Source organism: Aotus nancymaae, unplaced genomic scaffold (assembly GCF_030222135.1).
Source record: "Aotus nancymaae isolate 86718 unplaced genomic scaffold, 86718_ANA_hifiasm-v0.15.2.pri h1tg000057l, whole genome shotgun sequence".
In the NCBI taxonomy this organism is placed as follows: domain Eukaryota; kingdom Metazoa; phylum Chordata; class Mammalia; order Primates; family Aotidae; genus Aotus; species Aotus nancymaae.
Window position 1 is genome coordinate 63,810,304 of NW_026988471.1, and position 72,089 is coordinate 63,882,392.

Sequence of the window (72,089 nt, forward strand, 5' to 3'; positions counted from 1 at the left end):
TGCACCACTGCACTCCAAACCTGGTGACAAAGCAAGACTCCGTCTCAAAAACAACAACAACAGCAAACACTATCAGATTATTGGCTCAGATAATTTTCAACAGATTATTTCCCTTGTGGATTACATACAGGACACTGGAAACTCGCGAAGGACACAGCAAGATTTGTTGTTTAGGATGGTCCAGTGTATTGCAGGACATCTAGCATCGCTGGCCTTCAAACATTATGACAGCTAAGAGACACCCCAGATACTTCCAAAATGTCCTTTAGGAGGCAGTACTGCTCATATTAAGAATCTTCTAGAGTAAGTAGTCTCTTTCTGCATCAGTTGTCTTCCCACAATAATGCAGTGTAACTGCGGCAGCCATGAGAAAGACCTTGCAGACTAATTAGTCTAATTCACCAATTAGTGTGGTCTGAAATCCACTGCCATGTTTATGTCAAGGCCATGCCTCCCACAGGCTGCTCCCAGCCAATGGCTGAATACAATGGGGATGCTGCTATTCCTAGGAGGCTCAAGACTCCTCTGATAGGTGGCTTTCACTTGAGGCTCCTTAATAGCTTTGCTACACCTTCCTGTGACTGCAGGATAGTCTAGAATATTTCCATTTACCTTCCTTCCCTCCTTTCTTCATCTGGGATCAGACTTGCATTGCCTTCTGACAGCTCTTCTAATCCACAGCTCCCTCTCTATTTTAATCCACATAAAAATGTGGATTTTATTCTATCTTGGCATTTGCTTCTTTTTGTTTGTTTTTGTTTTTTTAAACAGGGTCTCATTCTATTTCCCAGGCTGGAGTATAGTGGCACACACACGGCTCACTGCAGCCTGAACCTTCTGGGCTCAAGCAACCCTCCCTCCTCAGCCTCCAAGTAGGTGGGACTACAGGCATGCATCATCACACCCAGCTAATTTTTTTTCTTTTTTTTGTAGAAACAAGGTCTCCCTATGTTGCCCAGGCTGGTCTTGAACTCCTGAGCTCAAGTGATCCTTCAGCCTCAGCCTACCAAAGTGCTGAAATTATAGGCAGGCATGAACCACTGCACCTGGCTGGCATCTGCTTCTTGGAGAACTTGGACCAATACAGTTTAAAAAAAAATCCATGAAGCCTCTGTGGCATACACAATAAGTGTTTCTTGCTCCTGTTTCAGGAGGTGGTGGGGTGGGGGTGGGAACTAGACAGCTCTGCTGATCTTGGCTGGGCTTGCTCCCATATCCAAGGCCTGACTGGTTGGTCGTTGGTCCAGAATGACCTCTACTATGATGGCTGGAGGACTCAGTCATGCTCCAGGTGTCTCTCACCCTCCATCAGGTTAGTCCAGACCTGCTCTTACAGCAATGCACAGGCACAAGAGAAAAGCTCAACGTGTAAGCCCATTTCAAATCTCTGCTTGTCTCAGGTCAGCCATATCCAGTGACCAAAGAGAAGCACATGAATGAGCCCAGATTCAGAATTGGAGGGCCCTGAAAAGCAACATGACAAAAGGTCAGGACACAGGAAGTGGCGAAAAATGGGACTATTTTCATAATCTATCACAATATCCATGCATTTGTCTTACAAGTGAAGCACTCTTCTTTCTCAATTTTTAAAAAATTGTAACAGTCCTTAGAACTTTCTATAATCACATCATTGTAGAGCCAATTGATAGACAGGAAGTCTAAAACATTGTGTATTTGCCAAAAGACTCAGAATTATTCACATGAGGCTCTCAAAGCAGGAAAAGATTTCCACTATATTCACTAGAGGGTTAAAGTCGTTCTCTTCCGTGCAATGACCCAGGGCCATGACCGCTCATGACAAAGATTGGATCAGTTACAGATAGCAAAGGATCTACATTTTCTTTGTACTTTGGAATGATTTATTGAATTTTCAAACTTCTTCCATACGAATGTACAGAAGTTAAGACAGTACTATTTTTTTAATGAATTTGGATGAATTCAAAGTCATCCCTATGATAACATCCCTTACTTGCCAGCCAACATTCTTTCTCAAGAGGAAAGAAAATCTGTTGTGTTACAGGTCAGTAGCCAGGAATTACCTCTAAAGCTGGGTCCACCCGTGGCTGTAGGCACTGTGTGTAAGCATCATTTGTCATGTGTGCCCTTGCAGAAAACAAATGGCAAACCACAGTTCTGGGCCCCTGTGACCTCTCACTGCTCCAAGCTTCTATGATACTTAACTTTCTACTAAAATTGCACAACTCTGCTGAAATCCACTGCCATGTTTATGTCAAGGCCACGCCTCCCACAGGCTGCTCCCAGCCAATGGCTGAATACAGTGGGGATGTTGCTATTCCTAGGAGGCTCAAGACTCCTCTGATAGGTGGCTTTCACTTGAGGCGCCTCAATAGCTTTGCTACACCTTCCTGTGACTGCAGGATAGTCTAGAAACAAAATCAATTGGAGTCTTTTGCTCCATCATTATTCTTTCCTGTAAAAACAATTAATGTTTTACAATTTAGAAGAGTTTTGGCCAGGCGTGGTGGCTTACACCTGTAATCCTAGCACTTTGGGAGGCCAAGACGGGTGGATCACCCGAGGTCAGGGGTTTGAAACCAGCCTGGCCAACATGGTGAAACCCCGTCTCTACTAAAAATACAAAAATTAGCAGAGTGTAGTGGTACACACCTGTAGTCCCAGCTACTCCTGAGGCTGAGGCAGGAGAATCGCTTAAACCTGGGAAGCAGAGGTTGCGGTGAGCTGAGATCACGCCACTGCACTCCAGCCTGAGCGACGGAGTGAGACTCCATCTCAAAAACAATAATAAGGCTGGGCGTGGTGGCTCACACCTGTAATCCCAGCACTTTGGGAGGCTGAGGAAGCTGAATAATTTGATGTCAGGGGTTTGAGACCATCCTGGCCAACATGGTGAAACCTGTGTCACTAAAAATTAAAAAAAATTAGCCAGGTGTGGTGGTGGGCGCCTGTAATCCCAGCTACTGGGAGGCTGAGGCAGGAGAACCGCTTGAACCCAGGAGGCGGAGGTTGCAGTGAGTTGAGATCGCGCCACTGCTTTCCAGCCTGGGCAACTGAGCGAAGTTCCATCTCAAAATAATAATAATAATAAACAATAATTTTGAAAATTTTTAAATCTACTGAAAAGTTTCAAGAACAAAACAACACCCATATATCCTCATCTAGTATGAACAGGTATTAACATCTTACCTCTCCCACTGCATCATTCTCTTTATATTTTTACACATTCCCTCTTTGCCAAACTACCCAAAACTGGTGTGCAGGCACCATGACACCTCACCTCTAAATATTTATTCATGGTCTGTCAAGAACGAGGCCATTGTCTTACTATCCAGAACACCATTGTCACCACTGAACTCAACATGGAGTTCAACATGTAGTCCACACAAGATTTTCCTTAATTGTCTCACTATTGTACTTCAGTTTTCTTTTAATCCAGATTTCATTGCATTTGGTTGTTATATCTCGTTAATCTATTAACTGGAAGAATAAAACATATATAAATGCTTGGATCCTATCCCAGAGTACAGAAACAAAATTTCCAGGGTAGAGCCCTGGAATCTGGCCTTTTCAAATTCTTTCTAGGTGACTCAGGTGAGAGTTAAGCTTGAGCTCTGAGTTCTACTTGTAAGATCAGTTATCTTTTCAGGAGTCCATATCTTTTTCCCCAAATACACTTTAATTCACTTCAGTGAATTGTTATGCAAAGCACAATAAATTATTGTGAGAACTATAACTCATACTAATTGATACCCATTTCTTTTCCACCCTATCCAATCCCCCTCTCATCTAATTCCACCAGCTTCTCACCTCTTAGTATTGCACTTAGTTGGAAGGACTTGATTGGCAGTCTCTAAAGGCCTAGCTCTAGATCTTATTTTGGTCTTTAATGTTGAACTCTGTTAATTCAATGTCATTTTACATTCGTCTTGATTGAATAATAGGGTCAGGGAGGGACTGGCTTGTTGAAATGCAGGTTCCAAGGCCCTGCTCCAGGCTCAGGAATATGCATTTTATCAGCTGCTCAAGTAATTCTTACTCCCCAGTTTTGTGTTCACTCTATTTGGGCCTTGCAGAGTGATTTATTCTTAGTAAGAAACTATGTAAACATCTGGTTGTGTTGTTGAATTAAATCCCTAGCCTTAGAACTGCCACCCACAAAACACAGACACCAAACTAACATCTTCTACCTTGTCTTCTTCAGTGCTCTTATTTCAACAGACCCTTCTACAAAGAAAATGTCAATTATTTTATCCTTAGCTAGTCTCCAAAACTATAGAGACAGACATCTTATTTCAGTTTCATTCTGACTTTTACTCCCATTCTGACCAAATTCCTTTTTTAGTATTGACTCAAATTGTTTATCTGAGTCTGTGCCTGACCTTTTGGTTCTAGGGGCATTTCTATGGCCCCTTTTCTCTCTCTCTTTTTTTTTTTTTTTTTTTTTTTTTGATTGGTAGGGATGAGACTGAGGGGAACCTAGGGAAAGGATTACCAATTACAAAGTCATCAGTACTTTGATACCAGTATGCCACTGTATACTAAGTTGTTCACCACGGAAGAAAAAGAATTTATTTGTTACTTTGGATCTTCTCTTTTCTTTCTCTGTTTGCTAAGTACTCAGATCTATTTGGAGAGCAAATAATCTTTTTTGAAAAAAAATCACATTGTACTTCCTACAAAGTTGTGTTTTGCTGATACGAAAAGAACTAAACTAGCATTCAACCTTTTTAAATATAATTGTTAATCTATCTGATGTCTCCTAGAAAAAGTAAAAAGTACTCCAGAATCCAGATTTGCCTGTGATGAAGGATATAATTTTCTTTTTTCAGTCCATTCATGGCAGAAAATAATTCCTGCTCTGTGATTCTAGTGATGTTCCTGGTGACTCTAGTGAAATAATGTGAAAAATATGTAATGGTTGTCAGATGTGAAGATAGAGCTGACACAACCTCTTTGCTAGTAGGAGCTGGTGTATGAGTACAATACACTATTCTTGGGTACATAAGTATATTGCGAGTGGCAGTCGCTTTGACAAGACAGGAATAAAACTATTGTTACCACTCTGTAAGTAAAAAATCTATAGCCATTCTTTAATGAGGGAAACTGAGTCTCTTTCATGATGGGTGACGCAGTCATGGTTTTAAGAACATGACTAAATCATGCCAAAAGAACTTCCTTTTATTTTATAAATTATATGTATTTATAGTGTAAAGCATGATGTTTTGATATATGTATACATTGTAGAATGGCTAAACTATTTAACATACACATTGCCACAAATACTTATTTTTTTGTGGTGAGAACTCTTTAAAACTACTCTCTCAGCAACTTTCAAGTATGCAATATATTATTATCTACAGTCACCATTGTGTACAATAGATCTCTTGAACTTATTCCTCCTAATTGAAATTTTGTTTCCTTTGACCAACATATCTTCAACCCCCTCAATTGCCAGCCTCTAATAACTACCTTTCTACTTTCTGTTTCAATGAGTTCTACTTTTGTATAATAAATCCACATACAAGTGAGATCATATGGTTTGCCTTTCTATGCCTGGCTTAACAAAACATCCTTCAGATTGGTCCACGTTATTGTAAATGACAGGATTTCCTTCTTTTTAAAGGCTGAATCATATTCCATTGTGTTTATCTATCTACCATATTTTCTTTATCCATTCATCCTTTGATGGACAGTGAGGTTGTTTTCATATCTCGGCTATTGTGAATAGTGCAGCAATGAACATGGGAGTGCAGATATCTCTTCAACATACTGATTTCATATCCTTTGGATATACATCCAGGGATTGCTGGATCATCTGATAGTTTCATCTCTAATTTTTTGAGGAACTTCCATACTGTTTTCCATAATGGCTATACTAATCTACATTCCCACCAACAGTGTGCAAGCGTTCTCCTTTCTCCACATCACCTCTCCAACATTTGTTAGCTTTCTTCTTTTTGTTAATAGTCACTCTGATAGGCGTCAGGTGATATCTCACTGTAGTTTTAACTTGCATTTCCCTGATAATCAGTGATGCTGAACATTTTTTATATACTTATTGGCCATTTGTATGCCTTCTTTTGAGATATATCTATTCAAGTCCTTTGCCCATTTTTTAAATTGGGTTGTTTCCTTTCTATTGAATTGTTTGAGTTCCTTATATATTTTGGATACTAACCCCTTATCAGATGTCTGGTTTGCAAATATATTCTCCCACTCTGTAGGTTGCCTCTTCCTTCTGTTGATTGTTTCCTTTTCTCTGAGGAGCTTTTTAGTGTGATGTAATCCCATTTGTCTGCTTTTCCTTTTGTTGCCTGTGATTTGGGGTCATATTTTTTAAAAAATCATTTTTCACACCAATGTCATGATGCTTTTCTCCTATATTTTCTTTTAGTAGTTTTACAGTTTCAGGTCTTACATTTAAGTTTTTAATCCACTTTGAGTTGATTTTTGTATATGGTGTGAGATGAGGGTTTATTTTATTTATTTATGTTTTTGAGATGGAGTTTCACTCTTGTTGCCCAGGCTGGAGTGCAATGGCACAATCTCAGCTCACCGCAACCTTCACCTCCCAGGTTCAGGTGATTTCTCCTGTCTCAGCCTGCCGAGTAGCTGGGATTACAGGCATGCGCCACCATGCCCGGCAATTTTGTATTTTTAGTAGAGATAGGGTTTCTCCATGTTGGTCAGGCTGGTCTGGAACTCCCGACCTCAGATGATCCACTCACCTCGGCCTCCCAAGTGCTGGGATTACAGGCGTGAGCCACCATACCCGGCCGAGATAAGGGTTTAATTGCATTCTTCTGCATATGGACATCTAGTTTTCCCAGCACCATTTATTGAGAGACTGTCCAAAGCAAATTTCTAATGGAGTTGTCTAAAGAGTCACCAGAGCTAGGGCAAGTAGTGACCTATATGTGCTGCTCTGGCCCACAAAACACGAGTACTAAGCAGGAATGTTACTGTGGGTTGAAGATGGCTGCAAGCTCTTGATTATTCCCACCATTGAGTGGTGGGGTCTAATTCTCCTCCTTTGAATTTGGGCTGGCCGATTTGCTTGACTGACAGAATGAGAAGGAAGTAATGTTCTGGGACTTATGAGGCTAGGTCCGAAGAAGTCTTGCAGCTTCTACCTACATTTCTTAGACATTCAGTCTGGGGGAAGTCAATCACTACACAAGAGATTTGACTTCACTAAGATTGCCACACTGTGAGGAAACTCACGCTAGCCACAGTGAGAGAGCGAGAGATACCCAGCTAGCCCGAGTGGATCCAAACCCACTAGCCAAGGTGCCAGTTGTATGAATGAAAGAGGTATCTTGGACATTCCAGACTCGATAGATGCAATGCGGTAAAGAACTGAGGATTCTAAAAGATAGCTAGAACCTAGGCCACAGGCAGAGGAGCCCAAATGAGGTGTCCTAGCCATTTCTAGCCATTAAGCCACCCCAGCTTGGGGTTTTAGTCATTGTGAAACAGAAAGGAGAACTTCTGTTATCCCCTGTCTGAATTTCTGGCCTATAAAATCATGAGCATAAAAAATTGGTGCTCATTTTATGCCATTTCTTTTTGAGATGGTTGTTGTTTTATGCCAGCGTGGTTTAGACTAGTTTGTTATGCAGCAATAGATCATTGAAACAGATGTTGAAGACAGCATTTATATTACTCAGCTATTGCTACAATAATACAGTACTCCAGAATAACACATGACTCCAGAACTCAGTGGGTTTCAATAAGCATTTATTTTTCTCACGCATGGGTCTATGGGTTGACTGGGGTGTTCTTCTTTAGGCTATGAGGCAGCCGGGTTTGGTCAGGGATGCAGGCTAAATTCAGACACACTCCTGTCTTTGTTCTGGTGCCAGGCTGAAAGGGCAGCATCTATCCAAGGCACACTGGGTCACATGTATGCAGGAATCCCTGTGCGATTGTGTGAAAACATTTCGATGCCTTTGCTTGCATCACATCCACTTTGTCCACTAGCCAAGGAACCACATGGCCAACCTCAAAGGCAATGGGGTAAGTAAACTCCTATCTAAGTGGGAGAAACAAGGGAAAAAATTTTTCCTGAACAATACTCTAGCCTATCACGGGATCAGATGACAGTGGTGGTAATACCGTCAGGCTGGATCACTTGTAGGGCATTGCTATAATTCAGTGCTTATGTACCTAGAAACCAGGGAGAACACATATAAGTACTGTGGGGGAAGGTGTTTAACACAGGAATCAACTTTTTTGTGCACAAAATACCTACAAACAGGAGGCATGTAAAATTATGAAAAAACAAAAAAATGCAAAAGGAGAGGAACTAAGAAAAGAGAGAAAAAAATGGCAGAAAGTGAAACCCTTTCATAGATATAGTAACACCCCCAAATGTTGATGAGGCCAGAAGAGGACACCTGTTTCTTAGTTTGCCTCACAACTTGGCAGAGTGGCTACAGGGCAACCCTCTAGAGATAAAAAGGCCCCAAGAGACCAGCTCCTTCCTAAGGAGAGTTTTTGCTAATTCAATGACAGATACACGTGGCATAGTGTAAGGCACCCCCTAACAGTGCTCTCACACTTAGCACCACACTATGGCTATATAGTTCAGGGAGCTCCCCACTTCCAATTGAGGGTTGACTTACTATTATTGCAGCTTTGGAGTGCACAGGTACAGCACAAAAAGCCACGGGCAGCAAGCATAGTTGGTGCAACAGAGATTCAGAAAGGCTATGGGAGGAATGTGATATCTAAACTGGGACTGGATGGAGGGCAAAACAATGTGGAAGCAGCACACAGTCCCATTTTTGCAGGAGGCCTAGAAGGCACAAGGCTGGAGAGCAGGCTGAGGCCAGATCATGGTAGGCCTTGAATGCCAGGATGAGGAACACATTCTTAATTCAGCGGGAGCCACTGAAAACTTTTGATCAAGAAGTGATATGAAGTTGTCCTCCAATATCATTTTTCTGTGCTCCTTTAGTAAGAGAAACTCCAATTTTTTAACTGGGTGCATGCCTGTGTGAAACAAAAATTATATTCCCTAACTTTTCTTGCAGGAAGCTATGGTCATTTGACTAAATTCTTATTGATGAAATATAAGAGAAATAATGTGTGTGATTTTTAGGAAGTGTTTACAAAGGAAGAAGGCAGGCCCTCATTGCTCCTTCTTTTCTGCTGGATGAAAGCTGAACCTTATCCTAACATACTCATTAGAAAGATTAGCCTGGGGCAAAGCAAAATACAGGATGGTTGGAACAAGAGGTGCATTGGAGGTGGGAAGACTAATTAGGAGAACATTTCAATAGCACTGATAAGAAGCGAGGAAATAAGAACTGAGCCAGTGTGGTAGCAGTGGGAAAAGATGGGATGAGCAGATGTGATAAATATTGTGAAAGGAAGCTCTGTGGGACTTAGCAATTGATTAGATGAGAGAAGGCACTGCAGAGGAAAGAATCAAAGTTCACTTTGAAGTTTCACACAGAGGTGACTGGGACATCAATTATGTTTTAACAGAAATAGGGGAGTAGAAGGATGAGCAGGCATGAGGAAGGCAACAATGAATTTGGTTTCGAACATTTCAAGTTGGGATGCCTGCAGGATATTCAGGTGGAGATGTAATACAGGAAGTTGGAGACTCATTTCTGGAGCATGATTTAAGAGTCTTTTGCATAAACATGGTAGTCAAAACAAAGGGAAGGGCTGACTGGCAAAACATGGTGTGTGTCTGTGAAATTACTCTTCAGTGCACATAGAGAAATGAACTGCATTCTGGAAAGCCAGATACGAATATGTGCGGCTCTTCATCTGACACTACGCCACCCCTCTCCCTCCACACACACCCCTACAAGTTCTAACCAATAGCTGGCTAGCTTCAAGCAATGACATACACTCACTGTCTCAAAATTTGGACAGCTCCTTAAAGTTCCTTATGAGGACATTTTAGTTTGCACAAACATCTGTCATGACATGTCTTAAGATGACATCCTTTTTAGCAAGAAATCTATAGTAAATTGCCTTCCTCCTTAATTGAGGTTACCCACACTTAAGTCTCCCCTCACCTGGCGCAGTGGCTGGTGCCAGCTACTAAGGAGGATCCCATAAGCCCAGGAATTGGAAGACCAGCCTGGGCACCATAGCAAGACCTTGTCCCAGAAAGAGAAGAAAGAAAGGAAAGAAAGGGAAAGAGGGAGGGAAGGAAGGAAGGAGGGAGGGAGGGAGTGATATGAAGTTGTCCTCCAATATCATTTTTCTGTTTTCCTTTAGTAACAGAAACTCCAAGGAGGAGGGAGGGAGGGAAGGAGGGAGGAAAAAAGACGCCTTTAAAGAACAATTCTTCTCAAAAGCAGAATAATATAATAACTGTGACACAGTAAAAGGACCCAGCAGAAGTTTCCCTTATAACTCCCATGGCCAAATCAGGTATCAAATAAAAGATGAAATAAAGAGGAAATTCATAGAACGTGAACAATGAGGAAGCCTTCAGACTGGCCAAACCGCCGTCTGCGCTGTTTTCACGCCAGGGCTCGGGCCTGGGGATGGAAGAGGTTAAAATCCAGTGGCTTGTGTTTCAGCTTAGGTTACGTGGCAGAAACCAACTGGAAGTGGTGGCGTGACAGCTGTTTCTTCTAGAAGAGCTTTGAGTCTTCCACCCCCATACCGCAGACAGCTGCTGGGCGGGTGACCCAGCCCCATCCTGGTAGTCGAAGGACACACACCCAGGAGCGCCCCGGTGTGCGCAGTGGCGCGGCCCAGGTGCACCAGGTTTGGTGGCACCGCGAGCCCCCTTTGTCGCGGTACGGCTGTGTTGGCGCCCTAATGAGCACGTGCTAAGGCTCCTCTCATTCATCCATTTCATCCATCCTCCCGTTCATCCTTTGTCTCAGGGCAGGACCGTGCTGGGCACCATGGTGTGCTTTACTACCCGAGCCCCTCAGCACCCCTGAAGGAAAGAATTTTCCGCAGGAGGAGTCGCGGCGGCAGGACCGCCCAGGGACCCCTCCTTGGTGGGAGAGGCGGGTGAGCTCTGTAAAAGAGTGTGGGCGGCGCGGGGGCAAAAGCACCTCCCGGGAGAAAGGGACCCTCCCCCAATCTCCAGGAGGAGGAACGCCGCCGCGTTCCACGTTATCCCGGGCCCTCTGGCTCGGAGGACTCAGATCCCGGCCGCGGGAGAGGGCCCGGCAGGTGCCTACGAGCCCGGGCGGTCCTTCAGCCCGCGCCTCCCTGTGGTCGCCCCGAGCCGGCCTCTGTTAGATGGGAGGGGAAGGCGGCTGTTGGCGCCGGGATTGGCCGGCGCCCTCGTGCCCCCGCGGCCCCGCGGCCTCCGGAGGAGCCTCCGGACCACCCGCCCCCTCCCAGCACCGGAGACTCCCGGCGGCTGCTCCCGGGCTGTGATTGGCCAGCGTCGCGGGGGGCGGGACGGCGGGCGTGAAGGGGGCGGGCTCGGGCCGCTCCCCCTCCCTCCTCCTCCGCTGTCTGCGTCCGCGCTCACGGCTTCAGCTTGCATCATCTCCAGCCCGCGGCTGCTCCGGGGACGCTGGGCGCTGCGCGATCCTCTCCGCCGGTGGCTCCAACCTGCACTCCGCGCCTCTCGTCGCCCTTCTCGCACCCGGTCCTGCTCCAGGCTGGGAGACCCCCGGGGCGGCTTCCCAGAACCTGCGGAGCTCACTGGCCGATCTCTCCAGCGCCGACCGACCCATTCATTGGGAGCCCAGTCTTTTACCAGAGCCCGGGTCCCCTGCCACGTCTAGCTGGGAGCGGCGTGCAGCGCCATGGAGAAGAGCAACGAGACCAACGGCTACCTCGACAGCGCCCAGGCGGGGCCTGCGGCCGGGCCTGGAACTCCGGGGACCGCGGCGGGACGCGCCGGGCGTTGTGCGGGCTTCCTGCGGCGCCAAGCGTTGGTGCTGCTCACCGTGTCCGGGGTGCTGGCGGGCGCGGGCCTGGGCGCGGCGCTGCGCGGGCTCAGCCTGAGCCGCACGCAGGTCACCTACCTGGCCTTCCCCGGCGAGATGCTGCTCCGCATGCTGCGCATGATCATCCTGCCGCTGGTGGTCTGCAGCCTGGTGTCGGGCGCCGCCTCCCTCGACGCCAGCGCCCTCGGGCGTCTGGGCGGCATCGCCGTCGCCTACTTTGGCCTCACCACGCTGAGTGCCTCTGCTCTCGCCGTGGCCTTGGCGTTCATCATCAAGCCGGGGTCCGGTGCGCAGACCCTTCAGTCCAGCGACCTGGGGCTGGAGGACTCGGGGCCTCCTCCCGTCCCCAAAGAGACGGTGGACTCTTTCCTCGACCTGGCCAGGTAACGCTCTCCACCTCGCCCAGGGCTCAGTGGGAGACGCCAGATCTCGGATGCCCTCCAGTTTATACACACATATGTTCATGTACTCCCAAGAGTTAATTCTTAGTTGGTTGCTGGTGGCGTTTAACGTTTTAAAAATCTCAAAATGACATATGGAGTCTTTGCGTGCTGACCACACCTTTGCAAACAGCTGGGGCTCACCGCATAATCGAAAAACCAGGGCTGCATCTTTGAGCAAGAACCAGTCTCTACCGTTAGGTGGGCGTGTGTTAGGAAAGAGCCAGCCGCCCCCTGTTCTTTACTCCTTATACTCTCGCGCTGCTCTCCCCGGTAAAAATGTTCCGACCACGCCCCAGTGGCTTCGCCCTATTTTCTCCCACGTGGTGCCTACAAGCTTCTGGGAGCACTGGTTACGTTTTGCCTGTTGGGTCATCCGACTTGCAACCTATTACCTTCTCTGTTACAGTCCTTGGCTGTGAAGGAAGCTGGCAATTTTCTGCAGTTATCAGGGGACCCACAGATAGTAGGGCTGGGATTAGTTGAGTGAGGCGTATTACCCAGAAATATGCCTCTCCTGAGGGCTCGGGACAGGTTGCTGTCCACCCTAGTAAACACCACTGTAGAGTGTTGTGTTTTAAAGGCCTTTCTTTGTGCGAAGGTATGAGTTCTAGAGGGGAGGGAGAAAAGCATCTTCACTTAGCTTTGCCTGCTTTTTGTGATTCTTGGAAGTTGCAATTCATCTTTTGAGATGATGTAGTATCCTTTCTGGGACTTATCCAAAGCCTCTGTCTCTCCTGGTTTCTTCATTAGCCCAAAGTTCACAAACGGGGAAACTGCAGCCTGGAGGCATTTACTGATCTAACTAGGTTCAGTTGAGTGAGGAGTCCAGCTGGCTCCCTCTCCGGGTTTCTGATGATTTTGGATTCTGAGCCTTGGAGTTATTAATATATTTTGACTTGAGTTATTGAGGCAAAGCTCCTCATTGCGAGGTTGTGAAAAACAGCAAACCCTGGGCGAAGTGACTTGCCTTTCCACTGTTTCCATTTCTCCCTCTGGAAAATGTGATGGCTGTCTGCACTTAAGTGAGAGATTGTTCATTTAAAACAACAAAAATCTAGAAAATCTGTATTTAAAAAAAAAACCACTCATGAGGGAGACCAAAAGTTCTTGCCAAAAGGGCAGGTAGTGGTGGCCTATTAGGACTTTAAGGGGATCACAGCTTTTTTTTTTTTTTTTTTTTTTTAAGGGTCTGGGTCTTGCTCAGTTGCCCAGACCGGATGCAGTGTTGGGATCCTAGCTCATTGTGTCTTCAAACTCCTAGGCTCCAGTGATCCTCCTGCCTCAGTCTCCAGAGTAACTAAGATTACAGGTGCACACCACCACACCTGGCTAACTTTTTAAATTCTTTAAGAGATGGGGTCTCACTATGCTGCCCAGGCTGGTCTAGATCACAGCCTTTGTTCTGTGACTGGCAGCTTGATATTTGGAGTCCAGACACTTTAATTTTGGGAACTTTTAGGTGAGTGCTGAAGTCTCCTGAGGTTGAGAACACCTTTAGCTTATTACCTGCAGGATGTCGGTCAGCTCTCTCAGGGAGGGAAGACAATTATGGGGGTAAAGGATTATTCTTTGCAGGGTTCTGTAGCCCAAGGAGGGAGAATGGATGTCCAGCTCTGCCCTGCTCGTGGTTCACACTGGGAGCCTCAATAGGATTTTTTATCTCCAGAAGAGGGACCAGTGGTGATAGGGGGTACCTTATTACCTCCAGCCCCAGAAGGGACTTCTTGTTTCCTGATCATGGCTTTCTAGTTAGACCCAAGCCCCTTCAGCTCCTGCTTCTGACATGAATGGTGACCCAGCATCATAGCTTAGCAGTGTGGATGCAACTTTTCAATGACTTGGGCTGCACCTGCATGGGAGGGCTAAGTGAGGCTTTGTTATGGCTTGTTGGGGATAGGTAGTGTTTCACGATTCTTCCAGCAGCCAACTTCATCTAATCCAGCAGCTCACAGATAGAGGTAGGGCAGGTGGTATATCCTATTATTTTATGACTGAGGAAACTGAGGCAGAGATTAAGCGATTTGCTCACGGTCATGGAGTGGCTTATAAAGAAAAGATTAGAAGGACTGTGGGTCTTCTACCCCACAGTGCAGGGCTCTATTTCTCCTAATCTTTCCCCAAGTCAACATGCCTTAGTAATATCACATGCCTAGCCTAGTGTGACTATCTCAGAAATGCTTCTCGGGCCCAGAGAGGAACCAGGTAGGCATATGACTGGGTCAAGACAAATGCCTCCTTCCTCCAGCCAGCATGGAGGCTGAGCTCCTCAAGTGAAGGAAAGCATGTGTGCACCTGCTGAGGTTTTCTCTTAGGCTGAGCAGCTTATGAAAGGAAACTAAGTTCCTAGTCACCCAGAAATGCTTTCTGAGTCTGGAGAGTCTCTGGCATCAAATTTTAAAAATGTCTTCCTTCAAGGAAACCTCATGGATATGGATTTCATCTGGGCATCTTTGGAAATGCAGTGCCCATTCCTTTCTTCCTAGGGCCACGTGAATGCAATGAGACTCTGCAAGTAAACACCTCAGTTATCCAGCAGGCCTCTCCAGGTAGCTGCCCAGAACTTAAACACCTGGAAGACTGAGGAACGCCTCTGATGAGTTAGCTTAGCTGCTGCTGAGGCTTTGTGCTCAAGTCCATGCCCTTTCCTGATGGTAAAGTGCCCCCCCCCCCGCCCAAATTCCCCCAGGGTCTCTCTGCCATGATTCCTAATTTAGTTTTTAAAGCTGGAGCTACAAGTCAGAAAGAGATGAAGCTAATAGGTATTTATTACACACGCATGTGTTTTTTTTTTTAAATTCAGAATGTCATTGCTGAGTGGTTTGATTTCCCAACACACAATGGATTAGGAATAACAACGTAGAATAGGGAATTGGGATAAGAAGGCTGGCACTAGAAGCACTGAGAAGGGATGACCAGTAGTGCTGGCAGGCGGAAGAATTATAATCTCTTCCTGAGCAGCCTGGAGTTCTGTGCCTGGGAACCCCAAACAGTATAGGACTTTCAGAACCGTGTGTGACCCAAGCAGTTGACTTGTGGCTTTTCATCAAAAATGAAATGATTGGGCACCAAAGAGACAGAAACAGGTCATCAGGAAACTAGTCACTGTAGAACTTCTTGGTCCCTAACAATGCTTACTGGTTGTGGGACATGTCCATAACTTTTCCATTCCTTGGTTTCCTCATCTTTATCATGGGAATCATGATGGTACTTACCTTGCAGGATTGTTTTGAGGGTTAGCTGGGTTTTATGTCTAAGAGCTCTAAAACTCTTAGAACAGCGCTGGCCCAATACACCTGTGCTCTTGATATAGCTAGAGAGATTGTGTTTTCCAGTTCACCTGAGCTAATGGGGATGGTCCTCTTTCCATAAGCTGAAATAAATGAGGGTAAATGGGAAGAAAAGTAATGTTTAGGGGAACTCAAGATGACTTGAAGCTAATGTAGTCTTTAGGGATATTGGGAACCACGTGGCATCTGGAGGAGAAGTGAACAGTAACTGTCTATGTTTTAGACTACTAATTAATAGAATCACACTATGGGAAATTTGCAAAGTGGAGAAAAGTCAAAAGTCAACATGGAAGAGGCTTTCGTTCTGAAATGGGACAGAAGTTCCCACAGATCCTCATTGACATTCCAGCTTCTTCTTCCCCTGCCTTACACACTTGTGATCTCCAGTTGACCTCTGCTGTAAATTGAAGGGATTGAGGCAACTGGTTTCTAACATTCCTTTGGGCTCTGAAGTTTGTAGTTTTCAAATGGAGAACCAAGGCGTAACTGCCAAGGAGGCAGGTAGGAACAGAGCCTCGGCCCAGGGCTCTGGTTTGTGCTGGCAGCGAGAAGAATGGCCTTGGGCCACCATCTTATAGTAGCACAGTAGGGTGTGGCCATGTATATGGTAAATACAGTTAGGATTTTGTCTGTTGCCCAGTTTTCTAGTCTTTTTTTCCCCCATTCACACTCATTTTCTTAATAACAAACTGTGTTCTGAATCTTTCCCTTTACAGAGGGAGGTGTGCTGGACTTACCTCCTTCCCAAGGACTGGTGTGAATATGTATGATGCTTCCCAAGCTGCAAAGAACACATTTCTTGAGTAGGTGCATAAATAAATAAATAAGCCTATCAGAGCCTGGGATTTAATATCAGCCCCCTGTGCTTGCGTTGGCAGCACATGTACTAAAACTGGAACAATACAGAGAAGACGAGCATGGTTTCTGTGCAAGGATGACGTGCAATGTGATGTTCCAACATGAAGCATTCCATATTTTTTAATTAAAAAAATAATGGTAATATTAGCCACCAGATGGCAAAGTTGAGTGAGTTATGAACAATTTATTTTAATTATTGACTGTGATGGGTTGTTTTAACTATGCCCGTGTCTCGCTCTCCTACAGGCAGGATGAAGACTTAGCACATCTAACAAGTATCCAAATTAATGGTGGTGTCTCAGCCTAACTAGTGACTAAAGTAAAATAATAACAGCTTTTAATTAATAAAAGGTTTTAACTCTTGACCATTTCTTTTACCACCCAGGAGGACACCTGAATAGGTTAGAGACAGAAAAAAACATAAACCTAGGGAGGTGGGTGGTGATGAGGAGCAGACACTAAAGCCAACCACCTGGGTTGCCAGCCAGTTCTACCACTTACTCGCTTCATGAGCACAAGTCTCTTGGCCGCTCTGTGCCTCCGTGTCCTTATCTGTAAAATGAGGCTAATGAGACCCATTACCTAGAATGGTTGTGAGGATTAAATGAGTTAATATATGAGTGCTTTGCTAATACTCTAGTGTGTCCCAGCCTCTCAGGGACAGATGAGGGATATTTGATATTGAGCATGAGTGCTGTTCTTAACCTAATTTCCCCCAAAAGTTCCCCACTCCAGGGGTTTAGCCCTACCCTTTCCAGCTGGAATCTAAAACTGGATATAGGCCTCAAAAAGAAGATAGATTGGGCCAGGCGCAGTGGCTCATGCCTGTAATCCCAGAACTTTGGGAGGTCAAGGTGGGCAGATCACTTGAGGTAGGGAGTTCACGACCAGCCTGGCCAACATGGTGAAACCCCATCTCTACTAAAAATACAAAATTAGCCGGGTGTGGTGATACATGTCTATAATCCCAGCTACTCAGAAGGCTGACAGGAGAATTGCTTGAACCCAGGAGATGGAGGTTGCAGTGAGCCGAGATCACGCCACTGCACTCCAGCCTGAGTGACAGAGTGAGACTCAGTCTCAAAAAAAAAAGAACGATAGATTTACACCCCCATCATCAGAGAGCAAGTCCACTGGCCCCAGACCTTCCTCAGCTCAGCCTTGTAGAGGGTACCAAGATCTGAAGGGGCACATCCCTGTTAACTGGCTCTGTAACAATAAACACTAGGGATAATAAATATTTATCAAGTGTACATACCATGCCATATCCTGTTCTGAAGTGCCTTTCAAATTTTAATAGATTTGGTAAAGAATTTTTGAACTTACATAAAAGGAAATACTATGCCCAAGCAAAAGTAAATTTACATTCTTTTCATATAGAACAGAGAAATGCATACCACCCTTGACAATAGGATCAGAAGAACAAACAGTATCAGATGTTACAGAAAAAACATTTTTGAAGTTTTTCACTGTGTGAGCTGCATGAGTCTGCACAGCACCCCCACGGTGGTTCTACGTTAGCCAGTTCAACCTCATTTTATACCAGTTTTTCTGTTCGTTTGTTTTGAGTAATGTATTCAAAGAGTCTTATAGCACTGGAAAAGCTTGTTCATTCATTATCTCCTGGTTTGGTCTAACTTGGGCCTCTAGATTTAGTAGTATATCTTAGAGGTTTCACACGTTTTTAATTCTGACCTACCATAGAAATACATTTTACATTATTACATCCATGCTATACCTCTCCCCACACTCCCACATACTCAAACCAAAACACAGGTTCCACCAAACAACGTTTTAAGTATGATACATGCTGATATTTTGTCTAATGTATTTCATCTTTTATAAAAAACTGGTTAAAGCCAATACATTGATTTAATGGCCTACTGAGGTTTGAGAAACTTTGGCCTAATACATATGTAATTCAAGTAGTTCTCTCAGGATCAAACAACAGAAAAAGGAAATATTTGCAACCGTGAATAAGATGAAGAGCTCAGTGCTTAGAAGCATCCTAATACCCAGTGAAATTGGGTGATGTGCAGAAGTGAACACAGGATGACCATTTGGTCCTCCTGACTTCTGGACTCTGGATTTCAGTACTCTACATCTGGGCTGTCCAATATGATAGACACTAGCCACATGTGGCTATTTAAAATTAGTTCAAATGTAAATAAAAGTTAAAAATCAATTCCTTGAGGACCAGGGGTGGTGGCTCACGCCTGTAATCCCAGCACTTTGGGAGGCCAAGGCAGGTGGATCATGAGGTCAGGAGTTTGAGACCAGCCTGGCTAACATGGTGAAACCTCATCTCTACTAAAAATACAAAAATTAGCTGGGCATGGTGGCAGGTGCCTGTAATCCAAGCTACTCTGGAGGCTGAGGCAGGAGAATCATTTAATCCCAGGAGGCGGAAGTTGCGGTGAGCCGAGATTGCACCATTGCATTCCAGCCTGGGCAACAGTGCAAAATTCCATCTCAAAACAAACAAAAAAAAAACAGTTCCTTGATAGCACTAGCCACATTTCAGGTGCTCTATAGCTGCATTGCTGCCATGTTGGACTGCACAATTTCAGTTGGATGGTGCTAGCCTAGATGGAGTAGAGATGGGAAATGTATCAGCTCAGTGACTGGGCACTGGTGTCTCTATGTGCTAAATGAGGGGATGGAACTGGATCACCTCTAAAATCCCTTCCAGCTCAATGTCGCCGATTTCGAAAGCCCATGAAGCTACTGGGTGAATGTGAGGAGTTGGGAAAAGTACCTGAAGACAGAGCTCTGGGAAGCAAAACTGTTTGCCCAAGAGGCAGCTGATCCCAGATTAGAAGAGAGCTCAGGAGTGAGAACCAGGGTTTACCACAGCATCTGTGTCTGAACACCAATTGAGAGAGGGAAAGTAGAGGACAGAGAAGCATTTTGCTTTATTCTGGCAGCCTTGTCTTTTTGCCCCTGGTGACAGCAGGAGGGAACTGCTCCTGCTCCTGGTCTGTGGAAACCAGAAGATGAAAGTGAAGGAGGACGCTTTCCATGGGTGCTTCAGCTCACTGACCCCCAGGAGAGTCTTTCCCAGGGATTGTTATCTGAGAAGTGAGCTGTATAATCTAAAAAAAGTTCAGCCCTCCCATTGAATGTACATATTTTTTTAGTGGGACAATCTCTATCAGTTATTACCATACTTTTTTTATACTTTTAAACAATTTCAAGGTATGATTTATGTACAATAAATGCACCCACTTTAAATGTACAATTCAATGAGTTTTGACAAATGGATAACTCATGTAACCACCACCACAATCCAAGATAGTGAACATTTCCATCACCTGTGACTCTCAGCAATCCTCATTCTCCACCCCTGGCCTCAGGCAGCTGACCTGCTTTTTATCACTATATATTAGTTTTGCTTTTTCTAGAGTTTCATATCAATGGAATCATTTATTATGTACTTTTCTTTGTCAGTCTTGTTTTGCTCAGCACAGTGTTGCTGAGATTATCCATTGTTGTGTATATCACTTGGCTCCTTTTGATTACCAAGTGATATTCCATTGTACGGATTTTTCGTAATCAGTTTATCTATTCATCTGTTGATGGACATCTGGGTTTTGGACTATTATGAATAATGCTATTATGCATACAGGTCCTTTTTGCAGTCATATATTTTTATATTTCTTAGGTAAATATCTAGGAGTGGGCCAGGCATGATGGCTCATGCCTGTAATCTTAGCACTTTGGGAGGCCGAGGCAGGCAGATCACTTGAGGTCAGGAGTTTGAGACCAGCCTGGCCAACATGGTGAAACCCTTTCTGCACTAAAAATAAAAAAATTAGCCAGACATGGTGGCACATGCCTCTAGTCCCAGCTACTCGGGAGGCTGAGGCATGAGAATCACTTGAACCCAAGAGGCAGAGGCTGCAGTGAGCAGAGATCCACCGTTGCACTGCAACCTGGGCAACAGAGCGAGACTCTGTCTCCAAAAAAAAAAAAAAAAATCTAGGAATGAAATTGCTGAGTCCTGTGGTAGATATATGTTTAACTTTATCAGAAATTGTCAAAACACATCATGTTCTTAGGAACTTGATTTTGGGGGGAGGGGCAGGATTTGCTGGTTTGCCTCTGGACCCCTCTGTTCCTATTGGATTCTGTACAGTAGACACTGTAGATAGTCTGAAAACAGGTCGGTGTGCCAGTGGCTGTTAGGTATAGAAGTTCTGGGTTAAGGTCAGAACCCATTCTGGATGAGATAGTACTGGGTTATTGCTTGTATGAAGAGATTAGGCAGGACAGATACACAGAATTAAACAAATAGTATTGTGCTCTTTAGAAGAGAATGCATTTCAAGGCTGTGGGAAAGGCTGTGCTTGCACCAACTGAGAAAATAGCTAATCCCTGAAGGATGTGAGGTATTTGCCGGGAAAATTGTTTCCCATGAGGAAAGTGGAGGGCTTCTAACCCAGCTCTTTTCTGAACTTCCTGGTCCTCAGGGAGAGAGAACCTTGGCGCAGCTCAGTCTGGCAACTACTAAGGATTGTTGTGTGGTGGATACAGAACAGAGAGACCGTGGCACAGGGCCCCTTGCTGCTTCTGACTAGGACAGAAAATGGAAATGAGATGGCAAACGTAGCCCCAAGAATGAAATATGTAAGAAATTTGCTTTGTAATGGAAATAGTAGCAAATGTAAGTTGTTATTCATCTATACTGTGAAAACTAGCCAATAAGTTTCTGGTCCGTTTCTACTTTTTAAAAAGTAACTCTAGCTGTGATAAGAATTAAACTTCTGGTCATAGTTTTGCAATAATTTAATTCAGCTAAAGATTATTTTTTTTCTGCTTAAATGCAAGCATGTACTCTGGTATCCTCTAAATATGCTAAAAGCAGTCAGGTTTTATAGACAAGTTTGGGAAATGCTGTGTCACAGGCTCTATATGCTGGCTGTCCTGTGAGAGCACCCTAAGTGTTCTAATGCAGTGATTTTTGCATCTTATTAACTTTGTTGGCTGGTATATTAGTTACCTATTGCTACATAACAAACTGCTATACATTTAGCAGCTTAAAATCTCACACATGTATTATCCCATAGTCTCTCTGGGGTCAGGAATCTTGGCACAGCTTGGTTGGGTCCACTGTTTCAGAGTCTTTTACAAGGCTGCAATTGAGGTATTGGTCAGAGCTAGGTTCTTACCTGAACGTCCACCTGGGGAGGGATTCACCTCTGAAGTCATGCTGATGTTGGCAGAATTCAGTTCCTTGAAGTTTGGACTGGGTGCCTCAATTGGCTATTGGCTGGAGACCACCTGCTATTTCTAGTCTCGAGGGTCTTTCCAACATAGCAGCTTTCTTCATCAAAGCTTGCAAGCAGAAGACAAGAAGAGTCAGCTAGCACAGTGGAAGCTACAACCTTATGTAACCAAATCATGGATGTGACATCCCATCACCTTTGCTGCATTTATTTGTTCATTAGAAGCAAGTCATAGGCCTGACCATACTAAAGGGATTACCCCAAGTATGAATACCAGGAAGCCACCTTAGACTCTACCTGTGACAGCTGGGTTGCAGCCAGACCTGCCTAACTCTGAAACCCAATGCAGTGCAAATAGTTGCCTGGAGATCCTGGTGAACAACCCAGCTTCTTACAGAAGTAAGAATTAGTGGGTAAGTTTGACACAAATTGAAAAGAATGATCCAGAGTCTTTTGCCCTTCTAGACTTACTGTTGCAGGAAGTGAGAACAAATGGACCATCAGCTGGAATCGAATTTCTTGTATATCAAGACCAGCATCCTATGCAGACCCTAGGCCCTCAGTAAAACTATTTGCATGAATAGATTTTGGGCTCCATTAGTTGATTGCCCTCCTTTTATAATAAATGTTTGTAATATCCTTAATTCTAAAATGAAATCCATAAATAAAATGTCCTTGCCCATGTAATTTTAAAATATCAATATGATGTAACTGTAATATAAAAAGCAAAAGGAACATAATTATAATAAAAACAATGTGTTTCAATATATATATGCTCTAAAATAAAGTGGTTGAATGCTTGCTCCTAAACTTAGAATCACTGCTAATGAGATAGTTATCAATGTAGACTGTTACTTGACACTGGGTGTGGAATTAGGGACTAGGATTCTACAATTTGCTCTGGTGGTGTGACTTTCCAGGAAGACAAATAATATTTGGAAACATTCTGAACAAAACAAAAATCACCCCATAATTTACAAGTAGTTACATTTCTGAAAAATTCAGTGTATGTTCAAATTGTGAAAAACAAAACCTTTTTTTGGAATTAGTTTAGTCTTGGGTAGTTATAGATAGGTTTTTATCCACAGATATGTCATGCAGGACACTGGAAAGCCAAGAGGTCCTTGAGACGATTCATGACAGAGGTCTCTACTGCATTTAACAGGACAAATGTGTGGGACCTGGCATTTCCCCCGACACACTCCCCTCAATTCAGGAATGCCTCAATTTTGCAATAACAAAAATGCCCTTGGATTTTACTAGTGGGCAGCACCTCGACATTGCAAACCACTGCAATGGTGCCTAAACTCTAGGTGAGAGGAAAGCAATGCAGTTATAGACTTGGATGGACACAGTTAAGCCCAGCTATCAAGGAGTACCATGAGAGAGATGAAGATGAAAATCAGTGTCCTCAAAGTGTCTACTGTGGCCCAGCAGCACAGGCACAGTCAGGGTGCTTAAATCAAGCAAAAGATGCAGTGTCAGCTGCGGGTGGAGAGAGAACACTGTGTTAGGCTTTTAGAAGTGGACATCTCAAAGCAGATACTTTGCACACCGAATTTTAAGAATACCGATCTAGCCAGGTGCCATGGCTCACACCTGTAGCCTCAACACTTTGGGAGGCTGAGGCAGGAAGATCACTTGAGCCCAAAAGTTCAAGGCTGCAGTAAGCTAAGAGCACACCACTGCACTCCAGCCTGGGCAACAGGGACCCGACCTCTAAAAAATTGTTTTAAAAGAATACTGACGGTTTGCTTTCTTTTCCAACAGAAACCTGTTTCCCTCAAATCTTGTGGTTGCAGCTTTCCGTACGGTAAGGCTTGATACTTTCCTAAAAATATGAAACTTTGATGGAAGAAATGTATAAATTATTGCTATAGAGTTAGGTAAGGTAGAACAGGGAGAGATGGTGGTGTTAATAAAACTTGGTACATTGGCCTAAACTTTTTTTTTTTTTTCAGATGGTGTCTCACTCTATTGCCAAGCTGGAGTACAGTGGCGTGATCTTGGCTCACTGCAACTTCCACCTCCCGGGTTCAAGTGATCCTCCTACCTCAGCCTCCTGAATAGCTGGGATTACAGGCACATGCCACCATGCCCAGCTAATTTTTTGTATTTTTAGTAAAGACTAGGTTTCACCATGTTAGCCAGGATGGTCTTGATCTCTTGACCTCATGATCCACCCACCTCAGCTTCCCAAAGTGCTGAGATTACAGGCATGAGCCACTGCTCCTGGCCTGGCAGAAACTTTTATAAATGGGTGCCTAGAGTTAAAATAACAACAACAACAAAATAAATAAACACTGAACAAACAAAACTTTCCAAAATATCCCACTGGTTCCAAAATTTTTTTACGTTATTTAAGAAATACCCTTAAATCACATTTTGGGGATGTCTTAAATATTGTAGACTTTAAAAAAAAAATACACTTTTATCTTTTCTTCTGACTATAAAGATAATATGTGCTCATTGCAAAAAAAAAACCCTAAAATACAAAGAAGTGTAAGAAAAAAAAAAATTATCCATAGTCACTGCCTAGAGCTACCCATTCTTTTGGTATACCTTCTCCAGATATGTTTTTTCTATGCGTGTGTACACATACATTTTTAAAATAAGCATACAGGCTGGATGCAGTGGCTCATGCCTATAATCACAGCACTTTCGGGGGCCAAGACCGGTGGATCACTTGAAGTTAGAAGTTCAAGACCAGCCTGGTCAACACGGTGAAACCCCGTCTCCATTAAAAATATAAAAATTAGCCGGGCATGGTGGTGTGCCTGTAATCCCAGCCACTCAGGAGGCTGAAACAGAAGAATTGCTTGAACCCAGAAGGTGGAGGTTGCAGTGAGCTGAGATCATACCACTGTACTCCAACCTGGGTGACAGAGTGAGACTCTATCTCAAATAAATAAATAGGGTGGGCACAGTGACTCACGCCTGTAATCCCAGCACTTTGGGAGGCCGAGACAGGTGGATCACCTGAGGTCAGGAGTTTAAGATCAGCCTAACCAACATGGAGAAACCCCATCTCTACTAAAAATACAAAAAATTAGCCAGGCGGGTGGCACATGCCTGTAATCTCAACTACTTGGGAGGCTGAGGTAGGAGAATTGCTTGAGCCAGGGAGGCAGAGGTTGCAGTGAGCTGAGATCCCACCATTGCACTCCAGCCTGGGCAACAAGAGTGAAACTCTGTCTCAAAAAAATAAATAATAAAAGATAAGCATACATAGTATGTACACACACTGCACATGCTGCTTCATAGTCTACTGTTTTTTTAAGGCAGCATATTGTGAATGTTTTCTCCTGTCAGTAGATACCCTTCTCCATAATGCCATGGCTGTAGAGTATTCCATCCACTGTAAGAGCATAACATAATTCTCCTCTATCAGTCCCCCACTGATGGATGTTCCGGTGGTTTCTGGTTTTCCCCTATGTTTTGGCAATGCTGTAAGTAACATTCCTGTGGCCATTCTTTACACAGAGAAGGAATATAAAGGTCTAGATTATATGGTCTAATCTGATTTCTTTTTATAAGCAAAGACTTTTCTGTTTCTACTTACAACCTCTCATTTTTGTTTTGTTTTGTTTTTTGATCTGCTTATAAGCACAGGAGTGACTTGTATATATATTGTGAGGTAGGAAAAAAATAGAGGCGTATGGGGCTTTTTTTAGTGCCTGTCACAGAGCGGGTGTGTGGGTTTGTTTGAACACCTCTGCCTTTCTGTAACACTGATAAATCAAAGCTGAGAGAAGCCAGAGCCCAGCAAGGGTAGACAGAAAGCAGGCCTGTGAGTCTATACTTGCTAATGGGCTCCTGCCGACAGTTCAGGGGCCAGGTGCCCTTAGAAGGGGTCAGGAAGGACTGCATTCCAACAGATTCCACTTGTTAGTACATACTGCTGCAGGGAGACACCTGTGTGCACCATGCAGAAGCATGTGAAATCAACCAGGGGACCAAAGCTGGAGAGATGTCTCACTTCTGATAAGTGAGTCCCTTCGAGCTGTCTTGCCTCACATCCCTGGCTTTCGAGAGTGGAGGCTCAAGCCAGATTAGAAACAGACAGTAGAAGCAGTCATGCTCAAATAAGTTCTAGAACAAAGTGGGGCATAAATAAATGAATGAAAATAAAATGACAAAATGGAATATGAACCTTGGCTTTAGTTAGTACCAAGGTTATTCAAATAATATGACATATAAGGCTGAGGAAATATCAAACTATCAGCATAAAATTGTGCAGCCCTTCTTCTCCAAACCATTGCCCAAAGAACATAAGGAAATTCTCCCTGCTTCCTTGGCAGGAGGTCTCTTGAAGTACCTGCTGGCTTGGTCCTAATGTAGCTTTTGTACAGTTCTCAGAGGCTCTTGTCAGGCCCACCGGGTGGGGAATGCCCAGCACACTTGGTGTGAACAGTGACAGAAGTAGCAAGAGCGCGGGAGTGCCCTTGGCGTCTCTAGGTCGGTCTTTACCTGTGCACTAACAGTGGGTTTTTCTTCCTCTTCATCACAGTATGCAACCGATTATAGAGTCTCGACCTACAGCACCAGCTCTGGAAATGTAACCTATGAAAAGGTAAAACTCTTTATGAGGTCACTGGTAAAAATATGTCTAAAGCAAATCTTATTTCTTTTTTTTTTCCTATTTTGTGAATTTATTTTAAAATGTAAGAAAAACTACCACTAATCTTTTATAAATTATTTTATAAAATAGAGGGAGAATGAAAACTTTTTAACTCATTTTATGAAGCCAGGTTTAAACTGATAACAATTGAAGGAGCATACAGGACATGTCTTTTTCTCAACTGGGCTGAAAACTTTGGGGTGTAAATGGACTATTTGGAGTGAACAGTTTAGGTTTGCTCCTTTGGATCCATAAAATGTTTTATTTATTGGTTTATGTGTTGTTTGTTTGAAACAGGCTCTCGTTCTATTGCCCAGGCTGGAGTACAGTGATGTGATCATGGCTCACTGCAGCCTTGAACTCTTGCCCTCAAGTGATTCTCCTGCCTCAGCCTTCCAAGTAGCTGGGACTATAGGCGTGTGCCACTGGGCTCAGCTTTTTTTTTTTTTTTTAATGTTTTGTAGAGACAGAGTTTCAACGTGTGTGCCAAGTCTGGCCTTGAACTCCTGGCTTCACATAATCCTCCCACATTTGCCACCCAAAGTGCTGGGATTGCAAGTGCGAGCCTGTGCCTGGCCTCAGAAAACATTTTATAAAACCTTTTCTACCATCCAGAAATGTAATTAATAAGTGTTTAACCTACCCCAACACCTACTATGTTTTTTAAAAAGTCAATATAAGGGTAAAATAAAAATAATTTCTAATAAAAGAATCCATATTTTGCCATGTAAATATACAACTATATTTGAAGACATAATGAAGTTTTCAGATACTTACATTTATTTGGAATAAATAAAGAGATTTAAAAGCCGTGAGATAGAAGTCAACTAAATATTGTTGGTGTATTTTTTGCTATTTCTCTGCACATTTTGAAATACATGCTAAATGAATATTTTTGTATATGTATACAGAATCACCCCAAATGCAACAGCTACAAGTACAGACCGACATTATGTCCTTGTACCAGTGACCTGGATATTATTCTAAAATGGCAAATAACGCTTGTTGAAGTTCAGAACAAAATAAAGTCTGCCTTCAGTTTACCTCCACTTGATATTCTTGGAAAATCCAGCGAATACTAAAACTATGCAGAAAAAAATATTTAAGGGTAAATGGAGTTAATCCTAGCTCAGTGCATTTTAAACAGCTTTTTCCCCATCTGACTGTCTGATAGGATGCTCTGAGGCCTGGGGGATGTAGGAAAGTCTGCATTTTGTTGCCTGAACATTTCACAACAGTTGGCATTCTTAGTACCCTGCCTACTATTTACCCAGTAAGATGCCACAATCATTATGACAACCAATGTACCCATACACATTCCAAAAGTCGTCTAGGGAATGATATCCCCCCTGTTCATAAATCAGTGGTTCTTGATTTTAAAAGATGGCTGTCACTTCCCTGTGTCTGGCCAGAGGGTGTGACTGGAAGTCCAACCTGGCCCCTTCTGACAGCCCCTGGATTCCACAGCTGGGCTCATTGGGCTGTGGGTGTCAGCTAGGCCTGCTTTCCAGGTAAGTGGCTCACTTCTGCATGCCACCTTCTTGCACGGACACTTTCCGACGTTATTTCATTGGAGCCTTAGGACAACCTGACCAGGTAGGATTTTGTATCCCCACTACAAATTACCTGAAATGATGGTCTTCCAAGGTTGATCAAGGCCATTTTGGCCAGTTTTAAAAAAACTAATTGTTGGCTGGGCGCGGTGGCTTATGCCTGTAATCCCAGCACTTTGGGAGGCCAAGAAGTGAAGATTGCTTAAGCCCAGGAGTTCATGGCCAGCCTGGGCAACATGGTAAGTCTCCCATCTCTATAAAAAACAAAAAATATATAAAAAATTAGCCAGGCATAGTGGCACATGTCTATAGTCCCAGCTACTTGGGAGCCAAGGTGGGAGGATCGCTTGACTCTGGGAGGTCGATTCTGCAGTGAGTCATGATCATGCCACTGCACTCCAGCCTGGGCAACAGAGCAAAACTATGTCTAAGTAAATAAATAAAAAGAAACCAAGAGTGATGAGTAAATGCTAGAACACTAATTGTCTCTGCAATAACTTTAAGTTTTGGCAAATATGGCTGTTGTAACTTCTCTGCTGGGAATACTGCTGACCTGTGAGCATCTACCTCAGCTGACATACACTTGCCTCCACTGTAAATTTCACCCAGGCATTTAAGGAGTCAGGCTTTAAGAAAGAGGCCAGGTGCAGTGACTCACACTTGTAATCCCAGCACCTTGGGAGGCAGGAGACGTGCAGATCACCTGAAGTCAGGCATTCCAGACCAACCTGGCCAACATGCTGAAACCGCATCTCTACTAAAAATATAAAATTAACGGGGTATGGTGGTGGCACCTGTAATCCCAGCTACTTGGGAGGCTGAGGCAGGAGAATCACTTGAACCCTGGAGGCAGAGGTTGCAGTGAGCTGAGACTGCGCCATTGCACTCCAGCCTGGGCGACAAAGTGAGACTCCATCTTAAAAAAATAAATTAAAACCAAAAAAATGGATCAGTGTGTCCTCGCTGGTTCCAGGCTTTCCTAAATCCTGTGGTGAGAAGACTATGTAAAGGCATAGCAGGTGTGGGCTTTGTCTCCAAGGATGGGATGTTGGTGACAGAATGAAAAGTCAAGGACCTAGCCAGCCAGGCATGGTGACTCATGCTTGTAATCTCAGTGACTCAGAAGGCTGAGGTGGGAGGATTGCTTGAAGCCAGAAATTTGAGACCAGCCTGGGCAACATAGTGAGACCCCCACCTCTAAAAAAAATTTTTTTTCTATAGTAGCCAAGTGTGGTGGCATTTGCCTGTAGTACCAGCTGGTACTACAGCCTTGGGAGGCTGAAGTGGGAGGATTCCTTGAGCCAAGAAGTTTGAGATTACTGTACTCTAGCGAGCAACACAGGGAGACCTTGTCTCTAAAAAGAAATCAATCGAGGACCCAGAGGCTCAAGGACGCTTGGAAGGGTGCCTGCTCTTCCATGCCCACTTTGATCCCATGTAATACTTGCCACAGACACACTCCTCGTAGGCTTTAGTTGAATCATTAATTCATTAAACAGTGATTTAGTTGTTAATAGCTAGGTGCCTTCCCAGGTGCTGGACTCTAGTAGTGCTCAGTATAGTCAAAGCCCTGCCTTACAGAGCTCATGTTCTAGTGGAGGGAATCATGTAATAAATAAGTATATGTCAGCCAGTGATAGGCGCCAAGAAGAAAATTAAAGCAGGGCAAGTAGACAGGAAGAGAGAGAGGAAGAGAGAGAGAGAGAGTATGTGTCTGTGTGTGTGTGTGTGTGTGGATGGTGATGGGTACTATTTTAGCAGGGTGGTCAGGGAAGTCTTCTGATAAGGTGAGGGAGGAGCTATGGGGAGATGTGGGGGAAGAGTGATGGAGGCAGCAGAAACACAATCTGCGTGATACACCAGCAAGACTGCCTGGGCTGCAGCTCTGGTTGTGTTTGTAGTCCCCTAGCCCCAGTCAATGCTAAATTTGCCCAGGTATGTTACAGCCAGCATACCTCACTGCAAACCCAAGTGCCACCAGCTTCCTCTACAGAAAGGGAGTCATTTCATTGGAAAAATTATTGTAATTGTCCTCAGATCTGAGAGTTGGTTCCAAATCTGGAATCTACCTGACCTCAAACACCACACCTTGGAATTGCAGACCTGCTGAAACTAGCTTTCTTTTTTATTTCTTAAAACACTTTTCTCACTGATGCATAATAGATGTGCATAGTTTGGGGTTACATGTGATAATGTAAAAATTCATATAATTTGTAAAGATCAAATTATATGAATATATAATTTGTGTGCTTGCAATATCTATCACCTTAAACATTTGTCTTTATGCTAGAAATATTAGAATTATTCTAGCTATTTTAAATAAACGATTGTAAAATATAGTTGCCCTACTGATCTATCAAACACTAGGTCTATTTCTTCTATCAACCTGTACATTTGTATCCATTAATCAACTTCTCTTTGTCCCCTTCCCCCCAACTACACTTCCTGGCCTCTAGTAACCACCAGTCTGCTCTTTGTCTTCATGAGATCCACTTTTTTAGCTCCCACATATGAGAACATGTGATATTAAAACCAACTTTCAAATAAAAATTGAATTCTCTGGTTTCATTGAATCTTGACCCTCAATTTCAGTTAGGACTTGGGATAGTATCAAAAAGTGTGAGTTGACAGACCCAAGGTCAACACCAAGTGTTAGCCATCCAGCTCATAGAATCCTAGTAGGCCAGTAGTAGAGCCAGCACTAAATCCCCCAAGTTGTCTCTCTCCCACAGCTTTCAGGTATACCCACTGCACCCAGCTTCAATAGGTCAAGTCTCAGGAGAGAATAGTGATATTCAGAAGTCTTGGCCAGGCACAATGGCTCATGCCTGTAATAATTGCACTTTGAGAGACTGAGTGGGGAGAGTCACTTGGGCCCAGGAGTTTGAGCCTAGTTTGTAGAGACCCTGTCTCTACAAGAGAAATAAATAAACCTAGCCCAGCTAATTTTTGTATTTTTAGTAGAGACAGGGTTTCACCATGTTGGGCAACCTGGTCTCAAACTCCTGACCTCAGGGGATCAACCTGCCTCGGCCTCCCTAAGTGCTGGGATTACAGGTGTGAGCCACCATGCCCCACTTGAAGGAACTTTTGACTAACCAGCTCTCCTTTTAAAAGCAGCCCTTTTAGGTGGCTGTCCAACCTCTACTTGAATATATCCCCATGACAGGGAGCCCACTACCTTCCACTTTAACCTATGCAATTTCAAGCAGCTTTCAGAGTTAACAACTAGATGAAATTTTTGCTTGTTGACTTTCTGTATCCTCAGAATACATCTCCCCTTGAGTTTCCTACCCCTTTATTTGCAGAATTGCTAATGGTTAAAGAAAATATGAGCCTTCTCTCATTCTGGGCACGTTTCAGTCTGGTGGGGACACCAAGCAAATGCATCTTTAATTCTCACTCATCTGTTGTAAACTTGTCCTGTCTATTCTGATCCTGCAGATCCCCATGGGCACTGAGATCGAAGGGATGAACATTTTAGGATTGGTCCTGTTTGCTCTGGTGTTAGGAGTGGCCTTAAAGAAACTAGGCTCCGAAGGAGAAGACCTCATCCGTTTCTTCAATTCCCTCAACGAGGCGACAATGGTGCTGGTGTCCTGGATTATGTGGTGAGTGCTGCCCTGCCGTCTGCTCTTTCACTTCTTCTTCCTGCCATCCAGAAGAGAGTCCACCTTGCTGTTCTAGCTACCTGTGTGGGGCCACCTGGCACAGTGCTGTGTATGTGGTTGATGCACCACGGGCCGGGCATGGTACAGGGGATGATGGAAGTGGAGACGGTTTCTCCTCTTGTCCAGGACCTCAGAGAGCCAGGCATACACCGTAGTTACCAGTCATTTCCTCAGTGTCCGCACTGACCCTTTGGTGTTTCCATCACCAGGATCTGTTTATGGGCTCCTACTGCCAGCCAGATCATGTGGGTTGCCCACGCATCTTGTGGGGCAGTGAATTCCAGCAGTTTGCTATCTGCTGCTTGAAATAAGGTTCATTTATCTGAAAATGATAGACTTCAAGACCCTTTACTTATAGTAGTTCATAGCATGGAAGACAAGTCCATTTTCACCCCATGCATATATAAAGTTGGAATGGTCTTTTTTTAATGTAGGCTTTTTTTTTTTCTGAGACAGGGTTTCGCTCTTGTTGCCCAGGATAGAGTGCAGTGGTGCAATCTCAGCTCACTGCAACCTCCACTTTCTGGGTTCAAGCAATTCTCCTGCCTCAGCCTCCTGAGAAGCTGGGATTACAGGTGTATGCCACCACACCCAGCTAATTTTTTGTATTTTTAGTAGAGATGGGGTTTCACCATATATGTTGGCCAAGCTGGTCTCAAGCTCCTTCCTGACTTCAGATGATCCACCCACCTCGGCCTCCCAAAGTGCTGGGATTGGTGTGAGCCACTGCGCCCAGCCCTTTTATGTAGGTTTTTAATTTGCAAATGTTTCTTTGTGTAATATCAATGAAAGCACGTTTGTTAAGTAACAATTCTTAGATTGATTCTTGGCTAAAAGGTAAAAATTTGACCAGCTCCCTCTAGGCAACTTCTCAGAAATCATACCAATTCCAGTACCAGTCTCTCATAAGCTTTATCCTGCTGTTTTACCCAAACCAGACCTCTGTGGCTCTAAGCTTCTACTTAATTGTTAAGAACTAGTTTCTCCTTCCATGCACAAAGCATTTTCCTTATTGCCAACTCTTAAAGATTCCAGAACTTCTCTCTCTCAGATGGTGCTAGATGATAGCTGGACTGATTTTAGAAGTTTGAAATTGAATGGGAGGCTAAGTTTAGACCCCCTACCAGTGGTGTTTCTCTTGCTCAATCTGAAAATTCCAGAGCCTGACTCTATCATTGCCAAGGTCACTTCATGTGAGTACTGTTCTGGGCGATAACTGATATTTTCAGAAAAGAAAAGGTTTTTAGATGTCGAGTTCTTTTCTTGGCTTTTTTTAAGTCTAAAATATTAATATTTTCCAAAGTTTGGACTAAAGAATAGAAACTGAGGCAGGTGCAATGGCTCATGCCTGTAATCCCAGCAGTTCGGGAGGCCAAGGCTGGAGGATTGCTTGAGCTCAGGAGTTCGAGACCAGCCTGGGCAACAAATTGAGACCCTATCTCTACAAAATATAAACAATTAAATTAAATTTAAAAGTAAAAAAAGAAACTGATTATATTAGTCCATTCTCACACTGCTATAAAGAAATACCTGAAACTAGGTAATTTATAAAGAAGAGAGGTTTAATTGGCTCATGGTTCCACAGGCTGTACAGGAAGCATGACTGGGAAGTCCTCAAGAAACTTACAAGCATGGCAGAAGGCGAAGGGGAAGCAGGCACGTCTTCACATGGCTAGAGCAGGAGGAAGAAAAAGAGTGGGAAGGTGGGGGATTATAATTCGATATGAGATTTTGGTGGGGACACAGATCCAAACCATATCACTGATTCTCCCATGTTAGGACATTTGCTTTTAATCTGGAAACCAATTTAGTCATTCCTGCAATTTGATGTACCAGTCACATAAGCAGGTGTCCAGTTAGGCAGATCCTGCTAAGTGTCTAACTGCAGCAAGAGAGCAAGAGACCTGTTGCTCAGAAATGCATATTACACAGAATTGGAGTTTAAAATGGCTTAACTAGTAAAGGGATCTCAACCACGTCAGGGAGGCATCTTCAGTATTACCGCTTTCTGCATTCTTTCCTTTGCTAACTACCCACTCCGAAACTCAAGTACCTGCCTACCCAACACTACTCATAGAAATAACTTTCAGATGTATTAAACTCAGGGTCAGCAAACTTTGCAAGCCACATGGTCTCTATTGCAACTACCCAACCCTGCCATTGGAGGGAAAAGTACCTGTTCATAATTCATAAATGCAAAAGTATGGATAATTTCCCACAAAACTTTATTTACAACGACTCACGCTGCTAACTCCTGGATTAAACTCACCAGGGAGTAAGGAAGAAAAGAAGGAAAGAAAGAGAGGAGTCTTCTAAAAATATTAGAAGAAAATATAGAGGCAGGGAAGGTCTTCCTAAACAAGATATAAAAAGCAAAAGCCATAAAAAGCTGCTAAACTTAACCACATCAAAATATAAAAAGTCTACATGCAAAAGATACTTTGAACAAAGTTTAAAGTCAAGACATTCATTTCTAAAAATTGATGTATATATTTGCATACTGTATATATAAAGAGTTCTGATTACTGAAAAAGAAAAATCACTGAATAAACTATTAGCAAATGGAAGTATGTGAAACCTGAATGACCAGTAAATATTTTAAGGGAGACCCAACCTCATTAGAAATAAAGGAAATGAAAATTTGGTTTTATTAGGCATTGATAAGGGTGAGGATGAGGTTTCTCAACCATGACACTTTTGACATTTTGGGTCAAGGTTTCTCAACCATAACACTTTTGACACTTGACACGAGATAGTCTTTGTGGGAGGCTGTCTCGTGACTGTCGGATATTTAGCAGCATCGTGGCCCCCACCTGCTCTGTGCCACTAGCACCATGCCCCGAAAGTTGTGACAACCAAACTGTCCTCCAGACAAAATCATCCCTGGATAAGAACCACTGTTGCAGAGGGAAGATTATTCTCCTGGACTGCTGGTGGGAATGTAATATGGAATAGCCACTTTGGAGAACTGTCACATAGTATCTACTGAAATTTAAAATGCGCACACCCCTTAACTCGACATTTCCACTTCTTAGCATCTCTACCTAGAGAACAAAGGCATGTGGGCACAACAAGGCCCATGTTTGCAGTGTCGTTTGTCATGATAAACCTGGGAACAACTTAAACATCCACCAGCAAGACAATGACAAAATAATCTCTAGTATTTCCATTCTGAAGACAATATTTAAAGACAATGAGGTAAAGGTAGAAACAACCCCAACCCAAACATTGGTAGTGGATGAATGGATAAAGAAAATGGGATGTATACATACAATAGAATATGATTCTGCCTTAGAAAGGAGTGCTCATGCTCCAGTGTGGATGAAGCCTGAAAACATCATACTAAGTAGAATAACCCAGACACAAAAGGACAAATGCTGTATGATTCCACCTTTGTGTACCTAGAATAGTCAAATTTAGAGAGCTGGGAAGTAGAACAGTGGTTCTCAGGAGCTGAGAGGAGGGGAAAATAGGCCATTATGTTGAATGATTTCAAAGTTTAGGATGATGGAAAAGTTCTGGGCTTGGATAGTGATGATAGTTGCACAAGAATGTGAATGAACTTCGTGCCACTGTACTCTACACTAAAAAATGGTTAAAATGGTCAATTCTATGTTATGCATATTTCACCACAATAAAAATGAACGGGGTAGATTTCTATGTACTGATATGAAAAGATTTAAAAGACATAGGGTGAAAAAGAAATAAACACACAGATTTAAATACATATGTATCTAATTGCATAGGAGGTAGGAGTGATTATTTGGTTATTTGAGGAGGGGACTGGCTTGAGGATGGTGCTGAAAGAGGATTTTGGTGTCATCTATGCTTTAATTTTTTGAAAGGGAATGTATTCTTGTATTACTATCGGGTTTTAAATTAATAATTACTGCTTAGAATATCTCCAGAAAGAAAATTCAAGAAACCAGTGACATTGACTGTCTCCAGAGAGGGGAAATCTGGGTGCTTGGGAGACAGATGAGAGGGAGACTGTACTCTATTCACTCTTTTGTACCCCTTGAAATTCGAACTATGTGACATTATTACCTACACAATTAAAATTTACAAATAAAGTCAACAGTTAGAAAATTCTTCCTGAATTTATATTAATTCAAAACAACTGACTTTTGTTCTTTGTAACTCCCACAATCCATTCCTTCCCATCCTGCCTTTAAAAAACTCTCACGCTCCAGGCATGTTCCCAGAGTGTCATTGTGAGTGACTTTTTCCCACGGAGTCATGTTGTCTAAGCCACAAAGAATTTAAAACTTCACAAAAGTTCTAGCTTTGGCTCAGTTTTGTATCACAGCCACTCTGTAAAATAGGTGTTAGTCTTTTGTGTTTCTAAGTTCTCGGAACAAGCCTGAGCAAAGCCAAGAAGTCAAGCTCACAGTCCTGGAGGCTTTGATCTCAATTTTCTTGCCTTTCCTCCTGGGAATTCCTGTGACTGGTAGCACCCTTCTGTTAAGGACATGCTGTATCCAAGGGTAAAGACATCTGGGTTCTGGTCCTGACTCTGTTACCCACGGTGAGCCATCATCCTCATTTTACTCAGTCTCACAGCCTGTAAAATGGGGATGGTATAACCCTGACTGTTTCAGTTCCTCAGGGTTATAATAGGGAGAGATGAAGGCGGCCTCATTGAAAGTCCCCACATTCTGCATCTGGAAGGGTCTACATCTCTCACCCCAACCTTAGCCCCTACTGATGAGTACCCTGTGCTTATGCCCTAGGTACGTACCTGTGGGCATCATGTTCCTTGTTGGAAGCAAGATTGTGGAAATGAAAGACGTCATCGTGCTGGTGACCAGCCTGGGGAAATACATCTTCGCATCTATATTGGGCCATGTTATTCATGGAGGAATTGTTCTGCCACTTATTTATTTTGTTTTCACACGAAGAAACCCCTTCAGATTCCTCCTGGGCCTCCTCGCCCCATTTGCGACAGCGTTTGCCACCTGCTCCAGGTGAGTGGGTTTTGGATCTCTTTGCTGCTCTGAGTCATAGTAATATGGAACAGGTGAGCCCAGTAGTAGATGCACAGCCAGCATCTTGACATACTTTAATTCCTGAAAAACTCTATATCAGTCTTTTGTGATGCTTTTTTTTTTTTTTTTTAAGAGACAAGATCTTCCCATGATTGCTCAGGCTGATCTCAAACTTCTGGGCTCAAGTGATCCTCCCACCTCAACCTCCCAAATAGCTGAGATTACTGAGCCTCACATGATTTCTTAAAATCACTAGCCCCACAGCTTTTCTGTATTCCCCTGGGGTGGGTTTCTGTTTCATTTCCTATTCTACTGAAGTTACCTCATTCTCTTCTCCCTCTTGCTCCTTAGCAGCAGATCATTAGTTAGCCCAGTTCCAGATCCTTCACTCTAATTAGGAAGACCTTTGCTTGAATGAAAGAAGGCAGCCCACCTCACTCCCAATGCATTGCATGGAAATTTCGAGAATGGTTTCTGCCCAATTCTCCTTTTCTGGATGTGTGGATTAGAAAACGAGTCTGAGGCACCGTGGTGATGGTTGCATGCTCAGCCTTCTAGGAGTCCACAATAGTGTGGAATTATCTAATTTAGCACAAGAGATGCATCCTGTCTTTCACTGGAAAACCTTCAAAAAAAAAATTGGTGTTTTTTTGTTGTTGTTAAACTTTCAAAGGATATGTTAAAACTTTCAAAGGATGTTAAAACTTTCAAATATGTTAAATATGTTAAAACTTTCAAAGGATGGCAGCACGTCGTTTCACTCACACATTTAGTTTTGCCTTTACTGCTCACTTCCTCCCAATCTCGATGGATATTTATATAACAAGGAAGTGGGGGTAAAAAAAAAAAATGCGGAAGAGAAGTTCCTCTGGCCTAGACAAAAACCTGTTTCTCAGCTGCACCTACTAACCTCAGTGGAGCCTGCAGAGCCAGCTAGATGGAGCAGGTACTGTTCTTATGGTTCTCTGCTTAGTAATTCTTTCCAAACTCACAGAGCCATTTTTGCTTTTTGGCCTAAAAGAAAAACAAAATCATAGTTTAATATTTACTTTTGGGAGAGGAGTATTCAAGAGAGGAGATGCACATTAGAGTAAATGGGTGTTTGTTCTCTCGGGAAGATTTTGCACTGGGAGGCAATGCAGTTCTTAAGAAATTTGGAACATGTGAATCCAGGTAAATAATAGAACCGGTAAATCCTATTTTTCATTACTTTGGGAGTTACCAAAGCCTCGTGTTGTGACAGAAGTTTTAAAGTGATTCTGTTTTTTCCTTTATTTTAAGAGAAAAAAGCCAGAAATGAAGATGGTGTTAATTGCTCTGTTCTGGGATTTGAGATGAGTCACGTGTTAGCCTGGCTGGGACTGTTGTCATGTCTGGCGGTCTGATTTCCCCATTTCTAGCTCAGCGACCCTTCCCTCTATGATGAAGTGCATCGAAGAGAACAATGGTGTGGACAAGAGGATCAGCAGGTTTATTCTCCCCATCGGGGCCACCGTGAACATGGACGGAGCAGCCATCTTCCAGTGTGTGGCCACGGTGTTCATTGCCCAGCTCAACAACGTAGAGCTCAACGCAGGGCAGATTTTCACCATTCTGTAAGTTCCTCATTCTTTCCCTGGCTCAAAACTGAAGGTTTTTCTCATGATTTCCTTTGAAAAACTAATCTCACCACGACTTGGTGTCTCGTTAGTAAAATGAGGACAGTAGAGATTGATTACTTGAAGAGCATGTGTTGGCTCTCAGGGGCGCAGCCAGCAGAGCCCATGGTGGGGTTGTTTTCAGTTCCAGCCACACTGCAGCTGCATGGTCTGCATTTCTCTGTGCCCACTGCATGCTCTATGTTAATGGCTGGCCCTGCTCTGCCGTCCCCTAGAGTGACCGCCACAGCGTCCAGTGTTGGAGCAGCAGGCGTGCCAGCTGGAGGGGTCCTCACCATTGCCATTATCCTGGAGGCCATTGGGCTGCCTACTCATGACCTGTCTCTGATCCTGGCTGTGGACTGGATTGTGTAAGTAACAAGTCCTAAGAACACCAAAAACAGTCTGCATTGAGTTCCCTAGGAGCTTGACACTGCTAGGCCTGGGGCATGCATAGAAACTTCAGACACACGCTAGCCTTGTGAGGGAGCCTACAGTGGAGCTGGCAGGGCAAGATTTAGAGGTAGGAAAAATTAAGTAATATGAGCATCACATGCCCGTGAACATCCAGGAATGACCATGAGGTGTCATTACCAAGAACGTGCTTATAGCATCCGGTAAAGTAGGGGCCACAGCTGAGGCCCTCTGCACAGGCCCAGGGGACATGAGGGTATGTGGGGTTGCTGGCTGCATAGGAGTAATAAGTCAATGGCGCAGTGATCCTTTGGGAATGATTGTCCCTGGTCTGGAAAATTCTAAGGAGTGATTTCTGTGAGGGGAGAGAGGATGAACCATGCCGATGTGAGTGACTTGGGCTTGGGCTCAGCAGAGGAGGAGGTAGGGAAGAAGGGGTGATCCAGACCACATCTCCAGGGCTGCTGTGAAGACACAAAACAGTTTCTGTGCGTTGATTCCTTGAGTCACGTGATATCTTTTGCAGGCATAAATACCTGTTTTATAGGAAAGATTGGCTGAGGTACTAATGTTGAGCCAGTAGAGCCTGTGAGTAAGAGAATGAGCCCCGGAACCCAGGTGCCTGGACTGAAATCCCAGCTTTGCCATTAGTAGTTGTGGAACTGCACTGCACTGTGCTTTGGTCTGCTCATCTGTCAAATGGGAATGATCAGAGCAGCCACACTAGGGTTGTGGGGAAGACTGAGTGAGTTAGCATGGGAACAGCATACAGAATAATGAGCATGTGGTAAAACATTCAATTCATGTTAGCAAAGAAAGTCATTCCAGACCAGGTTTGTCACAGGCAGGAGTAAGAGAACCTGAACCCTACAGCCTGGCTCTGGGCTCGTGGATTGGCCAGCTGTGGGTGGGAATGGTGGGTTTTCCAACTTGAAGGGACTTCTCAGAGCAATGAGGGTGAAATTTGCAAGAGACCCGCATTGCCCAGACACCTCATCAGAGGGAACTGTGTCCCTGAGCTGGCCAGCTGGACAGGACCAGAGCTGACAGAGGCCCCTCTCCTTCCTCACCCAGCCACCTCCTGTGCATGGAGAAGAGGCATCCAAGAGGTGCTTGGCCAGGAATAGGGAAATAGGGCACCAAGGCAGCTGCCCAGTAGAGTCCTGAAGTCATACAGGCCCGCCAGCCACCCCATCACCACTGATTCTGCAGACAGCCGGACCGTACTCTGAAGGGAGTCAGCTCTCCAGTGCCCTCAGGGAAGATCACGTTTTCCCCTCTCTTCAAAATGTGCACAATACTTTCTCTGAGCTCCAAGGGCAGGGGAATGGTATTGGCTAATCTATAGCACAACAAGTTAGCTTCTGGAAAGGATATTTTCTTTGAGATGAGATCATATTTGCCAATGGCAATGGAATGTATATGAAGATTGACATCCAGCAGTAAAGCAGTGTTGAAATGAGAAAAAGAAGGGAAACTCCCACAGTGTAATACTCAGTGGAAGAAAAGCTAGACACAAAACCATATCCACACTATTATCTCAATATGTATGTTTGTTTATTTGTTTACTTATTAGAGACAGGGTCTTACTCTGTGGTCCAGGCTGGAGTGGAATGGCGTCGTCATAGCTCACTGAAGCTTCAAACTCCTGGACTCAAGTAATCCTCTCACCTCAGCCTCCTGAGTAGCTAGGACTACAGGCACACACTACCATGCCCAGCTAATTCTTTTATTTTTTGTAGAAATAGGATCTCACTATGTTGTCCAGGCTGGTCTCAAACTCCTAGCCTTAAACAGTCCTCCCATCTCAGCCTCCCAAAGTGCTGGGATCACAGGCATGAGCCACTGTGTCTGGCTTATGTGTAATTTTTAATGATGGTGTCTAATACATATAAAATGCATGTATAGAAAGATGACTAGAAGGAAATAGATTAAAATGTGCATACAGATTCACTCAGTTTTGGATTAAGGGTGAGTGACTTGTTTGCTTCTTTATGCTCTTTTTTATTCTTTCTATAAAAATAAAAAGTGTTTAAAGAAAATCAATTTAGAGTAAGGTAAAGCCCATGCCTTAGAAGCATGCTCTCCAGGAAGTAACAGGGCCCTCACGATCAAGACTTTCCCTTGGCACCCAGGCTGCCTGTGACAGGACCCGATCCCCCAGCATTTGACGTAATAGCTGAGCCTCTTCTTTCCCCACCAGGGACCGTACCACCACGGTGGTGAATGTGGAAGGGGATGCCCTGGGTGCGGGCATTCTCCACCACCTGAATCAGAAGGCAATGAAGAAAGGCGAGCAGGAACTGGCTGAGGTGAAAGTGGAAGCCATCCCCAACTGCAAGTCTGAGGAGGAGACGTCACCCCTGGTGACACACCAGAACCCCCCTGGCCCCGTGGCCAGTGCCCCAGAACTGGAATCCAAGGAGTCGGTTCTGTGATGGGGCTGGGCTTTGGGCTTGCCTGCCAGCAGTGGTGTCCCACCCTGTTCACCCAGCCGCCAGTCGTGGACACAGGGCACTGCCCTTGCCAACTTTTAATCTCCCAGCAATGCTTTGGCTCAGTCGCTGGCCTGAGGCTTACCTCTCGGCACTGGCCTCAGGCTCCCCAGCAGGAACTGGTTACCAAGGACCAGGACACTCTGACATTTGGTTTAATCAATGTCCAGGTGCAACTGTGTGAACACCAGGGATCTGTTTGGACCCCTTGAGCTGCCAGGCTCGAGAAACCATGGATTCACAGGGTCCTGTGGTTATGCCTTGGAAAAATGCAGATGTATTTCACTGTCCCCGGTCGGCTCTGCATCAGGTGTTCTCTAAGCAAACCAAGGGGGTTTATAGTCACCTATTGCATTGCCTCGAGTTGTAGTAATTGAAAAAATACCCAAATTCTTAGCTGGACTTTGCTGAGCTGGGACTCAGGTGTTTAAAGAGTTTGTGCTACAGCTAGGTGTGGGTGGCTTCTGATCCCTGGGTTCTGGGAGACTGCAGGTGCAGTACAGTGTCAAGTTAGAAATACTCCAGGTGGGTGTTAGCACTGTGGGGTGGGGGAGTGGTTTCTGGTCCACAGCCTTAGGTAAACATCTTAGATTCTGAGGTCAAAGAAAAAAGGAGAGGGAATACAGCCTTGTGGGGGTGGCGGGGGAGCAGAGGGTTCTCTAATCAGGACAGGACAGGTTTCACACACAGTTGTCCCAGTTCTCATCCCAGCCCTAGGGCACTTTTCTCCCTCCTTGCAGAGGCCTGGGCCTCTGACAACACTGTAGCTTTATCTCCATTCACTCTGATTTGGCAACAGGCCAGAGAGGGGCCTCCTTCCCTGGGGAAGTGTGATGTAGTCATATTCAGGATGCTTGTTGGTTTATCAATCTATTATTTGAATTCAACTGGACTCGGTAAAACGCGGCACTGCAGCAAAAACAACAGCCACCACCCCAGAGAAAACCATGTACTAACTGGAGTGGGGCACCCCCATTCACAGATTCCCAGGTCCCCTGGCTTTGGCTGATTTCAAAATATAGATCCCTTTCTTGCCAGTACATCCATGTTTAAAATTATCAGCAAAATGGTCCACGTTTTTCCAGTTACCTGCTGATGTGGTTCTAATCTTCTAATCTAAGTAAGGGGCTTTCATAGAGTTTACCAGTGAGAGGGAAGATCTGAGAACCTGCTGTTTGACTGTGGTTGTTGACACATATTCATGATGTAACAGGTCCTGGGGCCTCACTTTACCCCATTTGTAAGATGGGGCTAATGTCACCTGCCTCTTACCTACCTCAGAGGGATCTGGTGAGGCAAACTGTTAATCTGTGAAAATGACCATTTCACTTCTTGGCTATCAAGTGCCAACCCAGTATGCTCTTCTTTGTGTAAGGGACAGCTTTCTCTACCCAGTCCTTCTGCTGGTGAGGACAGCCTTTCTGAGCAGAGCTTTGTTCTCTATGCGCATTAGGACTTATATCTATGCCACTTGTTCTGTGTGTAGTTAGCATCAAATGCAGCCTCTTCCTGAAGTCCTTCAAGTTTTCATGAACTAGTGACCCCACCTTCCACCATGGTTCTGGGCACCTGACTTCGCTGTGACTCCAAGACCCAGGCACTGTTTCTGCCACCCTGTAACAGGCCATTAAAGAGCCCCAGTGTTCAGCCTCCTTCATTCCCTTGTTTTCCCTGTTGCTGTGTGTCACCTGAGCCCTACAGATGGGGGCACACGTTAATGGATGTGTGTACCATTGAGATGAGAATGGGTAGATGAAACTGAGATCATCAAGCCACACCCCCTTCTTAAAACTGGGGATGTGTGCCTGAGCAGAAGGGGTGAAGGAAAGCCATGGGACACAGAGTTGAGCCAGCCAAGGGGAAAGCCCAACTCTCTTTAAACCAGCTAAGCCATTCAGTCTCCTGTGAAGCCAGGAGGGACCAGGAACCATGCAGAGGAAACTGGAAACTTTTCCCCACTGGGTAGAGCATGTTGCTGATACTCTTCTGTTTTTTCTTTTCTTTCTTTTTTTTTTTTTGAGAGAGAGTCTTGCTCTGTCACCCAGGCTGGAGTGTAGTGGCACGGTCTCTGCTCACTGCAGCCTCCGCCTCCCGGGCTCAAGTGATTCTCCTGCCTCAGCCTCTTGAGTTGCTTGGATTATAGTCGCAGGCCACCACACCCAGATAATTTTTGTATTTTTAGTAGAAATGGGGTTTCACCATGTTGGTCAGGCTGGTCTCGAACACATGACCTGGTGATCTGCCTGCCTTGGCCTCCTAAACTGCTGGGATTACAGGTGTGAGCCACCGCGCCCGGCCTACTCTTCTGTTTTCAAGGGGAAACAATCACATTGTTTGATTCCAGATGGTAAATGAACACTCACTATTTTTCAGGCTTCAGTAAATCTTTTTCTTCTTTCACATACACACACACACACACACACACATCTATACACACATATGTGTGTTATATGTGTGTGTTGTGTATACATGTGTGTATATATCGTTTTAGCTCCAAGCCCAACAAGTTTGTGTTTGGAGAGAGGTGAACTTAACTATTAACTACAAGTTGTATGTCTTTGGTATCTTGATTTTCCCGTTCCTAAAGATGAATTTCACAAAGCCATAAAACATGAAATTAGAGCCGGACTTAAGACTCATTGGCCAACCATCTGTGTCCTGGCCTGGTCCTGCAGTAAGAAGCATGGTCTTAGAAGGGTGGTGCTTCCAAGGAGCGTGCAGGTGGCCCTTCCCCTTGGAGGCGAGAAGAGAGAATGTGCCATGTGTCTTCTTGGCTTTCAGTACAGAGTTGGTAGACCAGGGGTTACCTGACTGGGGAAAATCTTACATCTCCTTGTCTGAAAACGTTTCCCTTGCTGTTCTCTTTCTAACATGTCATAAATCTGTTTGGATAGTGTTCATCTGACTGTTTTGTACATGTGACAATTGCCTTAAAATATAGCACAGTCCTTAGAAATGAATACAGTGTTTCCAATGGTACCTGCAGTTCCTTTATTCCCCTCTCCTGTGTTGAAGCGGCACTTGCCGATGGAGGAGCTGTTGCTCTTCTAGGAGATGGGCTTTGGGTGATTAAAGAGATTTGTTTTCCTTGCTCCTTTCATCAGGCAAGACCCCCTGAGGCAGGGCAGCCAGGCTCAGTGGGCAACGCTGGAGCCGCTGTCGCTGATCCTTCTGTGACCACCGGCTTGCAACTGGGAAGCATCAAGCTACTCAGGGGCTCCCCACTCCACACCAGCAGGGCTCTTGCAAAAAGTGTGTGGTTTTGCCACATACCTCCATAAAGTTATGTCTCGTCAGAACAACTAGCTTAACAGGTCTTAACTGAGCATCTACTGTAAGGCAAGCATCAAGTGGGAACAACAGGAAGAATGCCCCAGGCCCTCGAATTACTGGGAAGGTCCCTGAAAGAGAGCAGTTGCCCATGCCTCTACTATGGCTCCGCCACACCCAGCCCATGCATTTATATAATCCTGTTTTCAATGATACCACATTCCAGCACCATTAGGGAATCTAGACACCTCCTATAATAGGATTATCCTGCAAACAGAGTGGAAGCCTCTGAAGAAACAGATCCCCTCTCTGACCTGAACATGTCCAGCTCTTCATGTAATATAGGAACCGGTTTTCATTTCTGGGTAAGCCGCAAAGGATGAGGAGAGAGTTCACACCGATCAGAGGCCCGATGGGGCCTGTTGGGAATAACAATTTGGATTCTTACCCTGGAGTGTGGTTGCCTTGATTCTCTATTGTGGAGGGTGTTTGGAGGTTGGGATTAGTACTTGGTGAGTCAGTTTTCTGATGTAACCAAATCAAAAGGAGCAATTCTACACTCTCAAACCATCTTTTCACAGGGGATCAGAAGGAGCATGGATGTGATGAGCCGCTTGAGCCTGCTCACAGGAACTTTAAATCGTGTCTGAACAGCACAGACCATGTAGCAGGGAGGACCATGGGCTGTCTGGGTTCCACTCCCAGCTCTGCTGCTTGCTTGCTGCACCACCCTGGGCATGATAACCTCTCCATGCCTAGTCTCATATTTAAAATGGGGAGGCCGGTGCAGTGGCTCACACATGTAATCCCAGCACTTTGGGAGGCTGAGGTGGGAGGATTGCTTGAGGCCAGGAGTTTGAGGCCAGCCTGGGCAGCAAAGCAAGACCCTGTCACTAAAAAATTTTAAAAATCAGCTGTGCATAAAAAGTTAGCTGCACCCCTATAGTCCCAGCTATTCCAGAGGTTGAGGTAGGAGGATCACTTGAACCTGGGAAGTCAAAGCTGCAGTGAGCCATGATCATGCCACTGCAGTCCAGATGGGGTGACAGAGTGAGAGTCTGGTTTAAAAAAATATAAATATTTTTAAAAAGAAAAGAAGAGCCTTGGCTGGGCGCAGTGGCTCACGCCTATAATCCCAACACTTTGGGAGGCTGAGGTGGGCAGATTGCTTGAGGTCAGGAGTTCGAGATCAGCCTGGCAAACATGGTGAAACCCCATCTCTACTAAAAATACAAAAACTTAGCTGGGTGGGGTTGTGTGTGCTTGTAGTCCCAGCTACTGGGGAGGCTGAGGCAGGAGAATCACTGGAACCTGGGAGGCAGAGGTTCCCCCCACCAAAAAAAGAGTCCTTTACCCAAACGTGTAACTGATGAAATTAAACATTGTAAGTTAAAGCATGGCCTGGATCTAGGCAACTGATTCTGTTAATATTTGAGGTTAATATCTGTTAATAACCTCACCATGCAGTTCCACAGGGCACCATTCACGTTGTATTCTGTGTGAATGGTGCTTGCAAGAGTTGTGCAGTGCATAGCCTTCATGGCTATAACATGGCAGCCCTGAACTGTGGGGGTGAGTTGCAGTTAGAAGGTTTGATTCACACTCAAACATAAAGCACGTTGAATCTGCCTTCCCTATAAATTTTTTCCCTTTTAATAGTTATGGGCTAATCAGTTTCAAATCAATAGGGTTGCAGTCTAGAGGAACTTCCTTAGTTTCACTAGTCATGATTTTTCCGTTTGTGGTGTTCCTCTAACAAAGCATCTGTGTTTGTAACTAGTGCTTTGTGGTATCAATGAACCTTTTTTCTCTCTAGTCCTCAGAGAACCCTGGGTTGGCTGGCTGGATTGCTCACAGGCATTCCTTACCTCTAGCCAAGCCCCTCTAAGAGAACCAATCTCCTGAGAAAAGCATGGCCCTGAGATCTTGTCAGTGGTAGCCCACTCCATTCAGTCCTTCTAGAAACACAGTATAACAATGGTCAGGCCTGAAAGAGCCCAGATGCCAAAGAGCAGCGTTATAAACCCAACAGACTGATCTTACAGGGGATAAGTCAGTTTCGTAGCTTCCTTCAGGTGCAGGGAGAGCGACCTGTGGAAGTGCTAGGAATGCCCTATTTCTTGATCTGGATGGGTGTTTGCTTTGTGATAATTCATTAAGTTATACACTTATGTGGTTGGTTAGTTGTTTGTTTTTGGGGGGATGGAGTCTCGCTCTCTCGCCCAGGCTGGAGTACAGAGGCACGATCTTGGTTCACTGCAACCTCTACCTCTCAGGCTCAAGCAATTCTCCCTCCTCAGCCTCCCAAGGAGCTGAGATTACAGGCTTGCTCTACCACACTCAGCTAATTTTTGTATTTTTTAGCATAGATGGGGTTTCACCATGACAGCCATGGCTGGTGTCAAACTCCTGACCTCAAGTGATCTGCCCACCTCAGCCTCCCAAAGTGCTGGGATTACAGGCCATTTATGTTTAATAAGTGTACACTTTTACTTTTTGCAAAGTGAAAAGAAAAAAACAGGGGTGTGGGAACAGGGTGGTGATTAGGGCCCAGGGGAAGATTCTCTGTAGTGACCACCAGTCACTTTGGATGACCATGTCTTTTCTTGGCTGTCCTGTAGCCCAACAGAAATTCTCTCAGCTAATTGCAACTTGGTCATCTAGAACAATGGTCAGCAAACTATGGCTCACTGGCCAAGGCCAGCCTGTTTCTGTATGGCCCATGGGCAGTGCCCTGGCACATTAGCAGCATGAGCCACAGAAGACAAGCTTGGGTGTCTCCTTCCACCCCTGTCAGGGCTGACTTGCCCAGGAGGCACAGGACTCGCAGGGCCTGAGGCCCTCAATGCTTCTGGGAGTCTACAGAATTTCCTTTATTATTATTATTTTTTTGAAACAAGATATCACTCTGTCGCCCAGGCTGGAATGCAATGGCATGATCACAGCTCACTGTAACCTCCACCTCCTGGGCTTAAGCGATTGTCCTGCCTCAGCCTCCCAAAGTCCTGGGACTACAGGCGTGAGCCACTGCTTCAGCCCCCCCAAAATTTTTCATTTACTTTTAAATCAGAAAAATGTCCCCAGGACATTGGGATGACGCAAACAGGCAGCTTGACTCTCAGGGCAGAGACGCATGGATGATTTTCCTATTATCAGTTTTTGGTCTCCAACAAAACCAGGTACTGAAACTCTGGCAAGGCTTTGCCACACCCTAGGATAACTACACACATGTTCACCACCTTGTGGGGCTCCCCAGGGGAGAAGCCCCCCTTAGCAGAACCTACCCGCACCCCCCACACCCCTACACACAGAGAAGTGGGCATAGCAGGGCCTCTTCCTCAATAAAGTGCTAGCTGAGGAGTCACTTGTCCAGGAATCCCTGATCTTTCCCATTTCCACTTCACTAAAGCACACTGAAAAGCATTAGCCTGATACATACGAGGTACCTGATATGTACATATCCATGGAGATTTAAGAAAGCAAGCAATAATCAACCGCTAAAATACTTCCCTGGAAGCTCAGTCCTTCCATCAGAACCCAAATCCAGTTTGTCCCTAAGAGTAAGAGTCAAGGACAAGAGGACACCCATTTTTAGTAAATCCGTGGCCTGCTGGGAACATGAGTCATTGCCACTGGGTACCCAGCACCACTTTATAAATATAGAAGATAGTATGAAGTGACAAATCAATGGAGAAGTTTAAAGATCTTTAGAGGACTGAATCATCATTATCATTCCTTATTTCTAATGTTTTGTAGCATTTTCCTTCAGAGAAAATTCCCTGTGTTCCCCAGCAGGCCGCATGATGGGAGCAGGACCACAAGAGAGTGAGCCGGCTGCACTCTGGGGCTGACTCAGCAGTAGCCATGTGTCCTTGGGCTGGTCACTTCCCCTTCCTGGCCTCGGTTTCCTCGTCTGTGAACTGCGGGAGTTGGACTAGATGGTCCCTGAGTTCTAAGTCTCTTCTGCTCCACTGCTGATGGAATGCGAAGGAAAATTGGAAAGGAAGACTTTCCAAGAGGAACAACAGAACAGGAATCAGAGTCCACAGTGGCATTTTTCTTGCCTGTGGTTCCCAACCTGGATGCATATTAGTTTACTCTGGGAACTCTGAAAAATCCCATGCCCAGGCCATACCCCAAAGCAAATAAACAAAATTTCTGGGGGTGGGACCTAAGCACCAGTATTTTCAAAGCTGCCCAGGGGTTTCAGCCAAGACTGAGAACTGCCGGGTCAGCAGCACTGTGAGCAGCCTAAGAATTCTGCATTTAACAAGCTCCTGGCAAACAAGTGGGCATGTGAGTGTTTGAGAATCACAGACGCAGTACCCTCAGCATCTGCGGGCACCCTGGTTCACGGTCTTTTCTGGAAAACTCCATTCTAGGTAATTCCCCAAAAGCCTTTAACTATAGTAGCCATGGATGACCTCATTTGAGGTGAAATCTTCTCTTGTCAGCCAAGGAGGTGATCTTTCCCCGGAAAAAAACTGAAATGCAGGGCCAGGTGCAGTGGCTCACACCTGTAATCCCAGCACTTTAAGAGGCTGAGGCAGGTGGATCACCTAAGGTCAGGAGTTCGAGACCAGACCGACCAACATGGTGAAACCCCATTTCTATAAAAAACACAAAAATTAGCCAGGTGTGGTGGTAAGCGCCTGTAGTCCCAGCTACTTGGGAGGCTGACAGGAGAATTGCTTGAACCTAGGAGGTGGAGGTTGCAGTGAGCCAAGATCATGCCACTGCACTCCAGCCTGGGCAACAGGGCAAGATTCTGTCTCAAAAAAAAAAGTGCCTCTATTGATGTCTTGAAATACAATGTCTCAAACACATAAACAAAAAGACTGCAATGCAGTTCATACTCTGGTTGTTGTAATGTGGACAATTACAGAATCATTTACATTTTTCATCTTGCTGACTACCTGTGGTTCCATTAAGAATCAAGAATTCCATTTTTTTTTTTTTTTTTTTTTTTTTTTTGAGATGGAGTCTTCATCTGTTGCCCAGGCTGGAGTGCAATGGCTTGATCTTGGCTCACTGCAACCTCCACCTCCCAGGTTCAAGCAATTCTCTTGCCTCAGCCCCACTAGTAGCTGGGACTACAGGCGTGTGCCACCATGCCCGGCTAATTTTTGTATTTTTAGTTGAGACACGGTTTCACCTTATTGGCCAGGCTGGTCTCAAACTCCTGACCTCATGATCCACCCACCTCAGCCTCCCAAGTACTACGATTACAGGTGTGAGCCACTGAGTTCAGCCAAGAATCAAGAATTTTTTAAGGAGAGACAGTCTTTGAATGGGATGCTGGCCTCCAGCTACGAATACTACTTACTACAAAAACCTACGAGATTACTTATCTGGAAGCCTCAGCCAATGTCTGTGGAGAGAGGAAGAAAAGGATATTCACAAGGATAAATAAGGCAGAGTAGAAAATCTAACCACTGGTTCTCAATCTTGAAGGCTCATTAGATTCACCCAGGCAAAAAAAAACAAAAACAAAAAACACCAGCACTCCACCCACAAAGATTCTGATTAGACTGGTTTGGGTTTGGGCCTAAATACTGGCATTTTCTTTTCTTTTTAAATTTTTATAAAGGGGAAAGTGGCCTGGCGGCTCACTCCTGTAATCCCAGCACTTTGGGAGGCCAAAGCCATAGGATCACTTGAGCCCAGGAGTTCGAGACTAGCCTGGGCAACATAGTGACTCTGTTTCTACAAAAATTTTTTAAAATTAGCCAGGTGTGGTAGCATGTGCCTGTGGTCTCAGCTACTCGGGAGGCTGAGGTGGATGATCATTTGAACCCAGGAGGTTAAAGCTGCAGTGACTCATGTTCACGCTGCTGCACTTCAGCCTAGGGAAGAGTGAGACCTTGTCTTTAAAAAAAAAAAAAAAAGCCAATACACCACTAGGGTCAGTAAGGTGGGTGGAATCCTGTGATCCTTTCCCTGGCCTTCTCCCCACTTTCTTTTTTAGTTTAGTTTTGTTTTTTTGCCATATATTGGCATTTGTTAAAAGAGCCCAGGCTGGGTGCAGTGGCTCACACCTGTAATCCCAGCACTTGCGGAGGCTGAGGCAGGCAGATCACCTGAGGTCAACCAACCTGGCCAACATGGCGAAACCCCATCTCTACTAAAGATACAAAAAAAATTAGCCGGGCTTGGTGGTGGGCACCTGTGATCCCGGCTATTCAGGGGGCTGAGGCAGGAGAATCACTTGAACCCAAGAGGCAGAAGTTGCAGTGAGCTGAGATCATACCATTGCAGTCCAGCCTGGGTGACAAAGCGAGACTCAATCAATCAATCAATCAATCAATAAGTAAAATTTTAAAACAGCCCAGGCGATTCTATAATAACACACAACAAAGACTTCAAACCCTAGACTGGCCGCTTCACGTCCCTTTCTTAGCACAGATGCCTTCTCTTCCTATCTAGTTAGTGCTATTTACATGAAGCATCTCCAGGTGACTTTCAATTTCCCTATATTCAAACTTCCTGCCATCTGCCCTTTTGCACAATAAAAGTACGTATACCACACTGAGTACTGTTCTGTGTAAAGCGGATGGTACTGTTCACATCAGAAACTGCAGCACTGAAGAGCAGAGTTCATGCAGATTTTTTATGACACGCATCAGCCACAGTGAGTATTCTCGCACGCTCTTGGCCAATGCACGCTCTTGTGGCATGCCATACTGTAAGCTCTGGGTCGGTGTGCACGTCTGCTTTGTTCCTGCATTTCAAGTCATGCAAATTGACACGTTTCTTTCCCCATGGTATTTGTTTGCTCATGGTATCAGCTATCAAAAACCAGGCAAGTGACAGTGCTAGAGGTGCCACAAAAGTGCAAAGGAAGTGTCAGGCTGGATGTCAGAATGAACACCTTGGAGAACTGGATGAGGGAACAGAGGGCAAAAATCAGCTGAACATCATGGTAAATGGAGGAAGAGGTCAAAACTGTCAACAGGAAGTAGAAGAAAGTGTAGCAAAAGATGAATTGTCACAAACTTTGAGAGATTTGGAGAAGACGATATCAAAACACATCTTCCTGCCAAGCGCGGTGGCTCATGCCTGTAATCCCAGCACTTTGGGAGGCCGAGGCAGGTGGATCACCTGAGGTCAGAAGTTCGAGACCAACCTGACCAACATGGTGAAACCCTATCTCTACTAAAAAATACAAAAATTAGCTGGGCGTGGTGGCGGGTGCCTGTAATCCCAGCTCTTTGGGAGGCTGAGGCAGGAGAATGGCTTGAACCTGGGAGGCAGAGGTTGCAGTGAACCGAGATGGTGCCATTGGACTCTAACCTAGGGGAAAAGAGTGAGACTTTGTCTTAAAAAAACAAAACAAAACAAACAAAAAAAACACATCTTCACGTCTTCCTCAAGCCCATGCTGAGTATCTATAGAGTACTTTCTTGGTAAGTATCCCAAGTACAGACATCAAAGCAGAAAAGCATTGATAACAGGGAAGAACTAAGGAATGTATAGAATTTCTGGGAGGGATAGGGAAACAGGTGGGTGGCTAGTAGCCGGGAACAATGCAGTTAAGAGTTCTGAGTTCTAGAACTTCTAACAGCAGTTCCTTGGCAGCTGCTGCCCACACCTGTGACATTAGGAACCAGGCAGTGGAACCTCCCTCAGAGCTACCCCAATCAGATCTCCCAGCAGGCTCTACCCCCTGGGGCCCACTCCACCTTCTCAGCTGCAGCTTCTGAATTCTACACAGGTGCTCTGCTTCGCAGAACTGCAAGGAAGTCTGGAAAAGCAGTTTGTGGTTTTCAGCCTGTGTAGCTCAGGAAGGTACACCTGATGCGAGTTAGCTGGACTTTGGGTAGCCAACCTGTGGGGTCTGGAACCGCTCCTGTTTACACGACTCATCCCCCTATTCCAGACAAGGTCTGGATTCCCCTAAGTGCCTATTACATGACAAAGGCAGGCTTTGTGAATGAATGAATACTTCAAACCCTCTCATGGTGCTCCTGCCTACCAGCCAGTGGGTCTGTTTCTGTGCTGCCACCAACTTTGTTGAGCAATATTTGTTTAACAGCTATTTATTTTATTGCACTGCCTTTGTTCTTTTATTCCACTCCTCTTTCTCCTCTCTCAAATGAGTGGAAAACAGACAAATGAAAGTAATGATATTTGTGAGAAGAAGTGTAGGTCTCATGCATTTTATAAAACTGAAACGATTAAAATTACCAGTAATATCTGAAGCAGCCTATCTATATCCTCAATGAGACCTCATTGGGAAAAAAGATCTACTGCCCCCTCACCTGTGAGTAACATGTACAACTGCTAAGACTGTGTTATTGAAGTATGTGGCTAGTGGGCAAAGTGCCATTTGGAATTTTATACAGTCGTCATTACCTTTCTGGGAGTGGAAACTCCCTTTTTTTTTTTTTTTTTTTTTTTGAGACGGAGTTTCACTCTTGTTGCCCAGTTTGGAGTGCAATGGCGCAATCTCAGCTCACTGCAACCTCTGCCTCCAGGGTTCAGGCGATTCTCCTGCCTCAGCCTCCTGAGTAGCTGGGATTACAGGTGTCCACCACCATGCCCTACTAATTTTTGTAGTTTTAGTAGAAACAGAGTTTCACCATGTTGGCCAGGCTGGTTTCAAACTCCTGATCTCAAGATCCACCCGCCTCAGCCTCCCAAAGTGTGGGGTTACAGGTGTAAGCCACTGTGCCCAGCCTGGAACCTCCCTTATAAATGTGGAAGGCTATTTTCAACTTTTGCATGTTTTTACTTGGAAGCCTTTTCCGGGCTCTGTTAATGTTTGGAACTGAGTTTCACTCTACAGAGAAAGAGAAGCAGGAGGACAGGTGTGGAGGGGAGGGGAGGGGAGGGAGGACAGGAGGTCGCAGATTGGGCCTACTCCCTGCACTCACCACTTTGTCTGTGTCTGCCAGCCTCACTCCCGACTTTTCAGATTCCAACACCAGGCCAGGGGTGACAGCCCAAGAAGGTGGCATCTGCAGCCCTCAGCCCTCCATCCTTGTGGCTCACTCCTACCAGTCCTCAGCCCTCTTACCTGTCTGGGAGTGAGATGAAGGGCAGCTAGAAGCCAGAAAAAAGGTCCTCTCCTCTCCATTGCAGTGATGGGGGGTTTGGAGGAGCTTCCGTGTGAGGTTTTGGGGGGTGTCCCTCCTGTGCAGAACGCCATGGGCAACAAAAGCATTTGTCCCGTGTGTGGGTCCTTCCTGGGGCTAAAATGAAATCTCCTTTCATTTTCTGATATCATGTTATCTCTGACTTACAAACCTACTTTTCTGTGCCATTTCTAAGACGACAGTCACTTTCAACAGAGCCAGGGTCCTACACTGAGGAAACCACCACCATATCCCATGAGAAGGCTGGCCTGTTGTGATTAACAAACTAGTGGCCTTAGAGCTATATTTAAAGAAAAAGAGAGAGAGAGGCCAGGCACGGTGACTCACGCCTGTAATCCCAACACTTTGAGAGGCAGATCACTTGAGGTCAGGACTTCAAGACCAGCTTGGCCAACATGGCAAACTCTGTCTCTACTAAAAATACCAAAAGAAAAGAAAAAAAAAAATTAGCCAGGCATGGTGGTGCACACCTGTAATCCCAGCTACTTGGGAGCCTGAGGCACGAGAATCACTTGAACCTGGGAGGAGGAGGTTGCAGTGAGCCGAGACTGTGCCACTGCACTCCAGGCTGGGTGATAGAGTGAGACTCTATCTCAAACAAACAAAAAAAAAAGAGAGAGAAATAGCTTGGAAATTCTCCAAATAACAAAAGGTGTTTTAATGGGGTGGGAGTGGGGGCTTAGAGTAATTATTGGAGCTAGGGGGCCACCCTGTGGCTAAGTATCAAAAAATGAGGTCCAGAATTTCTTCCCCCAAACACATCTGCAATTAATCTTTTTACTCAGAGAGGCAGAAAGGAATACCAGGCCAAAATCTGCCAAATCTCTCCTCAGAATGGCCAGTTGCCCTTCCAGGCTAGAATCTTTAGGCCAAAGTGTATGTCTGGACCGGTATCACCTGGAAACCTATTAGAAATGTAAATTTTCTGGAGGTGGAGCCCAGCCATCTGAGTTTTAACAAGCCCTACAGATGATTCTGACACCAGGTAAAGTCTGAGAACCACAGGTTTACACCAGTTGGGTAAAAGAGCATCTCCCTGGGTGGGGTTAGCATATAGCTGGTACTAACTATAATTGATTATAATTATTATAAAATTCATTCATTTGGTAACCATTGTATTTCATTTAAGTAATATTTATTTATTTATTTATTTATTTATTTATTTATTTGACACAGAGTTTTGCTCGTCACCCAGGCTGGAGTGCAATGGCACAATCTTGGCCCACTGCAACCTCTGCCTCACAGGTTCAAGCAATTCTCCTGCCTCAGCCTCCTGAGTAGCTGGGATTATGGGTGCCAGCCACCATGCCCAGCTAATTTTTGTATTTTTAGTAGAAACTGGGTTTCATCACATTGGCCAGGCTGGTCTCGAACTCCTGACTTCAGATGATCCACCACCTCGGCCTCCCAAAGTGCTGGGATTACAGGCATGAGCCATCACACCCGGCCAAGAAATATTTCTTGTGTGTTTAAAAAGCAGAAAGAAGGCCCATGTGACAGGTAGAGTGGCTGAGGGGAGCATGCAGGAATAAGTAATGAGAGGTAGGAAGGGCCAGAGGCCATGATGAGGACTTGTGTATCAAAAGAGCCACTGGAAGATACTGAACAGAAAGAGATGTGATGAGACCATCTTCCGATAAACAGTTTCTCCAGCTACTGGATACAGAAAAGACAGTGATGGAAGCAGGAGACCAGATAAGAGGCTAATTAAAAGAGAGTTGTGACTTGGATTGGGACATAGCAGTGGAAGTATTGAGATGGCTGGATTCTGGATAGATTTTGAAGGTAGAGCTAACAGGATTTACAGATGGATTGGATGTGAGATGAGACCCAGAGGAACCTAGGATGACTCCAAGGCTTTCTGCTTGAGCAAAACTCTATTTAGTGAGAAATAATTAACTGCCCACTAAGGATGCACTTAAGATGTATCTCACAGTTTAATTCCAGTAGTTTTTGTAACATAGATAAAATGTTTCAGTAGAAAAGACTAGTAAAATTATGGGTCAATTTTGCTTCCACCCAATTTACCTGTTTCTGTGTTTTAGTTTAAATATGTTACCTTCTTTTATAAAAATGTGCTTGTGTTTCAGTATTTCAGCAAGTAGCTTTGCATTTCACAGACAATCCTTTTTTTATCTTTTTTTGAGATGGAGTCTTGCTCTGTCACCCAGGCTGGAGTGAAGTGCCATGATCTCAGCTCACTCCAACCTCTGCCTCCCAGGTTCATGCTATTCTCCTGCCTCAGCCTCCCAAGTAGCTGGGATTATAGGCATGCACCACCATGCCTGGCTAGTTTTTATATTTTTAGTAGAGATGGGGTTTGTCATGTTGGCCAGGCTGGTCTTGAACTCCTGACCTCAGATGATCCACTCACCTAGGCCTCCCAAAGTGCAGGGATTATAGGCATGAGCCACCATGGCTAGCCTCGACAATACTTTTATATCCTGGTATACTATAATGAAGGTAGGGGTTGTACCTAATCAAGGGATATTGTTTTTTTAAGTTAATATATGATAGTTGTACATATTTTGGGGGTATGTATTCTTCATTATAGAAGAAGTAATCAATGTGCAAAAATCACAAGCATTCCTATACACCAATAACAGACTTAAAGAGAGCCAAATCAAGAATGAACTGCCATTCATAATTGCTACAAAAAGAATAAAATACCTAGGAATACAACTAACAAAGGATGTAAAGGACATCTTCAAGGAGAACTACAAACCACTGCTCAACGAAATAAGTTAGGATACAAACAGATGGAGAAACATTCCATGCTCATGTTTAGGAAGAATCAATATCGTGAAAATGGCCATACTGCCCAAAGTAATTTATAGATTCAACGCTATCCCCATCAAGCTACTAATGACCTTCTTCACAGAACTGGAAAAAACCACCTTAAACTTCATATGGAACCAAAAGAGAGCCTGCATAGCCAAGTCAATTCTAAGCAAATAAAACAAAGCTGGAGGCATCACGCCACCTGACTTCAAACCATACTACAAGTCTACAGTAATCAAAACAGCATGGTACTGGTACCAAAACAGAGATATATACCAACGAAACAGCACAGAGGCCTCAGAGGCAACACCACACAACTACAACCATCTGATCTTTGACAAACCTGACAAAAACAAGCAATGGGAAAAGGATTCCCTGTTTAATAAATGGCATTGGGAAAACTGGCTAGCCATATGCAGAAAGCAGAAACTGGACCCCTTCCTGACACCTTACACTAAAAGTAACTCCAGATGGATTAAAGACTTAAACATAAGACCTAACACCATAAAAACCTTAGAAGAAAACCTAGGCAAAACCATTCAGGACATAGGTGTAGGCAAGGACTTCATGACTAAAACACCAAAAGCATTGGCAACAAAAGCCAAAATAGACAAATGGGACCTAATCAACCTCCAGAGCTTCTTCACAGCAAAAGAAACAGTTATTAGAGTGAACTGGCAACCAACAGAATGGGAAAAAAATTTTGCAATCTACCCATCTGACAAAGGACTTATATCGAAAATCTACAAAGAACTAAAACAGATTTACAAGAAAAAAATAAACAAACCCATTCAAAAGTGGGCAAAGGATATGAACAGACATTTTCAAAAGAAGACATATACGAGGCCAACAAACATGAAAAAATGCTCATCATCACTGGTCATTAGAGAAATGCAAATCAAAACTACACTGAGATACCATCTCACGCCAGTTAGAATGGTGATCATTAAAAAATCTGGAGACAACAGATGCTGGAGAGGATGTGGAGAAATAGGAACACTTTTACACTGTTGGTGGGAGTGTAAATTAGTTCAACCATTGTGGAAGACAGTGTGGCGATTCGTCAAGGACCTAGAAATAGAAATTCCATTTGCCGCAGCAATCCCATTACTGGGTATGTATCCAAAGGATTATAAATCATTCTATTATAAGGACACATGCACACATATGTTCATTGCAGCACTGTTTACAATAGCAAAGACTTGGAACCAACCCAAATGCCCATCGCTGACAGACTGGACAAGGAAAATGTGGCACATATACACCATGGAATACTATGCAGCCATAAAAAAAACCGATGAGTTCATGTCCTTTGTAGGGACATGGATGAACCTGAAAACCATTCTCAGCAAACTGACACAATAACAGAAAATCAAACACTGCATGTTGTCACTCATAGGTGGGTGTTGAACAATGAGATCGCATGGACACAGGGAGAGGAGCATCACACACTGAGGTCTGTGGGGGGGACTAGGGGAGGGGCAGTGGGGGGCAGGGAGTTGGGGAGGGATAACATGGGGAGAAATGCCAGATATAGGTGATGGGGATGGAGGCAGCAAACCACATTGCCATGTATGTACCTATGCAACAATCCTGCATGTTCTTCACATGTACCCCAGAACCTAAAGTGCAATAAAATATATATATAGATATATATATAAAAGAAGTAGAAGTAGGTCTTCTTTGTCAATTTGCTACTTTTATTCTTCCTGTGGTACAAATTAGCAGCAATTATGTGTGCCTGAAAACACACACTTTTATGTATAATAGAGCCATACTCCCTGCTTAATTCAGCAGCCAAGATCCCTGACAACCTCAACCATTTGGAACTCAGGTATGAATTCCCAAACTGCACTCAGGAGCTTAAGGGATGTGTCTAAAATTAAGGTTAATGAGTTAACAAGCTTAATTATTTTGTTTCTTCTGGCAAACTTCCATTCTTCCCAGGTTTAATCCAATTGAAGAAATGGTTATTGACTGCCTACTTGCACAGGGCACCCTGTCAGGCTGTGAGAGGGTGTACTGGGAAAGCTGAGAACAGATCACAATTCCATGGGAAGGGAGGAAGCAGGCATGCTGACCACAGCAAGAAGGGAGGAAACAGAATGACTGCCAGCTAGAAAAGAATAAAAGCCTCTGAGCTCTCGAATTAACACTAATAACACCAGAAAATTAAATAGCTTCCAAGGCTGGAGTACAGCCACGACGGTGCCTGAGGTTTCATAATAATGACTGAGTCCTGAAATTAAAAGAACAGAAAAAGTTGTTACTAACCCAATTTCCTATGGCAGAGAATGATATAAGACATTTTAGAAAAAAGTCTAGTCAAAACAATTAGCATTTAACTTCAAGGGGTTATTTTAAATTGTCTGAATAATTAATTGAATTCAGACGATCTCATTTTCATAGGAATTAATAGGATGTTATTATAAAGGAAGAATTTGAAAATTGAATCTTGACTGGCCAAATAGACTGCTAGTCTTTGGATATTTTTACATTAATGGGCTACCTTGGAGATGAGGGTTTGGGAATAGAGGGAATAACTGCTAACTTTAATTTTATTTTCTTTGATTTGCTACCTAGAATTTCTTCGTTTTAAAAAACCTTCATTTGAGAAATCTAAAAATATAAAAGAAAATAACATAAAGAACATTTCATATAGTATTTATCACCCACTACCAAATCCCACTTCATCTAAACCCATCCATATCTTCCTCCTGCATTATTTTGAAGCAAATCCTAGATATCGTATAATTGTATCTATAAATATTTCCTCATAATTCCATTATCCTATCCAAAAACATAAATGGTGATGATTTAATATAATCAAATATCTACTCCAAGTTTAAATTTCCAATTGCTTTATAAAGTTATATATATGTGTGTGTATATATACATGTGTATATATATACATATACACATATATGTGTACACACACACACACACACACACACACACATATATATTTTACAGACAAGGTCTCGCTATGTTTCCCAGATTGGTCTCCAACTCTTGGGTTCAAGTGATCCTCCTGTCTTAGCCTCCCAAGTAGCTGGGATTACAGATGCACACCACCTCACTCAGCTAAAGCAAAAACTTTTAAAAGAGTTTATTTGAATTAGGATCTGCAACCGATTGATATGTCTCTTAATCTGTATGTTCCCCCGCCCCGTTTCAAAACTTTTTCATTGAAATTGATTTTTGAGTCCAGCAGAACATTTGGCCTGGAGAGTTTCCCACAGTCTGGTTTTGGCTGATTACAACTCTATGGTGGAATCATCTAATGTGTTCCTCTGTCCTCTCCTTTGAATTCCTATAAATTGGTTGTTGGAAAGAGAGGCTCGTTTAGATTCAGGTTCTATGTTTTTGTGAGAGTACCTCAGGGCGGGCGCGGTGGCTCACGCCTGTAATCCCAGCACTTTGGGAGGCCAAGGCGGGCGGAACATGAAGTCAGGGGTTTGAGACCAGCCTGACAAACATAGTGAAACCCCATCTCTACTAAAAACACAAAAATTAGCCAGGCGTGGTGGTGCACACCTGTAATCCTAGCTACTCAGGAGGCTGAGGCAGGAGAATCACTTGAACCCAGGAGGCGGAGGTTGCAGTGAGTGGAGATTGTGCCACTGCACTCCAGCCTGGGTGACAGAGCGAGACTCTGTCTAAAAATAAAAGACTATTTCATGGGCAGTGATGTGCTCTAGCAGAAGCCTCCTCATGTCTGGTTGTCTCTTTTTTGTAATAACAACGATTCATACTCGATAGCTAGATCTTGTACCACATTAAAGACTGTCAAATGATGAGACTAATTCCACAGTTCCTCATATAGCAAGTTCCTTAAACTTAAATAGGAAACACTCTTCATCTTCTACTTTATTCCCCAGTGGTACAGTTCAGACAGAAGAACAAGATAAATGCTCGCATTTTTTATTTACCAGTATTCAACATAATGAGTTGATTTTCTAGCATCCTCCAATGGAAATAACACGTTTCTCTTTAGCAATATTATTAACTCATAGCTTTAAATATATTTGATGTGTTTTAATCCCCTGCAGTTTTTATCTATGTTGATGTTGAAATCACCGCATCCTTCGCCAGTCAGGTCAGCTCCCGAATCCTTTCAGCGTGACCTCAGTCTTCTTTGAAAGTTTCCAAACACTCTGGTACGACAAGTTCTTCCAGGTTCATTTCAGATGTTTCCTGCCCAAGACTTGGAGACCCTTCCCCACTAAAAAGGAACCAGGACTATTTGGAGAAATCACTGGGTCCAAGGGATTTCTCCAAGTGATTTCTGGGTCTTTCTCATGACTACCACAGTCTAGAGGCGAGGGGAGCTCATTACTACAGGATTGGTCATTATTTCTAGGTCTTTTCTACAGAGCCAGGTAATACATTCTGAATTCATACTGATGTTTCCTATTCAAAATCAGGACAACTGCAGTTTTGTTACAAGTGTAAAAAATACAAAAGTTAATACTACTACTAATAAAATCAAGATAATAGCGTTTTTACTTAACCTCTTCTGTCTTATATCTATGTGCCCTTTCTCCCACACTGAGAATTCTGGTATTCATTGACTCTGAGAATGACAGAATTATAAGGTCATGTATTGTACTGCTTTATCATATCACAATAAATACTCAACAATCACAGAGTAACAATTCTGCTGGCAAAAGTATGATGGCTGTAAGCAGCTTGATACATCATTATTTAACGTTTTAAAATACATGTGTGTGTTTCTATCTTTTACAAATATAGTTGCATATTCTATATACTTTTTTCTACCTTGTTTTCTGTTTTTTTGAGACAAGGTCTCACTCTGTTGTGCAGGCTGGAGTACAATGATGTGATCACGGCTCACTGCATCCTCAACCTCCTAAGCTCAAGGGATCCTTTCACCTCAGCCTCTTAAAGTGCTGGGATTACAGGGGTGAACCACTGCGCCCGGCCCTACCTTGCTTTCTTCACTTCATGATATATCTTGAAGATCACTCCTTGGTAGTATTTAGAGATAGTCTTCATTTTGACAGCTGCCAACTGTGATTGAGTGCTTAGTTTACCATGTGCCAGGTACTGTGCTAAGAGGTTGTATTGGGCCATTCTTGCATTGTTATGAACACCTGAGAGGCTGGGTAATTTATAAAGAAGTTTAATGGGCTTACAGTGCTGCAGGCTGTACAGGAAGCATAGCCCCAGTATCTGCTCTGGAGAGGCCTCAGGAAGGTTTTACTCACAGTGGAAGGCAAAGCGGGAGCAGGCACTTCATATGACGAAAGTACAAGTGAGGTGGGTGGGGTGGGGAGAGGTGCCACACACTCTTAAATGACCTGATCTTGCAAGGACTCACTATGATGAAGACAGCACCAAGCCATGAGGGATCTACCCCCATGACCCAAACACCTCCCACCAGGCCCCACCTCCAACACTGGGGATTACATTTCAACATGAGATTTGAGGGGAGACAAATATCCAAGCTATATCAATGGTTTATACAGATTATTCCATTTAACCCTCAGAACGATCCTTCGAGGTTGGTACTGTTATAATTGCCATTTTATAAATGAAATTTGAGTTTCACTTGAAACTCAACATGTAACTCAATTTCATTTGAAACATGATAAACTGAAAGTTAAGTAATTTGTCCAAGGTCATCAAGCCGAGAATCAGTAAATAACCTTTTTCTTTTTTTTTTTTTTTGAGACAGAGTCTCACTCTGTCACCCAGGCTGAAGTGCAGTGGCACGATCTCGGCTCACTGCAACCTCTGCCTCCTGGGTTCAAGTGATTCTCCTGCCTTAGTTTCCTAACTAGCTAGGATTACAATCACCCACCATCACACTCGGCTAATTTTTTGTATTTTTAGTAGAGATGGGGTTTCACTATGTTGGCCAGACCGGTCTCAAACTGCTGACCTCAAGTGATCCGCCGGCCTTGGCCTCCTGAAGTGCTGGGATTACAGGCATGAGCCATTGCTTCCAACCCCATGAATAATCTTTTAAGATAGAAGGAGGAATTGATAAAGTTTATATATTCATTATTCATATATATCTATATATCTAGTTAGCATAGAAACAGAGAAATAATTTACACCAGTAAATTAGTAGACATCAGTATCCTAGAATACTCACAGCCCTGTTTGGTTCACAAACAAAGGTTTGCGGAGAAGTTTCCTGGGATGCAGAGAGCTTATCAAGTAGGCAAAACACTTAAATACACACAAATTAACTTGAAAACCTTTTTTTTTTTTTTTTTTTTTGAGACGGAGTCTCTCTCTATTGCTGAGGCTGGAGTGCAGTGGCATGATATCTACTCACTGCCACCTCCCGGGTTCAAGCGATTCTCTTGCTTCAGCCTCACTACAGGCAGGTGCCACCACGCCCAGTTAATTTTTGTATTTTTAGTAGAGATAGGGTTTCACCATATTGGCCAGGCTGGTCTCCCAACTCCTAACCTCAAGTGATCTGCCTGCTTCAGCCTCCCAGAATGCTGGAATTACAGGCGAGAGCCACCGCAGCCAGCCTTGAAAACCATTTTTAAAAGCTATCTAATATGTGGGGGGAAAACTGTATAGATTAACAATATAAATGATGAGATAACTTGGAATAAATAAGAAATCAAAGCAGGCATATGACAGAACTCATTTTGGGATTGTAAATTCTTTGGCACAGAACCACACTCCATCTCTGTCCATTTGTTGCTGTTCTTTTTTTTAAAATTATTATTTCTATGGTTTTTTTATAGCAGAATCTCTTTCTGCCTGCCATCCACTGCAGCTGGCTCCTACCCCGGGGTGGGTGGAACAGGTTCTAGAGAAATGGAAATGGCTGGGGGCTGGGATGGTATCCCAGAAGGCATCTACCCCAGGCCTTACAATTTTTTAGATTCTAGTTACTCACATGCTTCTTTTCTCCTTTCTTGTAGGCCGCTAGCAAGTTTATGCAGGCCCTAGCACAGCCATCGCTGTGTGCTCTCCCAACCTCAGCCTAGCTAATGAACCAGGTAAGCATCTGACTCAAAGGAAGCCAAGGAGACTCCTGTTGGAATTTGCTTTTTGGACCCAGAGATGCTGGGTGGCCTCTGGCGACTGACCTCCTGATTGCCATCCCTCTCCCATCACCACAACTCAGTAATCAAACCAGCAACGGAGGAGTTGTTCTACACTCTTCTCCCTTACCTCCCTCCCACCCTGTCCCAGCCGCTAGGCATCATGCTGAGTCTACAGCTTGATTTCTTTAGTTTTCACCATCTCCACAGCTGGCACCCCCTCTAGGTCCCTGCCATCTGTCACCTAGACAACACAGCATCTTCCAAATGAGTACCCCTATTTCCAGAGTGATCTTAAAACAGTCCCATGTTTTTCTTCCCTCAGCACCTCATTTGTTTCCTTCCTAGTACTTAATGTAATAGATCATTATTCTTTTATTGAGACGGAGTCTCACTCTACTGCCCAGGCTGGAGTGTGTGGCACGATCTCGGCTCACTGCAACCTCCTCCTCCCAGGTCCAAGTGATTCTCCTGCCTCAGCTCCCGAGTAGCTGGAATTACAGGTGCACACCATCACGCCCAGCTAATTTTTTGTATTTTAGTAGAGACAGGGTTTCATCATGTTGGCCAAGGTGGTCTCAAACTCCTGACCTCATGATCCACCCGCCTTGGCTTCCCAAACTGCTGGCATTGCAGGTGTGAGCCACCACGCCTGGCCTAGATCATTATTCTTTATTTGTGCTTTATTTAATTTTCTCCCCACGGTCGTCTAAAAAAAAAAATTAAATAATTGTTGCTGGGCGCAGCGGCTCATGCCTGTAATCCCAGCATTTTGGGACGCCGAGACAGGTGGATCACAAAGTCAAGAAATTGAGACCATCCTGGCCAACGTAGTGAAACCCTGTCTCTATTAAAAATACAAAAATCAGCTGGGCATAGTGGTGCGCGCCTGTAGTCCCAGCTACTCAGGAGGCGGAGGCAGAAGAATTGCTTGAACCCGGGAGGTAGAGGTTGCAGTGAGCTGAGATTGCACCACTGCACTCCAGCCTGGTGGCAGACCAAGACTCTGTCTCAAATAATAATAATAATAATAATAATAAGTTTCCCCAACTACACTATAATCTCCATGAGGGCAGAAACCACACCTATCTTTTTGGCCATCGTGTTGTATCTTGTTGGGGGAATAGAACAAGCTTGAAAGAAGGAGATACTTGGGAAGAGTGTGCTGAATTTTCTCCTTCTTCCGTTTAGCACTGCTGCATCTTGATTCTATTCTGCAGGAACCACCCTTGCCTATGTCAGTTATGGGGTTTGGCTTGAAATGACCCACTCTTGGCACCAAGAATTAGTTTAGGCAGATTACAGAGGCCAGAAAGAATCAAGATGTTTGCTGGAACCAGGCCCAGGGACTCATGCCTGTAATCCCAACCCTTTGGGAGGCCAAGGCAGGCAGATAATCTGAGGTCAGGAGTTCAAGACTGGCCTGGCCAACATGGTAAAACCCCATCTCTACTAATAATACAAAAAATTAGCTGGGCATGGTGATGTGTGCCTGTGATTCCAGCTACTCAGAAAGCTGAGGCAGAAGAATTGCTTGAACCCAGAGGGGGAGGTTGCAGACAGCTTAGACTGTGCCACTGCACTCCAGCCGGGATGACAGAGCAAGACTCCATCTCAAAATAAATAAATAAAAATAAGAAATAAACAGATATTTGCTGGGCAAGAAGCTTACTCTCTTTCCTGTTAAAATGGCTCAAAGAGAACTTCTTTCTCCAGCCTTTCTCCTGCTGAGCAGTGTAGTGTGAAGATGGGTGACTCGGGATTGCTATATCAGTCAAGGTCCCAGCAGGAAGCAGACGGCACACTCAAACTGGACAATCTGAGGAGTAATTAGGAAGTGGACTGTTGGCGGTGCACACCTGTAATTCCAGCTACTCAGGAGGCTCAAGCAGGATGATCTCTTGAGCCCAGGAGTCTGAGGCTGCAGTGAGCTATGATCACGTCACTGCACTCCAGGCTGTGTGACAGAGTGAGACCGTATCTCTATTTTTTTTAAACATGGACTGTTTGCAAAAGTGTGAGCATAGGGAAAACTTAAGGAATAATGAAGTATCTTGGGGCCATTATCACCCTAGGCCTACAGAGGGTAGTTGCTGGAATGCAGAGATAGAGAGAGAGATGGAGACTGTCACCTCATAGGCGAGGGATGAAGGCAGCCTGTGCTGTGCCCCATGGAGGACAGAAATCTAATTAATACCCCACAGAGCTCATGCTAGTGCTAAACGCAAGTGGAAGACAGAAGGCAAGGAAGCCCATGAATGTAAGCCAGGTCATCCTCCAAGGGCACTGGGCAGGGTGGAGAATAGAGACGTGAAGAGGCCAAAGAAGATACGAGGCACACCTACCTGCTAGGGGAGGACTGAAGGAGCCACCTTAGGGGACAGGAGGGTCTGAACGCAAGCCGACACGGCAAAAGGCAGAAGAGAAAAATGGAGTAAAACCAGGTCACCTGTGGTGCTGAACAAGCCGCTGAACAGACATCACCTGAAGCTAACTAGATACCTCGGTATTTCTCAGTACAGGAGCCAATAGATTCAAACCCTCACAGATGTAACAAGTTATTCGGGTACGACTGAGGTTTCAACAAGCCAAAGTAGAGAAAGAACCTTCCAGAAACAGGGAATAGAATAAGCCAAAGCAGAGGTGAAAATGAGGGGCATGTTTGGGGATCCGTCAGTAGGCAGTTGACTCGAGCCTATGGTCAAGTAGAAAAGTATCAGGAGAAGATTCTAGAAAGGTAAGTTGGGTCTCAGACTGGAAGTCCTAGAACTGCCAGGTCAAGGAGTTGGGAGTTCATGCAACTGGCAATGGAGATTCACCAAAAGGTGAACTGTTGTGCTTGTAATTATTTTCTTTATGGTTTCTTTGGAGTCCTGGGAGTGTGTGGTGGCTAGTGTGTGTAATTGTGACTTACTTTGTATCATGAAAAGTCAGTCACCAAAAGGCAGGAGAAGAGGCTAGATGGGACTTGCCTGCAGAACTGGATGGAGGGCTCTGCGGCTGCCACCGGAATCTGCTCCAGGATGCTGCGAGTCCCCATCCCACCCAGGGTAAGCCATTTCCACTTACTGCGGACTCCACCTGGTGGTCATGCTGCAGAACTGCATCACTGCCTCCGCGGTCCTACCCACCAGGGCAGCAGGATCACCACCCTCTCCTTGTTCCTCTCATACCTTTAGGTCTCTTAAAAAAATTAAAGCATCAGTGTGCAGAAGTATAAAGGAAAAATTATTTAAAAATTAAAAAATAAAATCATACCAAGATAGTCTATTTCATGAGATTTCATGCATCTTAAACAAATGGATCTCAAACCAAATATATTCTTTAACCCCCTCTATATCCTCTTCTATTAGTATTATCTGCTTTCATTAATTTCTTCAAAGCCCCAATGGACCAGGCGGTTAAAAACATTTTCACACTTATGGCCAAGCGCTGTGTCTCACACCTGTAAACCCAGCACTTAGGGAGGCCAAGGTGGGCGGATCACTTGAGGTCAGGAGTTCGAGACCAGCCTGGCCAACGTGACAGAACCCATCTCTATTAAAACTTCAAAAATCAGCCGGGTGTGGTGGTGCACACCTGTAGTCCCAGCTATTCGGGAGGCTGAGGCAGGGGACTCGCTTGAACCCGGGAGGTGGAGGCTGCAATGAGCCAAGATTGTGACACTGTACTCCAGCCTGGGCGACAAAATGAGACTCTGTCTAAAAAAAAAAAAAAAAAAAAAAATCACATTTAATCCTTACAGTAGCTTGGCAGGCATAAATGTTACTATCCTCATTTCACAAACAAGGAAATCTAGGCATACGGGCTCAGAGAGTTTTAACCTGCTCAAGGCCACACTGCTGATTAATTGGGACAGTTGGAATTTGAACTAGGTCAGTTAGATAAAAAACGCAGGCATTTCCCACCAAGCCACACTGCCTCTTAGTTGATAGGATTTTCATCTACTCGATTTTCAATGGGAAATTAGTAAGGGGATCTTGATTGTTGCCTCCCCTTCACTTCTTCACCCATCTGCAGAGATGGTTTATTGATAGCACCTCCTGAATAACACAGGATTTTGTCCCTTTCTCTTCCCCAAGGCCATAATCTCAGTCTGGCCCTTCCTTGCATTTCATATGAAATACTGCAATTGCTTCCTGTGAGGTTTCCAGTGTTTCCCCCATCCCACCCCACTGGAGAGAGGGTTCTAGTTTTAAAATCCAAATCTGAAAAGACAATCTATTTAAGCCATACATATGGCATTTAAGCCACATGTATCAAGATGCTTAAAAATGTCTATACCCTTTCTTTTTCTTTCCCTTTTTTTTGAGATGAAGTCTCACTCTGCCACCCAGGCTAGAGTGCAATGGCGTGGTCTCGGCTCACTGCAACCTCTGCCTCCAAGGTTCAAGCGATTCTCCTGCCTCAGCCTCCCAAATAGCTGGGATTACAGGCACCCACCACCACATCTGGCTAATTTTTGTATTTTTAGTAGAGATGGGGTTTCACCATGTTGGCCAGGCTGGTCTCAAACTTCTGACCTCATGATCCATCTGCCTCAGTCTCCCAGAGTGCTGGGATTACAGGCATGAGCCACTGAACCCAGCCTGCTCTTTCAATCAGTATTTCTACTTCTGTGAATCAATCTTTTTTAAAAAAAATTCTGTATATAAAAAAGTTATTTGTACAAAGATGGCCAGGCAGTATTATTGATGTAGTATAGCTATTCCTTACAAAAGATTTTTAATTTCCATTATGAGGCTGGAAATGGTGGCTCCCATCTGTAATCCCAGGGCTGTGGGAGGCCAAGGAGGGAGGATCGCTTGAAGCCAGGAGTCTAAGATCAGCCTAGGCAACAGAGCGAGACCCCATCTCTACAAAAAACAATTACATTAAATTATAATGGCCAGGACTATGCACCTGTAGTCCTAAGCTAAGGCAGGAGGATCCCTTGAGCCCAGGAGTTTGAAGCTGCGGTGAGCTATCATCATGCCACTGCACTCCAGCTGGGGTAATAGAGCAAGACCCTCTCTTTAAACAAAACAAATAATAATAAATTACATTATGAGATAAATTATTTAAACCAACTTAATTTCTACTCCAAACCAACAGGATTTTCTACCTCAGACCATCCTTCAAGGCCCTAGAAATACTCTGCAGTTAAGATCATTACTGGTCACTGCCAAGGCTACCAGGGTCCAATTTATCTGGTTCCCTCAGTTCTAACAGCCCGCTAGCTTTCATGCCACCCTGGGGACATATGGATATTTGGTGAGTCTGGGAACCCTGCAACTGTTCCTCTCTGAGGGCTGGCCACTCCCCTGGGGTGCTGTCAGAGGGCAGGACACAGGTCCCAGCTGTTGCAGGACCCTGGACCCCTCCCCTGGCTTGGAGCAATCTCTTACCCTGGAGGAAATCCACCACTGCCTGCTTAGGTTCCCTCCAAGCCACTTCCTGTCTCCTCCCATACCGGTACACTGTAGGGGGCTTAGGCTTTTGAAAAGAAAGCCAGGAAAGGAAGTGTTTTATAGGCAGTTTCTGCTTTCAGTTTGCCAGTCCCTGAGGAAAGGAAAACGAAGCCTGCTTGAGGAGGAGAAGAGGGGAAAAACAAGAGGAAATCCCACATTTGTAGCTCAAAAGAGTCATCCTACCTCAAGATGCTTAACGATGAGACAGTGTCATAAAATGTGAATGTTGGACATGGAGTCTGTGGGTTGCGTGTAGATGTTGATGCAGCCTGAACCATACTGTTGGCAAAACTAATTCACTTTACCTACTCATTCCAGATGCAAATTTCCAACGTTCTGGTGAAAATGGTTGAAGGCATAGTGTTACAGCAAATGCTCTTGGCTTTTCCAGCTTTACACTCTCTTCCATCCCCATGGAAACCTCTTCCCTGTCTGTAGCTTTCAGTATTATATCTATATGCTCCATCCCATCTTCATCTCCATCTCTGACTTCCTCATTTGAGCTCCATGTCTCCAACAAGACAAAAGCAGCACCACCTGGGAATCTTGTTTTCACTTTCATGCCCCAAATCAACTCATTGTCTTTACCCCAAGTCAGTTTCCTCTACACGTTTCATTCCATCAATGAGACAGAAGGGTAAGGTCCCAGCAAAGCTCTTTCCTCTACACTGCCCTCTTACAAAAGCCTCAAAATACCTGATTCTCTGACTTAGGGGACCTAGGGACTATAAGCAGGAAGTTAGGTTAAATATTTTTGGAAACAATTGTACTTAGGAGGCACATGTCTGGTAGTTCCATTATTGGTGATGTTTGATCACTTGGTTATGGGGGTAACTGCTGGATCTTTCCATTATAAATGCATCATTTCTCTTTTGTAATTAGTAAATAATCAGTGGGGTAATACTTGGAGTCTGTGTGAATAGCTTGTTTCCAGCAGTTTTTTTTCCTCCAATAGTTTTAGCATCCATTAGTAATCCTTATCTTGGTTAATTATTATATTTGAGTTTGTCAAAGGGTAATTGTCTAATCCAACATTCCTCTTACATTTATCTCTCTGTAAAGGTGAGCTTTTCTTTTTCTCTCCCTGTTTTCTTAGGTTTTGTTTGAGACTGACTATGGACCATGATTTAAAAAAAATATATTATAATCCATTGTAATTATAGATTGCAAATATTTACATTTAATATTAACGTTTAATACATTTATTATATGTTAAACATATTTATTATATAGTACTAGATATTAATATGCTTATCAATATATTTAATATAAACATATTTTAAATATAATTATATATTATCTATTTTTACTTAACTATATACCTAATATTGAAGTTAATTATACATTTAAGTATATGATTATCTCAAATATATTTAAATATAATTATACTTAAAATAAATAATTAATATTATTTTTTATTTGCAGATTGTCCCAAATTTGGCCAATGAAAAAGTACTTCAAGGCTGGGTGTGGTGGCTCACGCCTGTAATCCCAGCAGTTTGGGAGGCCAAGGCAGGTGGATCACTTGAGGTCAAGAGTTGAGACCAGCCTAGCCAACATGGTGAAACCCTGTCTCAAAAAAAAAGGACAAAAATTAGCTGGGTGTGGTGGCAGGCACCCATAATCCAGCTACTTGGGAGGCTGAGGCAAGAGAATCACTTGAACCTGGGAGGCAGAGGTTGCAATAAGATGAGATTGCACCACTGCACTCCAGCCTGGGACAAAGAGTGAGATTCTGTCTCAAAAGAAAAAAAAAAAAAAAAAAGAAAACAAAGAGTTCTTAGAGCTGATTTCTCTATCATTTTTTTTAAAAAACAGCTTTATTGAGATATAATTTACCACCATACGGTTCACCCATTTACAGTACACAGTTCCATAGTTTTAGTTTATTCACAGAGTTGTGAAATCATCATCACAATCAATTTTAGAACAATCAAGTTTAGTTAATTACCCCTAAAAGAAACTGTTACCCACGAGTGGCTTCCCATTCCCCTCAATTCTTTCAGCAGTAGGTAACTGCTAATCTACCGACTCCACAGATTTGCCTATTCTGGATGTGTCCTATGAATGGAATCATATATATGGTCTCCTGTGCCTGGCTTCTTTCACTTGGCATGTTTTCATGGTTCACCTACATTGTATAACATGTTCGTCTACATTCTGCAGCATTTATTTTACTGCCAGATAACATTCCATATTATGAATATACTGTATTTTATTTACCCATTCATCAGTTGACGGGTATTTGAGTTGTTTTCACTTTTTGGCTATTGCGAATAATGCTGCAATGACCAATCATGTACAGGTGTTTGTATGAACATATGTTTTAATTTATTTTGCATATATACATAGGAGTGGAACTGCTGGGTCATATGGTAACTTTATGCTTAATTAATCTTTTGAGAAACTTCCAGACTGCTTTCCAAAGTGGCTGTATTATTTGACATACTTATTTTTTTTTCCTTTTGAGACAAGATCTTGCCCTGTTGCTCAGGCTGGAGTGCAGTGGCACGATCTCAGCTCACTGCAACCTTGACCTACTGGGCGCAAGTGATCCTACCACATCAGCCTCCCAGAGTTGGAATTACAGGCGTGAGCCACTGTGCCAAGCCCCCAGTTGACATTCTTACCAGCAACGTATGAGAGTTCCAACTGCTCCACATCTTCCTCAACACATTATTACCTTTTTTATCATAGCCATCATAGTGGCTGTAATTGTGGTTTTGATTTACATTTCACTGAGGCTAATGATACAGAGTCAATTTTTCTCCAGGTACCTTTGGCCCCAAAAATTCATGTTTTATTTTATATCCAGAAAATGTTCTTCAAATATAGCTTTGTTTCATTGTTATGTTTTTCTTCTTTGGAGACTGCAGTGATGCATATATTGACTTCTGTCCATCGTCTAAATCTCTCACTTTTTTTCTGATATTTTTCCTTCTTTTCCAAATTTGTTTTGGGTTCTCTTGGTTGTTTTAAATTTATTTATCAATGTTCCTTCCTGAAGTTTTAGTCTAACCTATTTTCCTGCAGACACCATCTAATTTAGTTTCCATATCTCTAAACTATTTTGATTTTTTCTTCTACTTCTTTCCTGAATTTAGTCAGTTCTCATTTTATAGTTTTCTGCTTCGTGTCCATTTCTATTTTGAGTTTTTAAACGTCTGATTTTTGGTATTCTTTAGAGCTGCAGCTGCTTACTAAATGATATTTAATTCATATGAAGAGTACTGTCACAGTTTTCCTCTGCTTTTTGGTTGTTGGAGGGAATTGTGATTGGTGGAGAATTTTCATTAAAATGTTTTTTTTTTTAATTTTGTGCTTATTGTTACTTTATATGGATGTTGGTTGCTGTTTTGTTTATTTCAAAATACCTTGGATC

The 72,089-nt window shown here is 43.9% G+C and overlaps 1 protein-coding gene and 1 pseudogene across 2 annotated transcripts; both read left to right on the forward strand.

The window, feature by feature from the left end:
• The first annotated feature begins 11,534 nt into the window (after positions 1-11,534).
• Positions 11,535-44,028, forward strand: SLC1A4 (solute carrier family 1 member 4). Of its 2 annotated transcripts, XM_064364183.1 has the most exons (9): positions 11,535-12,256; positions 23,460-23,502; positions 26,200-26,262; positions 31,308-31,474; positions 36,268-36,501; positions 37,923-38,117; positions 38,396-38,530; positions 40,777-40,914; positions 41,260-44,028. In XM_064364183.1, the coding sequence occupies exons 1-9, from the start codon at positions 11,730-11,732 to the stop codon at positions 41,387-41,389; spliced, it is 1,632 nt and encodes a 543-aa protein (XP_064220253.1). In that variant the 5' UTR covers positions 11,535-11,729; the 3' UTR covers positions 41,390-44,028. The 2 variants fall into 2 exon arrangements, with proteins under 2 accessions (XP_064220253.1, XP_012332681.1); XM_012477258.2 differs by lacking the exon at positions 41,260-44,028 and having other exon boundaries at positions 11,537-12,256; positions 40,777-41,227.
• Positions 16,466-16,582, forward strand: LOC135269787 (U6 spliceosomal RNA; annotated as a pseudogene).
• Positions 44,029-72,089: the final 28,061 nt, after the last annotated feature.

What these genes read in the sequence shown, in the direction of transcription:
- SLC1A4 (XM_064364183.1), top strand. Translation starts at nt 11,730, where the DNA reads ATGGAGAAGAGCAACGAGACCAACGGCTACCTCGACAGCGCCCAGGCG. An exon ending in GGGCAGATTTTCACCATTCT is followed by an intron (nt 38,118 to 38,395) that starts GTAAGTTCCTCA and finishes GCCGTCCCCTAG; the next exon opens with AGTGACCGCCACAGCGTCCA. An exon ending in GAAGCCATCCCCAACTGCAA is followed by an intron (nt 40,915 to 41,259) that starts GTCTGAGGAGGA and finishes TGTGAACACCAG; the next exon opens with GGATCTGTTTGGACCCCTTG.